Source organism: Agelaius tricolor, unplaced genomic scaffold (assembly GCF_023055355.1).
Source record: "Agelaius tricolor isolate 1412-34295 unplaced genomic scaffold, bAgeTri1.0.p SCAF_2, whole genome shotgun sequence".
NCBI classification, from domain to species: Eukaryota; Metazoa; Chordata; class Aves; order Passeriformes; family Icteridae; genus Agelaius; species Agelaius tricolor.
Genome location: NW_027269262.1, coordinates 83,705,565 through 83,777,653, shown reverse-complemented (window position 1 = coordinate 83,777,653; position 72,089 = coordinate 83,705,565).

The window sequence follows — 72,089 nt, the reverse complement described above, 5'->3', positions numbered from 1 at the left end:
TATCTCAACCCATGAGTTTTTAATCATATTTTATCCACCTGCCCTCCACAGGAGGAGGAGTGAGAATGGCTTGGTGGGTCCTGGTATCCAGCCAAAGCCAACCCACCATTGTGTGATCTAATGGACAAAGATTTTACAATGAATCTTGGGATTTATTTGCAGCTTCCAAGAGATGTTGGATAAGTCACCTATCTCCTGTGCTTCTGTTTCATCTTTACCTTTTATTTGTTTGTGTATTTACTTTAGAAAAACTGTCATCTCCCATTTGAGCAAAGGACTATGATCATATATCTATGGAGCACTTATCCCCATTCAGTGGGGAGCACAAAGCACAGGAGCTCATCATAACAATGAAATGAACTTGTGGCTCAATTGTTGTTGCTGTTCTTTAGGAACCTCCTTGACATATTGAGAGATTAAGTTGCAAGACTGAAAAACTCTGCTAATTCCTTATTTTCTCCAGCCTTCTTTCTTGAAGGGCTCTGCAGCTGTTCAGGGTGTGACATAACACCCATATCTGGTGCATGGTGTTCTCTCACTGCCACTGAAGGGGTAAAACCTGGGACTTATGGCCATATGATAAATAAAAGGTGATGAGGGAAGGATATCTAAAGAAAGCTGTCCAGTGCATTCATAAATATTAAACACTCCCAGTTTTCAGGATTAGGATTTTCCTTACTTTTTTTTCCCTTGATAACAGCTTTCAGTTCTGGTCAGCCAATGGGATTTGTAACTCTTTTTCATTACAATGGTCTTGCCAACTCATTTCCAGCAGTCAGATGAGTGCAGAATTTATGAATACAGCATGCAAATAAATATTTAAAATAAAACCACAGATAAGTAAAAGCAACGTAAATATTATGAAATAATATTTATGAATATATATTAAATATATATGAAAATATTTTCTTAAATGTTACAAAAATCAGTTACATTTGGCCTATCATGTTAACTGATATTGTTAATTCAATAACTGATATTGCTAGTTCAGTTTTCTAGTAAGTACAGTCAAGGGAAAATGCAGGCCTTGGTCTTTCCTCCTGAGCAGCCCTACTGAACTACTCCTCTTCAATGTTCAGTTACAAAGGAACTGTTAATTTATTTTATATTTGTGCCTGGAAATAGAAATAGAGCTTGACAGAGAGAAAGGTTTTATGCATGATTTTTTCTGCATCTATCTTCCTGACAATAAATCTACTAAAGTAATTGGAATGAAATGCAAGACATGATAACCAGCAGGGACTGTTGAAATCTCTGCCTTCAATCTTCCCATTAGGGATAAAGATTTAACATAAAGAAGCTTTAACCAATAAGAGCACCAAATTTAATAACAAACCAAACAACTGTGAATATTCTTCTAAAGGAAGAAGCCCTCATTTTCCAAAGTATACACATCCAGTAGATTAATTTGCTCATCACTGTTATTCTCAGACGTGAATTGAATCTATTTATAAGTATCTTAAAGCAAAAAAAATCAAGAGAGAAATATTTTTCCAGTGAAACTTAGTTTTCCTGCAATAGAATACCCTCTCCCTGAAGACTGCTAGCCTGCTTTACAATTGTCATTGAGAGACAGAGATGGATATATATTCAAATGTTATGATTTTATCAGCTTGTTTTTATTTTTGTGCATGAAATCTGGTGAGAGAAGCTACTCTTTGTTAGCAACACCCTTTTAAGTACCTAACAATCTACTTTAAAGCAGAATAGGGCTATGTGTTTACTGCTGTTTCCCCTGTTCTGCCTGTTTTCAGAATTTTTGATATCCTCATATTCCCCTGGGAGAAAGAAGCCAAGAATCCGTCTGGTTGAAATGCTATAAAGTACATTTTACACACAATTACCTCCTACAGTTGAATAAAACATCAACTCAGTCTTTTCCCAGTACTCATAAAGCATCATTTCTACTCAGAACATCTTTTGGCACAATCCAGTTTACTAACCAGTCCTATTATGTGTCAGGCCAGATGTTGGCTGTCAAAGTAATCTTCAGCTGAGTACAGATATTCTTGAAAGACTTTGACTGACACATTTATCTCCCTGCCAGTTGGTGAGCCCACCTCAAAAACCAATGAAGAAGCAGGTCCTGATTCATGAACTGGAGAACTTAACATAACTTAAGCATTTAGGATCCATAGTAGGCTTTTTTTCACTTCTGTCCTTTTTCATTTTAGGGTCTGTAGTCTTCCAAGGCACTAAGCATCTCTGTGTATCACAAGTGGAAAAGGTGTTTAAATCTCAGTAACACCCTCAGTGTCTGAATAGAAACTGGTAAAGATGCTCCTCTCCCTGAACATACTGGTATTTTCTTGGGAAAATACAGGTTCAAATATGACTGGTGGCTGTAGTGAGGGTTGATCCCATATCCCATATCCCACTATTTTTCATAGCTGAAAAATGCTTTTATGAAATAATCAGGTGCATGGGAGATAATGCCTGTTTGGGTTCCCCAGACCTTTCACAAGATAAGGATAGTCAATCTTTCAACGGTTCAGGATGTCTCAGAATTTCTTTTGTTTCATTTTTGTTGGAAGATTGATGAATTCTTTTCCCCAAAGAACTAAAAAGATTTCATAGAAAATTCAACACCTACTTGTATGACCTAGAAATGTGTGAAGAATTTGGCAGAGAATAAGAACAGAAAGTTAAATTGTTTTTCGTATAAGTTTCAGCATGTTTTCCTAGTAATACTTGAGTAAAGCTGTAGGATGAAATCCAGCAAATAGAAAGTATGTTGAGTGGGTTTAAAAACATGACATTATATCTGAAATAATCACACAGTGGCTACTTGTTTGCTGCGCTTACGCAATATTGCAAAATGAAAGGGTAAGTGCTCACACAGTGACAGTGTATGATACACTGTCTTCTTCGATAGCAGACTTTCCTACTAGTCCCTCAGGAATCTGAGTGATTTGTTACTGTAAGGCATTTTTTCCAGTGGCAAATGCTGTTTTTTGGTAGCATATTACTGAATGGAGCGTGAAGAGACAGCTCATTCCTGCCATTCCCCATGGTCACACAGCGTTCCTGGCAGGGGAGCGATGCACGCTCGCATGAGTGAGGCTGTGGGTGTGAACTGCGTCGAGGAAACCGGGAATCAAAGGCAGGATCCACCCAGCAGTACACCCAGCTACAGACACTGAATTTCCACCTCACTTCCCAGTAAAGTCCTTCTAGGGTTTTTTTGTAGGAAACAAATTTGGAAAATGTGAACCTGAATGACTAGTGCTTCACCCATTCCTTCAACACCAATAATAATAATAGAAATAAAAGTGTATTTATTAAGAGGTGCTTGCAGTAGATGTCATTGGAAGCATGATTCAAATATCAAATTTTAGTAACTCTGCGCTAAGTATTATATAAAATAATGATATAAAATAATGACACTGCCTAAAAATGAAACCTGTTTTATTATGCAATTACTCTCCAAGGGAAGCAAAGAAAGTGTTTGGGGTTTTCATCAATGACCTGGTGAAACATTGCAAGTACCAATCCTGTGCAACAGAGATATAAATGCACTGTATATTTTTCATTTTAAAACTCTGTGCTTGAAGTTCACAGTGTGGCAGCTCACAACAGCTGTTCATAAAAAATCCTTTGACTCAAGGTGAGGAAGAAGCAGCTGCCCTTGGCCTTGGAGTTAGACACAGTAGATTAAATGAGGTTCTTGATCTCTCAGAGTAAGATATTTCAAAACAAGGGCTCTCATTTTTCAGTGAGAAGTGCCTTTATTTCCCAGACTATAATTAGACTCCCAGTCTAGGGGGCAATTCCCCTCTTACTTCAGACAGGACATGTGCATCCAAGAATATCAGGTTTACGTCCACGAAGAGGAGAGGCAAGAGTATATCCTGGACACTGCAAAGGTGAGGATGTGGGTGGAAGAGGGGTTTAGGAACCTACTGCGGTTTACACATTTTATTTGGTGATTTTTTTCACTCTTTCTGAAGGTATATAGGTGAAAAAGGTGAAATGAAGCAGCACACAGTGGGACTGGGGGTAAACTGGTGGTGTGATTAAGGGTGGGACAAAGCACAGGAGTATTCCCTGCTGTTGACTCCAAGTCTTTTCAAGTTTTTTCAACATTTCTTCTTTTCCCCAATTATACTGCTTGTTTTCAGTCTTGGGACACCGTGTCTGCCTGCAGGGAAATGTTTTTTATCCTCACGCATCCGGAGAACATAACTTATTGTTCTGTACTGCCAGATAAGAGCACAAGCTGGAGTAACTTCAGTTTTCAGTAGGAACCCCAAAACCTGAACTTGTTACATTTCACTGTAAAATAGAGCACAATATCAGGACTATGGAACTTCTGTGTGACTTCCTTTGTTTGTTTTCCTTTCCTTGTGGTGCCTCATTTTAATGAGTTTGTGTTTTGCTGCTTCTCAGTTTTCGCAGTGCAATATGGGGGATTCTAACACGTTTGGCCCAGCTGAAGAAAATGAAGCTGAGCTCTTCATTAGCCCAAAGCCAGCAGTTCCTCACATTCTTTAACTGCATAGTCTAACACTTGAGCACCTCTATTTTATGGGCCTAGCCATTACCTGCTTAGCATCCCCAAACTGTCATACTCAACTGTTCCACCTTTAATTTTGCTTCAGTTCTCATTTCTCATTATCTTTAGAAACATGTATTGTTCTCCATGGTAGTGTCTGTATGTGAAGTAAAAGCAGATAATCAAATACACATATGGAAGAAGTGTTGCATGAAAGTATTGGATTGCATTAATCTCTTGGAGACCAAAAGGCTAACAAAAATTGGTAAACAGCCACAGTAGACATACAGAAGACAAGAGCTGTCTAACTTAAACTCACCAATATTTGTCAGCTACCTAAAAATTACAGCAGATTTTTCTTCACTTATCCTCAGCCCATGTGGAATGCTTACAAAAAACAGAGGTCCCATGGACAAATGATATTTAGTCAATAAAAATAACTTTGCAGTCAATTAATTGCAGACATTATCACTTTCAGCTAGGACGTCAAAGCCTACAGCTGTCATTACATCTTTTATATTCTTTGAATTTGCTTCTGTGCCAGTGGATTCATTTCTAGCTTTTGCAGTCCCACACAGCAAATCCCGGCTATCCTGGCACAGTCTCATCCAAGAGTATTCACCTTTAGTTCTTCAGAGATTTCCACCACAGCATCCCCTTGTCCTCATTCTAACAAAAGTTCACTGTAATAAAATCTTGTAACTATAATGCCTGTGAGTTGTTTTCCACATCCAGAGTGGTCATGGTGCGACTCAGGGCTCTGTAGGGGTAAGTAGATGGAGTAGAACACTCTGTTTCAGTTGGAAGGAACCAACAACTATCATCTAGGCCAACTGCCTGACCAATTTATGGTGGACCAAGTTAAAACACTTTATTAAGTGCATTGTCCAAATGTCTCTTAAATACTGACAGACTTGGGACACCAACTGGCTCTCTAGGAAGCCTGTTCCAGTATTTATCCATCCTCTTGGAAAATAAATCCTTCCAAGTATCCAGTCTGAGCCTCCTCTGGCTCATATCCATGCTTCCTGTCAGTGGATACCAGGGAGAAGAGCTTAGCACTTTCCCCTCTGCTTTCCCTCCACTTCTGCAATGCAATGAGGATCAGACAAATGCAATTGGTTCCTTTTTAATGACAATAATTACAGAAAAGGATAAGGTACTAGGCTGTCCACATAGTTAAACACTGGACTTCTGTTATATTTTGGCATCCTGAAGTTTCTTTACTTCTTCTGGACTATTTTGCACAAAAAATATAGACCCCAAATTGGCCATGGACCTTTTCAGAGTTATGCAAGCTGATTTGCCTGTGCTAGCTGTTTCATTTTGGAGTGACCCATCTCCATTTCCTTTCCATAAAACAGTCACACCATCAGTTGCATCTATGCATCTTCTATGTACCTATCACCCACATTCAGCCCTCACCCCTCCCTGGAAAAGCATTCCCTCAGATATTTGTTCTGCAGCAGAAATGTGTGTCCTGTACATGTGTGTCAGTGGTTAGAGGGGCTCTGTTGTGCTCCTCTAGTTTTCTGGGATAAATGGCTGTAAGTCCTAGGGCCAAACCAATGTATTGGGAATAACCATGTAACAGAGCTTCAAACTCTTAAACCCAGGCAATAAGGGATGTTACTGTGAACATCCTCTGGCTCAGTCTTGCACTAATATAGCATAGGCACATTCTTAGTTTTATTAGAATCTTCTGTTAACTTCAGATGAGGATATTTGGTTGGCTTGAGGGCTAGCTGGAGGGAGATGATGAGAGGAAGTGGGTATAGTTGCAACATAATGTTTAGATGTGGTAAACTGAGCTTATTTCACCCCAAGTCCTAACGGAATACAGACGTGCATTTCGTGCATTTGGCAGAATTGTTTCACAGAAATGATACTCGAAAATTCACTCTGTAGATACCATGGGTAACTTACACTGCCTGAATCCAGCTAAGTAAACAAAGAGTTATTGTTTAGTTGAATGACAATGAAACCCATACTTCAAGGTAAACAATTCAACATGATCCACCAAAGGCTGATATTTGCTAGAAAACAACTGCCAGGATTAATCTATAGACCAAAGAATAATCTAATGCAGGCAGCCTTTGTTATATATCACAGGATAGGCATTAGGATATTCTATATTTCATCACTTTAAGTGGTTCCCTTATAAAGCAATTCTTGCAAAGCAAAGCCAAAACCTGGAACATAAGGGCTAAACAGAAGGCATTAAGTACATATTGTCCTTATAGCCACTGGATTTCACTCACAAATTAGAATTGTCATAAAAAGTGAAATTCCTTATTTTTTGGCATGTTCTAATGTTTTTTGGAGTAGGTTTTTCTTCTCTGGATTACTGCTTTTTCTCTTACATATCCTTATTTCATCAGTTATATGCACTGAATGTGATTCCAGTTTTTTTCTCCCATGTTTGTTGGAGCAGTGAACCACGGTAAATGAAGGCACATGGCCAACCATATGGTAACAATAACATGAGTGCTGCAGTAGAGGAAGATCAAGAGTTGCATATACATAAGGTAATATGGAATATATTTATACAGTTTTGAAGAACAGCGCTAGTCTGTTTTCTTCAGTAATATTTATGTTCTTTGGAGTGACAGAATGAGGTCAAATCCAAGATGCACTACAATGAAAGCAGCAGTCAAAAAGAACTTGTCTCTTTCATCTGTTCTAGAATTTGCTCTTTCATATAACTTTGTGGAAATTGTAATATATCAAGCACTATTGGAATTTGCTTAGAAAAGATGCAATTTTCTTTTCAGAAAATTGATGTAATTAAAAAAATTATAACAGAATGACTTCTGTTTCAAACAGTAGAGCTAAAATTTACATCCTGTACCACTTCCCATTATTTTCAGAATGCCCTGTTTATTGGAACTATTTCTTACATGAACTGGGATAACTGAAATGCCCAGAAAAGTGGAGTGCAAACACCTAAGCCTAGTTGAAATTATTAATTAAAAATTTCAGCTTAACTATAAAATGGTGTGAAAAGTCATTCATAAAAACCTTATCATCATTTAAACAAATCTAATCTCAGTCAATCACCAGCAGCAGCTCTGAAAGTTGCTCATTTATGCTTAACCATCAATCTCAGTTTAGTTTTTGATCTGCCTAATCTGAAATTGGTTTATTGCTTCTCAGTCATGTTAATAGGTGAACAGGAAAGATGGCCAAAAGTAATAAATGGAATTTATCTTACCAGAATTGGGTGGGATTGCAGTGCTTTAAAATGCTTTTTTGATGAAGTAGAAGCCCCTGAGCTTTCATGAGAAATGGGAGACAGCATTGCTTGAAACTGTACTAACTTCAGTAAAGAAGGAATAGGTTAATTCCTTTTAAATATTTGCTGAGTCTGTTTTAGATACTAAGCTAAAATATAAGTTATGTTCAAACTCAAGTAAACAGAGACTTCTGTTCAAATAATGGGCAGTATTTTTCACTTTCCCATGCTATTATAGCTGTCATTAACAACTTGATTATGTACAAAACTGTTCATCAGAATATATCTTAATGGCGATTACAATATATAATCTCAGATTATCTGGTAATAGGTGGGTGTGTATTCATAAAGGTCGGTACCTAATGTTAAATTAGGAGCATTTACCTTTTCCAGAAATTTTACTTTTTGTCCTGGATTTCTTGAGAGATTTATAAGAAAAGAGTCTTTTGAAGTTGGATTACAATGAAGTATTAGTTTAAATACAGATCTATAAATATTCTGTGATGTTCTTAAAGGCCACATTCAGGCTGAACAGCTCTGTGTTACCTGAGCTGTTACCAAACACAGATCTGGATAGCAGAGTCAGCATGAATCTGTAGGGTAAAAAGCTGCTGGAGCCTGGCTTAGTTTCTTTAGGGCTTCAGGTCACTCTGCAGGGTGATCTAGCATGCTATTTGCTTTAAGTATTTCCTTGTGTGAAATATTCTCCTCTCTTCTTTGGTGAGATATTTTATGTCATACCAAGATTTGCAGACTCGTATATTCAGATTTACTTCTTGAGATTGAATGATATCTCTTTTCTTTCTGTTTTTTAAATCCAGGCAAAATTTCCACCATACTGTGGTACCAGTAGAGCTCAGTGAAACCATCATAGCAAAAATAAAAGACTATGGGAATGACTTTTGGATAGTTTAGGGTAACTCATTTCATTCCATGCTTATCACATAAAGTACCATAGTTTCACCAAAATGTTGTCACAGAATCTTAGACAGCAAATAAAGATCAGATACATTCTTATGATTGAGCAAAGATTTGACAGAAGTTTAAAATTGTACTGGATATACATGTAGAGTCTCAAATACAAACTTCCACTCAGTCTGCACCTGTTTCTGTGGGTAAAGCACTGATACTAAACCATAATTTCTATGTGATTGTTCAGGAAGAGAAAATTCTTCTGGACTAACTCTGATTTAAGAAATTAGTTTTCAGTTTACAGGATGGGGATACAATCAGCTGCAACTTAATGTGCTGATTTGGCAGAGCAGCAGAGCCACCATAGCTGGCTGCACATATGTTCTTAGCTCACCTAGACATAAGGTTAAATTGTGCTGTTTTAAGGTAACACATTTATTTTGCTGTTAGGACAGGTGGTAGACATACGAATAATGTTACTCATTAAATTAATGCCTGTTTAAATAGTTCCAATGTTATGTGTAGCAGGAGTTAACCTCAAGAAGAGATTTGATACCAAGGTTGAAGACAGTCCTTGCCTTTGAACATGACACTGAGGCATAGGAGGTATACTTCCCATGAAGGTAAGAAGACTTCCTGGATATGGGAGGGACTGAGAAATAAAAAAGAAAAGCAGTAGAGAAATATTAAGATATCAGGCATGGAAGGTATGACCTTCCTTTCCAAATAGATTTTGCTCCCTTAGTAGAGATGGCCAATAAGTAAATCTTTCCTTTTTTCACTCCCAAATGAAAAGCATGTTTCTTGCAGCTATTTTTTTTCTTTTGCTGCCACAGTGAGTCTTGATACATTGAAAAGAAGTTATTTTATAGGGCTTTTTGCTTGCCAGGTGACCCTGGGGTTATATAAAAATGTCAGCCATGGAGTTTCTGAGGAATACATCTCCTGATTTCAGGCCCATAGATATACATATTACTTCAAGGAAAATTGATGTAGCATTCTGTCTTAATAGACCGGTTCATGAAACACACATGAAACCAAAATTTTCAAAAGTTTTTGCGGTAAGCCTCCTGTATCATGTGCTGTACACAGTATGAGCCATCTCTCAACTTCACTAAGGCAGAGACACAATTTTCCACACCAGAGTTGGCAGTGTGACCTCTGTGGGCTGGTTTCAACAGGCTGAAGCTCAGGTTACTGCTCTGTGCTGAAAAAAAAGGTATATTGAAGTTCTAACCTCATGGTCTGCAGTCACCAGACCCCATGTCAGTGTCAAACACTGCACAGACAGACAGCAATACCACTGAACCTATGTGAACTTCCACTGCTGTGACCTCCTGCTAAGTGTGAAAAACACTCTGAAGTTTTCAACCTCTTAAAGAGCTCATCTGTCATTTAGAATAAAAAATATTCCTTGTTTGACTTCTCTCCTGCCACATGAGGGGCTGGGTGATTTTCAGGGACAGCAGCAGCAATAAACTCGTGGGATTTTCCTGGTTTGTGCAGGAGCAGGGCACCTTCGCTTTACAGCAGCAGCTGACAATCTCCAGGAAAAGAGGGCACTCAAGCAGTAGCTACTTTCTCCTCTCCCATTCCCAGAGAGTGCTGCAAACAGGTGAGAGTGGAGTATCCCTCTGCAGTCCCAAAAGCTGTGACATTCCTCCATTACACAAAATCCATGGCTGGTGACTACACTGTGCACGGCACAGCACAGTGTCCAACTGCAGGGGTTGGGGAAGAAAGGAAGAGCACTGCAATTCACACTCCCTCGGAACAGGACAATCTGTCTTTCCAAGCTGAAACGTTTTCAGGATGAGGTTTGCAAACTCTGGACACTTTTCAGCTTCAGGAGAATCCTATCAACTAATATTAGAAAGTAATAGTCAACTTTTGAAATTACTTCTATTTGTTAAACAGTCTCTAGTTTGCTGAAACTGTTGAGGGAAATCCTTGTCCTTCTAGGGAAAAAAATTGCACAAATTGCACAAATTTCAGTGTTTTATTTATTTTCAAAGCATTTTATTGATAGTAAAATGCCTTCAAACCACTTTTAGAGAGTAGGTAAGTGATGCCAGTTTCACAGATGGGGTGGTGGGGAAACAAGCTGAGCACAGCTTAGCTTTGGAATGTGCTGTTATAGAGAGGTTTCAAGAGCTAAAGGAACTTCATGAGTCTCCAGCCCTAGCCATGAGTAGTATGAACAAACTGCTGTCAACTCACTAATGTGTGAAATATAGTGGGCTAGATTTTATGAGTTTGGGTAGACTGATTTAAACAGCAGTAGCTGGGAGAACACTTTAATATTAGCTCTTCTGTATAGGATTTAGGTAGTATTCTGCAGGCTGCCCTAGGTAGTCATTGGCTGAATACATAACTATGAAATGAACCTTTTACACACTAAATTCTTGTCATGCTGGCTCATGCAGGAGTCATCGCTTGCTGCTGTCACAAAAAAACTGGCGTAAGAAAGTGATGAATCAAGGAGGGGATTTTCCCTTCCCTCCCTAGAAGGCCCTCTGGATTCTGTGGGAGTCTTCCTCTCTGCTTACAGATCATGAACCACTCAGTGCTGCCGGGAAACCACAGAAAGGCAGCAGAGTCATGCAAAACTTTTTTATGCAATCCCAGTGTCTATCCTTTAATGACCCAGTGCAGCAGAAGTCATTCCAAACCACCGGAACTGCTTTTGTATGGGGAGGCTCCCAGCTTCAGATCCCCAGAGAATCTGCACATGACTGTAAGAGATACATCCAATGTACGTGGCACAGACTTCTCATCATTTGTCCTATGAAGATAAGTTCTTGGAGATAATCTTTTTCTTGTCTCTTGCACATTTTCCCCTTAATTTAAACTGAAAAAGAGGCCAGAAATCAAGCTTTCTTCCATTTTAAAAAATATTTTTCCTTTATTTTATGTTTTTTCAAAGAATTTCAAATTTCTCTTCCTAGAAAATAACTTGGCATCTCCTTGTATAAAATAAGTTCTCCTATAGCTACATTGCATGATAAAGGAAAATTAATATGGTAAATCCTGCTTTTATAAGAAAAGCACAGGAGCTGTAAAAGTAAAGTCACTTCCAAAGTGCTACACAGAAAGAAGTTGATAATATGGGTAGGGTTGCAAAGCCCTTAATAATTGTCAGAAGACTGGAACATCAAGCTTTTTATGTACATCATCTGTTGTGCATCATGAAAAATGCCAGTCAAAATGCTGATGAAAGATCTGCAGCTGATGGAAATGCAGCCTTGGGGTTTGTGAGTTCCTGCTCAGCCAGAGAGTTTGCTGATGAGGGTGATGTGGTGTCTCACATCACAGTCCTTGGTAAATTTTGCCCTGACTGCCTGGCTCACAATGTTTTCTCTCCTAGACTAGGAAGGGATGAGTGTCAATAGGGTATCTTCCACCACCACAGACAGCAGAGCTTCCCACCCCACACTTTGTACAGGAACAGGAGTGAGGAAGCAGCTTCAGAAACTGTGGGGACACAGTCACAATTGATTTTGTGTTCCAGTCTTACATTACATGCCAGCACAAAGTACTGGACTTCAGATATAAATAACTGCCTTGAGTCATGTTTCACACTGGCTGCAGGCAACACAGTGAAGATTCTCACTTTCTACCTGACCTGTGGATGTGTAGGCTACACAAAGACTGACTCAGTCATTAAATCATGTGTGGAATCTACAGCCCCACCATGGGCTCAAAAATACATTCAAGCCACCTGTGAGGGATATATTTAGAGGAAGGAGGGTAGAGATGGCTTTTGGCACAAACTCAAAACCTATCTTTTCAGCTAACATTTGGCTTACTGGATTTCATTGTATGGCTATATTAAGCTTCCCTGTAATGCTTTTTATTTCTCATTTGTAACTTGCAGGGCCTTTCACAAAAGATCATGTGTTCCTCACCTTTTGCAGTTGTATAATTTAGGGGTTATATCAAGGCCAGGGCAATCTGGTTTCCAGCCAAGTCAACTTCTTGAGGCCTGAGCAAAAGTTTATTTTAATAAAATTACATAAATCATGTCAGTCATTCTCTTGCCTGGTTTGGGAATAATTTTCTTGCACTTATGAAATACACTTATGCAGCTTCCGTCAGCTTTGGTTGTTCCTGTAGCAGGGAAGTTTGGCTGGTGGGTTGCCTGTTGCCCTGAATGCAGTCTCTATGCTATTGGTTATTTCACTCTCAATTTCCTATTTGGTGACAGATCAAATAGTCTGCATAAAGGGCAGAAGGAATGGCAGAGACTTACTTTCTTCAGGTAGAAAACAATGTCCCATATGTGACCTCAGCAATACCACTCCATGTGGCACTTTACTAGTTTGCCTTAAAGAACTGGATTGTGTCCAGGCCCTGGTGTGGTGCTAATTATCACAGCTTTTGGCTAAGAATGAACTATAAATCTTTAAACACCAACAAGTCTGATTAGGCTTGATTTTCTTTGGCACTGTTGTGGTACCTCTGAACAGAAAAATGTTTTTGCAGAACAGGTTCAGTACATGTGATACTTCCTTGCACACAACACTTATCACACTCAGGTTTATTGATGCAGGAAGTTAGTTCCCAGTTCTATTCTTTAAAAAATTGAGGTAAGGCCAGATCTTCAATTGATATAAATCAGCATAACACTGTTGTCCTTAGTAATGTTTTCAATAGTTCAGGATACAGATCTTGGATTTCAGTCCTCTAGTCTAGTGATAGAAAAGGTCTATCAGGTCATGTTGTCTATGTCCTTATCTGTGAAAAATTGTTCCCTTGTGTACAGACATAGGAAGCAGCCCAACATTGTTTTTAAACATTTCATTTCCACAAATGGTGTCTTTACCACTTTCCCTTGGGAGTCTGCTCCATTCAGATGGGGATTTTTTTGGCTCTAAGCTCTACAGTTTTCATTTCATATTCAGATCCATAACTTCTGTACCCAGGTAATAATTTTCCCTCTGGCTATTTACATTCTTCAAATATCTGTAGACCATTATCATGCTCCAGCTTTTTGATTTTTAGACAATTTGCAAATACCTAACTCTTAAAACTTAACTGGTTAAATTAAAACTTAACTCTTAACTGGTTAAAAACCAGTTCACTTTAAAACCGTAATTGTTCTTAAAGTGTCTCTTTCTGTCTTTTTCTTTCCCTTCAGTGTCTCCTGTTTGTCAGGAACCACCTGCTGTCCAGGAATGAATGCAGCCTGCAGTTGCAGACCACTATAATGGAGCAGAGACAGACTTTGTCTGGGGTGAGGGGGGAAGGTGATGCAGCCTCCACATGGATGGAGATGCTTGACCGAGCAGCGGGTGCCGAGCAAGTTTCTACATGGTAGCACTCAAAGTTCCTGTTTGCCTTCCAGAGCAGAGCAGGGGAAACACATTTCAGGTCTTAAAGCATGCAATTTAGAGTAAAACCCCAAATCCTACTCAAGACTGCAGCCCTTCAGGGGTCAGTTGAAATGATCATGCCAAGGAAAGTGACCAGGGTGTTATCCTGTATCTGGGATTTTCAGTAATTTCTAGATGTTTTTCAGTGACTGTGATTACTCCCGTGTAGTGAATGTATGCCTAGCAACACAGATGCTGAGACTCTCTAAAACCCAGAAGGAGGAAGGACTGTCAGGAAGAATGCAAGTGTCACAGGGTTCCTCTTGCATTCCACATGTGACACTTGTGGCTGACAGTGCTTGTGTCTACCCAGTTCATGACGAGAGTTGTTTGACCAAAAGGAGATTTAAAGAAGTTTGCCCCAATGTGAGTAGCCTAAGCTTGTGATCAGAAACCATCATAAAGGATTTGCAGTCTTTCTTTCATAAACTGAAGGAAGAAATGCCTCCCTTTCTAGCCTTTAGCTGTGTCTTTCCTAGAAATACCTTTTCTTTTAAAACTAGAAGATGATTTTGTCCTTTCTTTTAAGGAAGAAGTGCTACTGTTGTATTCCTTCCACACTGATGCAAACTAATAGATCACATACATATTTCTTACCTAACCTTTTGCTATTTGATACTATTTGAATGTGTCTGCTGTGAGTGCATAGCTACAGAAGGGGCAATAGCTGAAGGATTTCTGTGAGGCAGGGTGTCATGGTTTGACACTGGGACAATGCCAGTGCCCCCATGAGAATACCCTCTCCCTGGTTTCTGCTGTAAGATGTGACCAGGAATAAGCAAAGCAGGCTCCCACTTAGGAAAAAAAAATTATTAACTAAACTAAAAAAAAAAGGGAGAAAAAAAAAAAAGAAACACATAAGGAAAATGAAAACTTCACAAATACATCTCCTCCTCCTCCCCACCAAATTCCCAATACAATACATCCCCCAAATCATCGACTCTCGGTCCGGCACCACCCTTCAGAATACTCAATCCTCAGTTCATCAAGAGGAGGAGGAGCCCTTCTTGTGCCAATGGTGACCTCTTCCTTTCATGTCCAGTGCTCTCACCACTGAACACGGACCAGAACTGCTTCTAGGGTCGACTTTTAAGGATGCTTCGTCCCACTCTAAAAAGGCACAGTCTCAACTTTGGGACATCTTTCCCCCCCATATTTTTCACCCCCTGGGGCCGAGGGGTACCCACACCGAACCCTCTTGGTTCTGAGGCATTGCCTCCCCCTAGATGCAGTCTCTGTATCACAAGGAACATGGCTCTGTCCATGGCTACACAAAAAGAGTCCAGCATAAGCTACTCCATCATCTCTTCCACCTGAGTTCTTCTCTATTTCTCTCGTGGCCCATTTCCTCTTATCTCATCTCTATCTCTCTTCTCATTCAGCTCCAGGAGGATTATCATTTGTAAGATTTCCATCATCCAAGAAAAGGGTTAAAAATCTGAGGCTCTGTCTGTCCAGAACTCCCACGGCTGCCCTGCCGGGCACCTTCTCGCCATCCCCACTTCTTCTCGTCCAGCCACTATTAAATTTCAAGGTGGCACAAGCCCAGGCACAGGCTCTATCTCTCTGTCTCTCCTGGGGGGGTGGGTGGTGGCTGCCCGATGCCTCTCAGTGCCCCTCCACCCTTCCATCCTGCAGGGGCCTTCCCCTCCCTTCTGTCCAGGCCTGGCCTACCTCACCCGGCCTCATGGCTGCCCCTGGGCCTACCTCACCCGTCCCCATGGCTGCCCCTGGGCCTACCTCACCCGGCCCCATGGCTGCCCCTGGGCCTACCTCACCCGGCCCCATGGCTGCCCCTGCCCGCCCAGCCCGCAGCCGGGCCGGGCAGGGCAGCTCTGAACCTTTCCCTGACCAGAACCCAAGACAGCCTCCCAGGGGAGAGCCCTGCTTTAACCCCCTGTTCTCAGAGGCGGATCCAATGTCCCAATGGCCACATTAGGTGCCAATATTGAAATCCGAACATCCATTGGCCTGACCACAGCATCCCAGAAAACATATTTCCTGTCAAACCACCACCCAGGGTTAGCCATGGGCATCTCCACAGGAGGGTAAGGAGTGCCCTCATGCCCCTTGGAGGTCTGCCTCATACTTTACAGTGAAAATGCTGAACCTGGAAGCTCCCTGTTATGGAATGATAGCAAAACTAACAATTCTGTTAGAATGTGTGACTGCCACAGGCAGAATGTGTGAAGGCCAATTTGGTACCAGCCTCCAGTTCTTACAGCACCACTTCATGAGGCACTCAGAAGGATCAAGGTGTTGTAGTAGATCTCTTACTTTAAGAGTGAAATACAGAGACAGAAACATTGCCATCACCACTATTGATGTGGCCACAACCTGGTAAAGTACTTTCATATTGAAACAAATGAATAATACAATCAGTCCACAGGAATGTTCTGATAATAGTTTGCAGACTAAAACAGTGCCATTGAATATTCTATACCTTTCTTGCATATTTATGCTGACATGGATAACAGATAATTTTTTCCTCATTTTGCATGAGGAAATAATATTAGTTTATTACAAATAAATTAGAAAAGTGGACCTGGGGACTGGTAGATCATTTAAAATTTGAAAAAAAATATACCATGAAATTATAGGAAACAGCTTTCCATACTGTCTTTTATCAGTCTTTTATATTGGGTAAATGTGACATTATATGGTTTATCCCAAATGATTACTACTATTATTTCTACATTGATTTGGCTGGAAACAGCCTTGGAAAATATGAAATTACTTGTAAACCCATTAACTACCAGATGGTTGGGAAAGGTCATGAATGAGATGGGAAAAAAGTGGCCTGTTACATGATCCAAACCATAAATATGGGACCTCTCAACAGACACCCTCATAAGTAGTTGAAAAGAGGAGAAGACAGTATTATGGAGCTAAAGAAAAAAAACTTTATTAATGTTGAAATGATTCCTGAATATGTATCCATATCTTTCATTCTAAAATAAAAGAAAATAGTGCCACAAAACTGTAGCTAGATCTTTGTTTTATACTTATCCAAGCTTATATAAACAAAATGTTCCCACATTTTTTATATTAATGTCTCTTTTGAATAAATTCACAGAGGCAATATTTTAAGTAATTATAGCAATAATTTTTTTCATTCTTTGTTTCCAGGGTACTCAGGCACAACACACAACTTGAGCTCTTTGTTTTGTTTAAACTCAGTCTCTGCATTCACTTTGTCACTGTTAAAACACTGATAAAAAAGACAATAGATTTATTCAATGAGACCAGGTGGTGTTTCAGATCAGACACAATCCTCTGCCCCAGAAATGTCCTCATTCCACTGAAGCCTTGCTGGACAGACTTGTAATTCCTTAATTGGTAAAATGGACAACAGCCCTCATGAGTCATGCAGGGCAATAACCTCTAAGCACTGTATTTGAATCTGATGGAAGCACTGCAGGGTTTTCCAGCTGCTGGAAAACGTGTGAACATAAATGTGTGTAAGCTGATGGCAATAATGTGATGTATTTGGTCACATATATAGGCTGAAAGGTCAGTTCCTAAGTGTTGTGAGATTTAATGTCCTGTTAAAATGGAAGTGATGGGGCCCACTCCTTTGTTTTGATTATGGGATTTTTGGTCCACAGCATGGATGTGCTCTTTGAAGAGTAGACAGTCAAAAAATACCACAGGGCTGATGGATCCTGCAACCTCTTCTTATTCAGACATTGATTCTGTTCTCCAAGATTTCCTCCAGCCCTGGGAGTGCCAGAGTACTATTTCCATTCAATAATAATTGTGTAAGAACTTACCTATATGCAGAAGTCTTTTCTACAACATTGACCCAAATATTCTGTGTTGCTGCTGCTATGTTCCATTGCTTGTTCTTTCTCTCTAGCAGTAATGAAAAGTCAAATCACAGTCTGATACCTGTGTGCTTTAGGAATCACATTTGCTAAAAAATCCCCAAACTATTAGAAGAGAAAAAAAAAAAATCAAAACATGAGGAAATGAGTATTTCTTACAAGTCTTTGAATTGTCTGCAAATGTTAAGTTGTGGGTCTTCTGTAAAAGCATCTGTGACTGATTAGAGGAAAGGACTCTTCACACAAATGCTGGAGGACTACAATGCCTAGTTTTGAGTCTCCTGTGTTGTGTCCATACTCAAAGAAAGTAGAAGTTTCTTGAAGTTGTGATTTGCCATTTTTTATGTTGCATCCCACTGCTTGATATCCCAGATAAGAAGTGGGCCCAACTGGAAGTAAAAATCAAAGCTATCTAAACAGTTCTGACAATTTGCCCAGCATTCATCATTCATATCTACACAGAAATTTGAAACAAGCTTGAATATCTTAAGGCTTTGTGTTTAATAAAACTGTGGATTAAAGGCTGCAGCACTACCAGAGGCTTCAGCCTCTTGCCTGTTTCCAGCAGGCAGTGTGCCATAATGTTTGAAAATGCTATGGAGGCATATTACATTATCACAGTGATGTTGCAAGATTCTGTATTATTTGTCTGGCAGTAAGAGAGCTACTATGAGCTGATAACACAAAATCCAGCACTCTAAGCCATCTGTGTGGCTATGTGCAAATGAACTTTTGGTTTGTACATAGCCACACAGCTAGCTACAGATTCAGCTAACATTGCAGCCTGGCATTCTAAGTGTGGCATACACACTGTACCACTGTCAGGAGATAATCTCAGCAATTACCTCTGCTTTTCTGTGGTCTGGGCACCTTTATCAAAGGTGGTTTGATAAAACCACAAATCTGAGCTGAAAACCACTTTTGTATTTTACAAATGCATGGCCAATCTCACTTGAGATTCTCCTGGAGTCCTGTCAGCTGGTCTGGCCTACAGAGACAGAGGTGGTTTGCAATTCTTTATGGACAAGGGCAATGGCATATTCACCCATTCACCTCCATGGGTGAATTCCAGCTCTGTATTTGTACCACCCCCCTGACTCTTCACCTGAGCATCACATTATTACCTGCCATGAGTGAGTGGGGTTTCTCCAACAGCTGTGACATCAGGGCAGAAATGTTATCTGTATCTTATATATGGGCACTGGGGACACTGTTTTGCACCATGTCTAACTCAGATGTTTTGCCATCTGTGTGTTGATCACAGGAATATTCTTTCAGATATTAAGAAATATAAATGAGCAGTGCCTACATCTAAAAAGCCACTTAAACTGCTCAGCTTTTTTTAATCAATTCAGATGATTTATTGTAGCAAACAGTACCATATCTCCTTCCACTGTCTCTCTCAGTTGTTTATTTCACAGGAAAAATAATACCATGGCTATTTTGTGTTAACTGGGGAACATTTTTTGGGAGAAGCACATTCACATCACCAGTAATGTCAGTGGTGATTAAACAGAGCACTACACTATATCCTTTAATGACAATTAGCTGCCTATTCCTAGATTAGTAAGCTTTTCTTTAAAGAGATTATTCTTCTTTATGAGAAAGCATTGCAAGATGCACCTTACCTTGCAGATTACCATCCCTTGAATCAAATTTTTTCAATACTGTTTCATTTGGACTGCAGATATAGCCATTGAGTATTCACTCTGTCTTGGCATATCGCACTATATGAAAGAAAAAACAAAATGTGAAACTGAAAAATTAATGAAAATTAAAGGTAAGCTCTCTATAGAGAGTAAAACTCTTGTGACTTAAAAGAATAAAGATAAAATGTATTTAGCAGCATATTTCCACTCCTTTTTACAATCCACTGAGAGCAGAGTAGATATGCTTCATGCACCAAGAAAGCACTGCAAATAATAATAAAAACCCCACCATTTCCTTATGCTCGTAAATGTTCCCTCTGAAGTGTAATAATATGTGTTGTTAATATATGTTGTAATTCCTTGCCTGTAGTTTTTCCTAATGATGATCTTAATGAAAACTGAGTAGTTTATTTAGCAGACAAACATCAAATATTAGTTCAGAAGAATTCTCTAGGCCCTGTGTGTACACCAGCATGGACTTAATCTTTGTCTTCAAACAATATTTTTCTGTGTGTTTGGCTCAGTTAATCAGGTTTCTGTCTTAGTGTGCATTAGGGTTACCAATCTCAATTTAATGAGAAAATGCTAAAAAAGTGCTCTGGTGTAGCAAACTGAAATTATTAGAAAATTAGAAAAAAACAAGTTGGCCTATCTTACTTTTTGTCCCTGTTTTGTTTACTTCAAGAAACAGGACACATTTGGTAACTGTTTCAGTGCCTGGAGGGCTCTTTCATCTTGTGGTTCAGGTGAAGGCAGTGTTTTTTACCTCCAGGTCTACACCTAATGGGAAACAAATGAGGGTGCCCATTAGGCCCTGCAATTGAGGCTAGAAGCTCAGGAAAACTTTATAGGCAAAGATAATCTCCCTCATCGTTCTCTGCCATGTACCTAATCCTGTGCCAACTATTTCACCTTTCCTGGATCATGGGACAAAGGTGTAAGTGACCTCCTAGGTGACCTGTTCTTCTGCGGATGGACAAGCACTTCTTGCTGTGCACAAGGTTTGGACTTAAGTGGAGCTTTGAAGCTTCCTATAAAACTTTTTCCTGATGCCCTATACCTCTTTCCTACAGTATAACTGATGAAATAACTTGAAAACATGTAAATGGAAATTGCAGACTCCTGTCTCTGCAACCTTCTGCATTTCTGCATATTGATTCATTATTTTTTATCATTCTTTTTCCATTTTTTTCCAAATCAGACATCCCTGTATGACTCCTCTGAAGTCAGACCCTACTGTAGAAGTTTATACAGCCTCACAGTGAGGAATGTTCCAGCAGTACCAAGGGGAGTCTTCCCCTGCTACTTGCAACAGAAAAGAAGTGGGAACAAAGAAATAGGGCCCCTAGTAAGCTCCTTGATAATGACAGATTAGTGTAGGAGAGTTGTCAGAACATGCTGAGGGTGAATATATACATATAAATATAAATATATGTGTTTATCCAGTCTACAAGACACTCCAGGCAGATTCCTGTTTCATCATAAAACTATTTTCATAACCCTAACTGTTGACAGTTACAGTCTTCTTAACTTAAAATTCATAACTCTGCTTAGGCTTCAACACCTGTGACACTACCAAGCAATCCAGATTTCCAGAAATTTCCAGAGTTATTTGGAGTTTTCTGAAATTTTCATGAGTTATGTGATGCTGATTACCTTCCTGTTGGAAAACATTTTCCTGGATTACAGCTTAAAATCCACTATCAAGGAACTAAAGGTTTTCCTTCATCATGTCTTGTGCAGAAGATATGAGGGACTTGTCACTGGGGAGATTCACTGATCAGATGTACATTACAGCTCTGAGGCACTGCTTCCCTTAGCATTTTTATTACAGAGTGGGCTTACAATACAGCTGGGGTAAAATGGATACTTAAAAACAATCTTAGCTCCTAGCTGCAATTTTTGTGATTTCAAGACCTCACTCAAAATGCCATGAGAAAACTCCAGCAAAAGGGTCAGAAATGCCAAGCAGTAGCAACAGAGAGATGTGAAATCAGAACTGTGGAGAAAGGACTCAAGCACCCTTTAATAGGAATGCAGAGCCCCAATACCCTGTGCCGCTTTTAATCATGTTCAGTTGTGCTCCCACTGCCTCAGTTTGTGGTGCTGTTGCAGTTTCCTTGAAGTGTGCTGTTCAGATGGACCTTAGAGTTCAGCTCAAAAATGAAATGAAAAATGAAGGAGGCAATGGCAGAAAGCAGCTGAGCACCATGTCTGTGCATGAGACAAACAGGAGATAGGAGAGATGATACATTTCTGACCATTGAACTCTACAGTTACATTTCTCACCATTTCTCAGCCTTTGAACATTATCAGAAGCCTCAGCAAAAGTCATCTGCCCAACTTTTAAATGTTTATTTCTTCCCTAATAAAGCTGGCCAAATGCCTTAAGAAAGGATTTGCAGATAGGTTAGAAATTTACCACTATTCACAGGTCTGTTTGATACTCAAACCCATCTGACATTGACACTGTGGAGGCATTCATAGGTATAAACTCTTCTTGAAGTTTACTGTGAGTGATTGTAATGAGAATTCATAGTGGACAACTTCAGTTTGAGGAGTAGAAATACCATCATGATTCCCATGTGAACAATTGCACAGCATGCAAAAAGAGTGTCCCATAAATAAAAGGAAAAGTTTTCAACTATTTGGTCAGTACTTTTAAGTCCCATATTGGGTTCAAACATGAGGATGAAATAAGCAAAATGAAATCACTTTCAAAAAGAAAATAAATATTTCCAAAATTTCAAGGAATTTCCTTATTATATTATAGTTCCCAGAATGATATTTTAGACCAACACTGCAAGTAAAAGGAATGTAACAAATACAAGTTTTTGTTCCATTTTTAAAGAAAAGTTTAATGGACTTTCTATTTTATTCCACATCTAGGTCTCCAAATGACATTATTTTCAGAGATACAGAGCATTGCAAAACTCATGAGAGATCAATTCACTTCAATTTGGTCAGAATGCAATCCCCACTGTCTTTTTCTCATTCATTCTCCAATTCTTAACTAGCTGAGTTGATGTTTTTATACCAGTATGAGATGCTAGAAATAATTTCAGATGGAAATATCTATGGAGAGAATAGACTGGAGTCATAATCAAAATCTGCAGGAAAACAGGAACTAAATACTTCTTTAAAAATACTTGAACAAGATCTTAAGTTTTCATCTATGTGAGTTTACATGTACTGAATGTTGTGAATCAGTTTAAAAACATTTTCCCCTTGGTTCTGACCCTAAGGCTGAATGATTCTGCCTACAGTAATTTACATTTCACTGTCAAAGGCAGAAAAACTGAAGATGGCTCTTCCTTTCCTTGTTAACTCACATTTTACATATTTTAGTTTGCCTTTGAAGTAACTATTCTTGGAGACCATTCCTTCCTCTGTCCTTTTTCATACCAGAGTTGTCAGAAGGACTGTAAAATAATTCACATAATGAACCCAGTTAAAATAACTCATGGTTACGAAGTGCTGCTGGAGAGAAAGCCTTCACTTTCTGACTCCTGGTCCTCACTGTGGAGGTTTTCTCTCACCACCCCTTCTCTGTGCTCCTGCTCAGGGTCATTATTGGAAATCTTTTGCTGGGGTCCATGCCTCACCCATTGCCACAGCTCTGCAAGGCAAGCCTGGTGGCCCCTCTCTCTGCCTGCTGTGGAGAGCAGGTGTTGGCAGCTCAGCCCCCAAACCTCTGCAGAGACCTTGCTTCATTTTCTGATTTTATATGAGAAGAGTTTAGACTAACAAGCCACTTTACAGGGGCCTGGACAAATCCTTTTTCTAAAGGCTCACTAATGTCTGGTTCATAAACACTAATCTATACCAGTCCTGCTCTTTATTCATTGTTATAAAGGAGAAATGGGGAAAAAACCCAACCCTTTTTCAGTCATTGCCCTCCCTCTATGGTCCCACTGACTTGTCCCACCCGTGTTATTCGTCAGCTTTGGACTGTTGGCAATGGAGAACTGAGGCACTGGCAACATCCTCACTGCTTGCAATTTTCAGCCCAAATCCTTTCTTCTCTGTCCTTTAATCCTTTCTTTTGTGTCCTTTACTAACATGAAGTGCTATAAATTTTCACATGGGAGCAAGTGGAAGTGTTTCTGAGCATGATGGGATGAGCAGTGCCATTGCTGCAGAAAGAGAAATGCAAACCCCTTCTTGAACCTGTCCAGCCACAGCCAACAGTGACAGGCTATTGACTGTAGCTGCAATTTCATGTGTTTGTAAGACTGGGTCAATAGTTAAGGCTCCAGCCTACAGACTGAAGCAAACACAGAGCCCAGCTGGCAGACCCTTCTAATGGTCTCACTAGGAGGCTGAAGGTGGGATCATAGAGTCACCTTCCATACAGAGGTTGTGCCCCAGGATGGATGAAATCCAAGTGCTGTCAGGAGCTTCAACTGGATAAATCACAGCAGCTGCTTCCCCACGATGTTACAGCTCATGTGCCAGTTCCTTTGCAGTGCTTTTTGAAAGGGTTAAATGAACCCTATTCTTTGCAGCAAAGCAGCTGATAGATATAGATATGGATATACATATACCTGTTCTCTGTGATCTGTGACAAAAACCTGTGTTCCCTATGGAGCATAAGGAGCCCCTTTTCCTTCTCCTGGAGCTGTGTGCCCAGGGCACCAGGAGAGCCGAGGGTTTCGGTCTGGGCCCCTTTTGCTCTCTGCTGGCAGCCTGGGGGAACAGCAGCATCTCAGCGAAAAAGACCTTCCCACTGATGAGAAACAATAACAGTTTGTATTCCTGACACAGTTAAGGAACATGCTAACACGTTTTATGTATTCTTTGTCTCTGTGTATGAATTCATGCTGGTAGGCTACATTTACAGAAAAATAAAAGTTAATGTGTGGTGAAAAAGGACCATCTTTGAGTGGCTATGTACATGCATGTCTGCCTTGTAATTGAATGAAAAATTTAGGTTAATGAATTGCAAGGGAAGAAAGTACTTTGGAAAATGCTGCCTGCATTAGAAATAGTCAGTTAGGAATGATCTTGAAATCAGGTGTATCTCTTAACTTATGACCACCCAAATGCAAAGATTAAAAAGGAAAAATTCCTTTTAATCATGAAAGTAAAAGCCTAAATTTTTGTTGATGGATGAACAGGACCAGATGAAGCAATTACCTTTCCCACAGCAGTGGTTGAACACCTGGTAATGGGGTGTGTGAACACAGCTACAACCTCCACCCCACAGTCCAGCTGCAGCTTCTGTGCAGGGCTGTAACTCCCAAACACCAGGCAAGCATAAGGGGTGATTGAGTTTAACTTGGAAAGAAAATTGCAAGCAGAGGCATTTAGTCATAAAGGAAATGAATCCTTGGGGTAAGGGGGGAAAAAAAAAGATGGGTCTTAGGAAGGGATATAGCCACATAAAAAACATTTGCTTGGCAGAAAAACCCTAACCATACTAGACCTTCAAACAAGAAGGGTAAAGAGGTATTTCCCTGAATTCACCTGGAGGCTGTCCTCTATCTTCAACAGCTTCACTGGGTGCCACACACTGGCTCCTGGTCAGATGATGCATCCAACGCTGTGTGGCTTCTTGGTCACCTCCACCCTGTGTCAGCCTCTGTTGGCTGCCAGGAGGGGATGGGTCTGTGGTGTTTGAAGTGGCTTTATTACCCAAAGTGAAACATTGCTGGACATCAAAGTGGGTGGCAGGACAAAATTAGTTTCCAGTGGATTCCTAATTTCGAATTCTGGAAGACAGCATTAGACAGGACATGTAGAGCATGGTATTGACTGTCACCTCCCTGTAAGGCAGACACCCCTGCCATATATCAGGGGCAGAGACAGCTGATAAAATCTTTTCTCCCTTCCATATGAAAATACATGTATCAATTTTCTTCAGCAGAAAGTCATACATTTGTGCCTCTCTTCTTGCTGATAAAATATTTCAGTTAGCCGACATGAAATCAGCTACACCACAATAAGACAAGGAAATGGGGAAAGAGAAAAGGGCTGACTGCTGGAGTGGGGAAGATTGCTCTTTCCCCAGTAAGGCAGGAAAAGACTCAGTAGAGAACTTTGATTGGTCTCACCCTCCTCTACTTTTCAACATGCTGAGTTGCAACACAGGACATAGACACTAGGCAAGCAAATCCAGTGCTCAGTGGTAGTTTTCTAGGGATTTCAGAGGGTCTTGTATATCTTACCCAGTCTCTGGCTGCTAGTCCCAAAGTCCCTGGAGATGCTGTGTCAGAGTGGACAGCTTCCAAGCAAATGTTCTGGGTACCTCACAGTCATAGTCATGCTCATATCTGGACATCTGGCTTTCAACTTAGGCATGAACCAGAGGATTTGTGTTCAGAATCAAACATCTGGAGGTAGTTGGTATTGTGCTGAAGATCTTGCTTAGGCCAAAGATATCATGGATCATTGCACACAAAATCTGATTTAGTGAGAACTTCTAAGGACAGGGAAACTGAACTTTTGGGCGAAGTAGATGCTGAACATGGGTGTTTTCTGTGTGCAGAGACATCAATACACTATTACCCATCATGTCCTCACCTGTGGTCATGTTTTTAACATCTGTGGCTTGTTTGAACATCTGAACATCATTGTACAGCAAACTCTATACCTCAAAATTAAGGGAATTTTCTTCCTCTGCGGTTCCTAACATCCTCCTTTCATTTAATTTCACTGCTTCCCTGAAGTGATTAAAATAAGCTTCAAGGAAAACTGTAGTAAAGTTTTCCATTTATAGCACCTGATTAACAAGAAAACAGGTAACTTTCTCCTTCAAACACAGAAGCATGGGCTTGTTCTTGAAAAGCAGACAGGATTTTTTGCAGTCCTGCCTGGCACACTGAAAGGCTTGTGCTTTCTGACAGTGAGTGCACACAATATTGTGAATAGTAGTGACTGGGCATCATCCAGGAAAAGCCCTGAAAATACTTTTATATATGTCCCCACTATTGCTGTAACAAAACTCCATGAAACTAAACCTGAAAGCAAATAAAACAGACATCAACTTCCAGAATAAGCTGAAAACCACACACTGAACATGCTAATTGATACAAGTTTTTGACAATATTTCTGTATTTTTAGTATGTGGGAACTATCTTCTTAAGGATGTGTTGGTCAAAGATTGGGAAACATCAGAAAACAGAGTCAATGCTGGAGCACATGCAGAAAGCTGGCACCATCAGTACTGTTAGATATATTCTTTAGGGCAAATTAGATTAATATTCCCCATTCTAGTAAGTAGGTGAATTTGACAATGTGTCTCCAGTTATTTTCTATGGGTGCCTTTCCCTGTCTTTAAGATGGTGAACTAAGTTGTCTGTGCCTATTTCTTCTTTCACTTCCATTGGAGTTAAATCCTTCATGACAGTGTGAAGTATCATAACTTTCCTCTGCTTCTTAGCCCAAGACACCCCTGGGGTACCATTAAGGTGCCAGCTCCAACTGAAGGAGTTGTTGACATCCTTTATTGAATAAAAGCACTGAAATAGCAATAGGAATGGAGAAAAGGGAAATGGGCACAGTTATCACAGTAATATTTTTGGGGGAGGACCTGAATCTCATGTTATTCTGCTATACACTAGAATAACAAGCCCTTCGATAAGGAAAATGGGGGAACTCTGACATGAGCATAGGGCTGAACCTCTCACTCATGCAAGGAATTGCTGCAATTTCCTACAGCTGAAGTATTTGCCAGTAGCACACTCATTACAGCACGTTGTTTGAAAAGAGTCTTTTCACTGGAAAATTCAGCCTTAAGTTGTCAAATAGGTCTCACTTGAAAAGAAAGAGGAGAAGCAAAGAGGAAAGAACCAAGCAATCGCAAACCCCTTTGTGTCAGAAGTGCTGAATTTTTGCATTTTACGCTTCATCTCAGCAAAACTGAGCCAATTTGATACTTCATCTAAGCAACATTAAACCAATCTTTAAAAAAGCCCACAAAAACAAACATACAAAAAACCTCAACCAAAATTAAGCAAAAGAGTTAAACAATCTGACAATGAGAGAAAACTTAACATTCCAGATTACAAGAAACTCTAAAGCTTGAGCCAAAACATATTTTTTCACTTTGTTCATTTCCTTAAAAATCTTGGACAAATTTAGTTTTGGTTTGTCCAAAACCAAATATCTTTTGTCTCTAAAAAACCCATTACTTATTGACCTAACTAATCACATTAGTTTCCTTTTAACAGAAGGGCCAAATCTTATATTTTTGGGTCAGTTCCCAAATGATAGTAGGTGATGGCAGAGAGAGAAGGAGAGGGTCCTGCAGGAGATTTTGAACCAATTCATCTATGTTTGTAATATAATCCAAGGTGCCATTAGGCCACCCACAAGCAGATAAAAGCAATATTTTAGAGGAACAATTGAACAGGACTTTATATTGAATAACATGGTTATATCGCACACAGCTTTCTTTGATTAAATTAGTTTTAAATTTCTGTTTTTTTCTGTTACTAAATATTTCATTGTTGGTTCTTTCAATAATAATGATAATAGTAATAATAATAATAATAATAATAATGACAGTCCCTACAGAAGAGATTACTCTGTACGTATTTTGGGGGAAGATATGCTTTCAGCCACCTAGATATGGTTGTTCATGTCTAAAGCTTAAAGTTCCTCTCCCTGCCAGTCTTCAACTCTGTAACAAAGAAAAAGTTTCTGTAGTTGACTCTTTGAATTCCTACTGGCAAATGTGCAACTGAGAGAACGACGATTTCATTAGAGGTCCAGGGGCCTGACACTTTCTGTTCAAGTTGGAATGATAATGGAAACTGCCATAATCATCCTGGAGATCGATGGAAATTTGGATACAGATTGAACAAAAAGCTGTTTTCAGTGCACCAAATAGGTGTAAAATTTGTGTGAAATGTTGGGATGCTTCCTGTCTTACTGGACTCTCTTAGCCCCTTGCCACTGCAGAGCAAGTAGAAATCTAACAAATCTTTACACTGTGGCTGACTTACAGAATGCAGAAAGGACTGTGCCAGGGCAGCTTGGTAATACTTAATTAAAAGAAGATGTGGCAGCATTTTAACATGCATAATTATTTCTACATCTGATCTCCCCTCTTCAGGTAAGCATTTAATTTTCACAATCAGTATTTTCTGAAAAATGGTCCAAAGCCTTTGTTAATATCCATGAAGCAGGGTTGAAACCTCTCTTTATCTAAACTATGCATCATGTAGAGGCATTGTTTTAACCTGCCTATTATTATGTTAACACCATAAGCATCTTGGGGTACCTTACAGCTTTTTTACTTTGGTTTTGTAGAAAAAAAAAACCAAAGGAAGAAATCAGGAAATTCTACAAAATGCTTAGAAGCAAGTGTGTGATGGGCATAGCAGGGGCCCCTCTGAGGCTGCCTTGGGAGCTTTCTGTATTCATAATCACTTCCTACTGTGCCTGCGGCCACTCTGTCAGCCAGCACCGGGCAGCTGGTGGGCGAGCAGGCCGTGACTCCACTTCCTCTGGCATCCCCCTGGGATGGAGGGGTGTTCCTGGGATGCTCCAGGGCAGAGCAGAGGGTGGGGCACCCGCCCTGCACAAACCACTGCTTGCCTCATTCGCTCGTGTCTCGTCAGCAGCAGCCTTTCCTTTCGTCACTCCTGCTTTTTCAGCCTCCTGCAACCAATTTGTGGATGGTGCTAAGGGTAATGGGAGATGGAGAGGTTTTCTGCTTCAAAACAGAGTGCTCGATGGTGCTCTCTAGCTGACACTCTTATCTCTTTGATCTCCTGGAGAGGATCTGCCCAGTGGAGTGGCTTATCTTATTTACAGAATGAGTGGTCTTTAAATGCCAGTTTCCACACAAGTATCTAAGTGAGCTCAGACTCGCAGGCACACTGCAAAAAGTATCAGTATCAGAAGCAATTTTAAATGGGGTACTCAGCTGATACCTATGCAGATGATAACCAGCACCTCTTTCTTACTGGTGTCTTGCCTATCTGATTTTAAAATATCTCATTAAAACTGCACTTCATTGACTTTGTATTCTTGGTCTACCAGCACTCTCGCTACCATTAACTGGGCACCACTCTTCTGTAGTTTTGTAGCTTTCCATTTATATTATAAACCACTCATGTATGGAAGCATTTACAATATCGTGGTCCATAACTTATAGGAATGCATTTGTTTGCAACAAACATCAACCATGTATCCATGAAAAGCAATGAGTTTTCCAGACATTGGCCAGTTCCTTCCAGAGGACTTTGTTTTCTGAGGAGAAAAAAAGTGGAGGAAATTCATCTAAATTGTGGATGCTGTTAGTGATGGTCTTTATTTCTGATTTAACAACCTCAGATTCCCATTGTATCCAGTGGAAATCATCAATACAGTCACCATAATTTGTGCTCAGGAGGTTCATCTGGTCCTGAAACGACCATCAGCCTTTGCAAAGTTCTTCAGGCTGGATTGATGGACCACAACCAATAAAACAAGGTTCAACAAGGCCAAGTGTCAGGTCGTGCACTTGAGCCACAACAATCCCCTGCAGTGCTATGGGCTGGGGGAAAGCTGCTCACTGGCAAAGGACCTGGGGGTCATTTTCCTGTTCAGTCAACAGCTGCTGAACATGAGCCAGTGTGTTCCCAGGTGGGCAAGAAGACCAATGGCATCCTGGGCTGGATCAGAAACAGTGTGGCCAGCAGGACCAGGGCTGGGATTGTCCCCCTGTACTCAGCACTGGTGAGGCCACACCTCAAGTGCTGTGTCCAGTTCTGGGCCTCTCACTACAAGAAGGACATTGAGGGGCTGGAGATTGTCCAGAGAAGGGCAACAGAACTGGGGAAGGGTCTGGAGCACAACTCAGGTGAGGAGCTGCTGAGAGAGCTGGGGGTGTTTAGCCAGGAGAAAAGGAGGTTAGCTCAGGGATGATATTATTGCTGTCTGCAACTCCCTGGAAGGAGGTTGTAGCCAGGTGGGGATCAGTTCTCTCAGGCTACCAGTGATAGGACAACAAGGAAGTGGCCCATGGATGTGCCATGGGAGGTTCATTTTAGACATCAGGAGGAATTTTGTTACTGAAAGAATTATCACATACTGGAATGGACTGCCCAGGGATGTGATGGAGTCACCATTCCTGGAGGTGCTCACGAAATGACTGGACAGGGCATTTAGTGGTCTGATCTAGCTGACAAGTTGGTGATTGTTCAAATGTTGGCTTCAGTCTTGGAGGCCTTTTCCAACCTAAATGCTTCCATGCTTCTGTGATTCTGTGATCTTACTGGGTGGACCTATATTGTCTGGAGAGTGAGTCATGACAACTAGTTCATGAGCAGACACCCAAAATTGAGCAACATGGTTCCCATTTCTAATTCCTGCCTAAAAGCTTACTTAGCATTGAGATCAGCATAATTAAACATGAGGTACTTGCTGTACTGTTCTATGCATGTCTGAGGGGCTGAACTTTTATTTTTGACTTCAGTCACAGGATGGGCTCCACCATGAGACTGACACACACATGCATATAAAGGTGAGGCATATGTGTAAAAGCAGGTACAGGGTAAAATTCTTACTAAACAATGATTGCCTTTTGGTTTTGAGACAACCAGTATGAATGGGTGAAGGCTGAGATTTTTAGATCATGTAACTGTATCAGCTCTGTCTTATGCACTACAGATCTTGGTTAAGAAATGAGAAGAGTGTCTTTATTCTGCTAATTTCTCAAGCATTTGTTACAAGGTTGTCAAAATCATTAAACACCATCATAGCTGGAGAAGGGAATCAGTTTTCACTCCATATTATCAGTATAAAAATGCTAGAGGGCTTGTTCTCTTCTTCCTGCATACTCAGAAGGAGTAATCTATTGGTTTTGATTAGAATATCCAAATGAAGACAATATTAAGGAAAGCAAGAAAAAACATGAAATAAACTGCAGCTGGTACCAATTTCAGAAACAGAGAAAATGTATATCTGAACTTTGGGGAGCAATTCATCTTGAAACAAAACTTGCCCCATAACTTTTCTAACCTTCTTCTAAATATCTTGCAATCCTTATAGAAATGTTTTATTTACCTGCTGAACAAACTGCAATATATATTTCATTTTTACCTGTGCCTGGTATGGTCTGTCCTGTCTTACAGCTTGGGGATGATCAAGAGATGTAAAACACTCCTTTGAGGCTCAGTATCTTGAGATAGAGCTTCAAATTGGACAACTTTGACTTCTTAATGATCTTTTCAATTTACCTTACAAATGTCAGGGTGTATACTGTTCCTTTGTTTTGAGAGCATTAGAGTAGGTGCAAGGTATTTCTTTGGCATCTGATCCTTGCTTCTTCTTATTTCTATAGCTGTTGTTTTTCTCCTGACCTTTGTGATGTGCAAATATCACACATGCACCAGAGAAAATAAGAGCAGCAAGACTGGGATGTAATGGAGTCCTTGTGGATGCTCCTATCCAGAGATTGAGCAGTTTTCACCTCTCCCAGGTTAGCAGCAGTTGGATTTGAGTGGCAGCCTTGCTCTCAGATCCTGACTCTCCCGTGGCTGGGAAGCTAACTCTCTCCATATGTTCAGGCATTTCCTGAGATGGAGCTAGTCAGTGCTTGATCATGGATGAGAGTCTGGCATCCAGCTCAATGAAGCTCTTTGTTTAAACCCTATTTATTGACAGAGAACACCAAGCACCCCTTCCTCCTTATCAATGGAGTGATTTAAATACTCCAAACATTGAGCATGAGGTATTGCCTTCCCCTACCCCCTTTGGCATTAAATGGCTGTTAAAGTACAAAATGGGAAAGCAACAGAAGTTATTGGTCTCAATAGTGTTAAGGCAAGATATGGTTCCCCGCACAGGAAATGTCACATTTAATACAAAACAAGTTTCAGACTCACAGAGTTGCCAAATTATTTGAAATTATTTGTGTTTCACATATTCAACTACTACCCTAAATCAGTGCCAGACAGATAAAGGAGGCATAATTCTAAATGCAGATGAGCTGTAAACAGACACCAAGTCTGGAAGGAGTGTTACGCTGAGCTGCGATAACTTTGACGGTTTCCTACATGTTACCAGAATTCAATATTAAAGAAGACATAAAAATAGTAACCTTGCTTACTCCCCTTGGACAGAGTTATGGGGTAGAGAGAGACATCCATTGATCCACCCTACTGTAACGTCTGACACAGTATAGGCTAGAAATAATTTGTATCCCACCCATAAGACTAATAAAAAAAAGAAGGAAATCTGACTCAGAGATGTGTCACTGTGTCAACAAACCTCAGTAGTAATGTATCTCATGTATGTCCTGTTTGTGACTTGAGCTGCAACCCCATCCAAAGACATCCTTAAGGTGATTTGGAAGGTTTGGGAAATTTACAGAAATTGCTGTAAGCCAGTAAAGATTGAAAATTCACAATCACAGTGATAGAAGAGCAATGTGGTTCAAATAATAAAAGCAAAAAATTGGCAGTTCACTTAAAAAATGAATATTTAAAATTATTCTTTCAGTAAATTCTTTTAATTCTTTCTTTCTGGTTAACTAGTCTCCCTTTCTGAGGTACAGGAAAGGTATTAAGGGACTTCTGGTTAACACAGGAATAAAATAGCTTTCTTTCATGACTATGGCAGATATGAAGTAATATTGCAGTTTGAAATGCTGTCAGTCGCTAGAATCACAGAATCACAGAATGGTTGAGGCTGGAAGTGACCTCTGAAAATCTTCTGGTTCAGCACCCCTGTTCCTGAAGAGCCACCTAGAGCCAGTCATTCAGCATCATGTCTACACAGCTTTTGAGTATCTCCAAGGATGGAAACTCCTGAAATTGTCTGCGCAATGTGCTCCAGTGCTCCATCACCCTCACAATGAAAGTCATATATTTTGATTTGAGAAGAAATACACTTAAAGGAGCTAAGAAGAGTTAGAAGGAGTTATCCAGGAACCGTACCAGTCCCCCCCAACCCCCAAAATTAAAAAATTATCTCACATCTATAAAGAATATGTTGCAATGCAAGAAAACCATTGTGACCCGTGGACTCACATTTCAATGGTTATACAAGTCACACTTCAACAATTTATACCAGTTTCCCTGCCTGTGAACACTCAAATGAACAAACAAACAAACATTTTCAAGTTCCCTCAAGAGTCTCAACGCAATATTTTAAGAAAGACTTTTTGTCAGACTTTGACAGTTTGAATGGAGACCTGGTATGGCATGATTTTTATCATTAAGGCACAAGGCAGGAAAGACAATCATGCAGAAACTGTGTGAACTGAAGCTTGCAGAAGCTGATACCAAGACCTTTTCACCAAGCCAGCTAGCTGGTGTCAAGTCTCATTGGCTCACATTCAAGCAATCACAGTTGGAGTTGCTTCCCCCCATTTGTAGTTTGCAAAATGTGTCTCTTAATACTGGCAACTCTGTTCTTGCATATGGGAGGATAAAATTTTTATCCTAGATTCAACTGCTATAATTGTTTTGGATAGAAATCATAGGACTCCTCTGAAGGCTCAAATGGATCTTTCCAAATTATTGTGCACAAGGAGAGCTGTCAGGATTTCCAAAAGTTGCTTGGGAATTTGCTCAGAGCCACTCCAGTGCTGAGACAGTACAGCACAGGTCCTGTCAACTGCAGGAGTTACAGCAGCACAGGTCTGGCCTCAGGTCCCCATTTCAGGAGAACAGAAAATCCTTAGCAGCAGGACATAGTGGAAGCAAGATGGGCACAGGTCCAGTTTTCCTTGACAGCTGGGCAGCACCTCTCTCACAAAGGCAGTGACACGCCCCAGGGTCCAGCATGAAGGAGATGGACAATGCATCAACCTTAACCTTTAGTCCATGTCAAGATGAAAATGTTTTCAGCCATGATTCAATTTGCAGGTTTGCATCCTCTGAGTGCTCAGACTTTAGCCTGTGGGAACCTTCCAGGCAAAGGATATTTCACTCATTTTTCTGGCACCACTGTTAAGGCAAATTTAACCAATATTATACAAGTCATATAGTATCAAAAGGATCTGCCTTCAAAAAATGGCCCCAGCTCCCTGTGATTGATATGACAGGAGGGAAACAGGGTAATTAACAGTGTGGGGATTATGAAGGTCTTTCACTGACAAACAGATGCTGTGGGTGATGTTAAGGAAAATGAATTATTTAGGATTAGGAAACTGGGAAAACATGAACAGATCCTGTATCAAATTCAGCTTTCATAAAGTGGCTTTTGTGGTTAAATGTAGTTACTCCATTTGTCTTTTTGACCAGAAGCTGCTTGGGCTCTAAATTTTCTAGTTTCTGTGCTCACACAATGCCAGTCACTCTCTACATCTACCATGGGGGCCAGGAGTACTTTGCCTCTGGGCTGCTGCTCTGTGGGGTGATGACACACTATCTCTCCTCACAGCTTGGTTTTTGGTAGCTATGGTGACTTGGGCAGGAGGCAGCTGCAGTGAGTTCTCATGTCAGCAGTAGAGCAGGGAGGCATATCTGTGCAGGATGCACACCCAAGTGCATCTGATACTGGTTTTGAGACTCAGTCCAAACTGGGACCTTTAGGCAATACCAAAACATAAACAGAAAACAAGAACTGAGCTCTGATGTGATGCACCCTGGCTATAACTACCCTGGGTGATTTGTCTGAGATTTTCCTGGAGTTTGTTCTTTCAGACTGAAGCTTCAAACTTGTAAACCCCCACCAGCTTCACTTTACACTCCTGAGCCTGCCCACTGCTCTCAGCAGACCATCTTACTGTACAATGCCAAACACCAGGACAGCAGTCCACAGGATCATGGTAAAAGTAAGAATGCAAGCAGATCTTCTGAACCCAGCACCTTGCGTATGGATGAAAAAGCAATTTGACTAAACCCTCACTGGTTCTTTGCCTTTTGCTTGAACTGCTCCTGTGCAAAAACTTTCCTCTTCTGCCTGAAAAAATATTTCATTAAAGGTGTCAAGTCCAAGTGAAGAAAAGATGCATTCCGAAAGCAAAGGACTTAAGGATGAATTTTGTGAACATTTCTTTTTGCTTTTTCTGCGTGAAGAGTTTAAGGGAAAGAAAAGCTCCTTCCTTCCTTCCTTCCTTCCTTCCTTCCTTCCTTCCTTCCTTCCTTCCTTCCTTCCTTCCTTCCTTCCTTCCTTCCTTCCTTCCTTCCTTCCTTCCTTCCTTCCTTCCTTCCTTCCTTCCTTCCTTCCTTCCTTCCTTCCTTCCTTCCTTCCTTCCTTCCTTCCTTCCTTCCTTCCTTCCCACTCCCCCTTTATCACCCCATTCCCACCCTTCTCCCCAAATTTGCACTTTCTAGAGGGAATCTGAAAATTTAAGTTTTCCAAAAGGGGAGAACTAAGAAAACCAGCGTGTCATGTTTCTCTGATAGCTGGAATGTCTTGGTTTACATCTGTTTCCTGTACAAGGAAGCCCAAGGAGCAATGAACTCACCAGGAATAGAAATGTATGTGCTTTCTTTTTATCTTTAAACAGAAACAGCATGGTTACGCCTGCAATCTGAGTCCACGCAACCAGTAATTTCTCATTAAAAATACAATTGGAAAATAATTAAAATGTTCTTGTGAGCATGATTGCATCTGTGTTAAATAGGAAGAGTTTAAATCACATCGCTACTGAATCAAGATATGGGTGGGAGTTTTTTTTTGGAGTTCCCAGAAACTAAATGTCATAAGGCATGTCTGCTGGCTAGTCCATCCCTGGGACCACATGGCTCTCATGAACTCACATGAATCAGAGTCTACATATGTTGCTGAGGGTGACAAAGCATCTGAAATTACCAAAGCAACTGAGAAAGTTGCAAATTACTTAGAATAAAATATTTTCCCCTGCTCTAAAGCAAATAATTAATTCATTGGAGGATTGCTATAGCAGAGTAGTGAAATAGCTTTCAGGAAGTTCACCTTGCTGAAGAAAATGTTCTTTTTGTACAAGTAAAAAGATAATAGGAATAGCAAGACCTCCTGATTAACATGATCTCTAGCATTAGGGGAAATCAGTGAAGTGCTTTATTAGTGGAACAAGAATGGTTTTGTTTTCTCTTTGTTCTGAGCTCTGGTATAGATAAATGAATGAAATGGGTACAATCTGTAAAGGGTCTTTTTCTCTGTACTTTTTATTCTATCCCGTCACCATGGAACCGACATACACATTTGTCAGTGCAGCACTGAGCCCTAACATCAAAACACCTTGTGTTTTTGACATCTGGCAAGACTCTTTATAAGCTAATGGAGAAACTTTCTCTTTTTTCCCTGTTTACAACGTATGTAGAGACAGCAATCACAATGAACATAGTGGCATTTTTTGCCTAAACTATCCATGGGGAATAATGTGGTTATGGGTTGTTTTTATTCTGCCACATGAGACAAAAACACACTACTATAAAATGGACGCCTTAGTTTTAGCAGATAAGGAGAGTGGTCAAGTTGTTCACAAGCAGCTACAAATTTTCAATGGTCTGAACTGAAATACTTTGTAAATGCCCAGTTTGCAGAAGGCATGTGCTCTACCCTGTCCCAGCTTGGGCTGTTTCAAAAAGTTACAGACATATATTCAACTGCATTTGAAAATCTCATCCGAACACGTCTCAGAGTCTGAGGGTATCCGCTGAAGAGCAGCAGGAAGCATCTATGTGTAACCATGTTAATTTTATCTGCCAGTATGTATAAAGTGGTTACATTGAAGCTGCCCACACTGTGCTGTGTCACTTCTCAGTCTGAGCTTGGTGCAGCAGAGGCCAAGTACCAGACTTTTCTGAGGATGCTGACATTGTGTAGCAAACCCAAGGTAGAAAGGGAAACCTTTTCTTCTCCTTTTGCTTAAAGTGCAGCTGCTGGTGGCAGAACTGTCCTTATCCAGTCTCCTAGGGGTGATCGCAACAACGGTTTCATTTTTGTGAGAGATTTACTTTTCGCCTCTCACCAAGACAAGAACACTAGAATGGCTCAGAATACAGCTACAAACACTGGTTAAACTTTGATAGAAATGCCTTGTAATATTTGTAATTATTTGGGATTTATTTTAACAGTATGAACATTGTTTATTCAGCACTATCTAATGTGTAGAATTAAGGCACTTAACGCTTCAGAGAAGAGAAATTTATCTCTAACCTAAGTGGTTAAAATTGTTCTGTTGTGTCTCTGCTGACTTGTTTCAGCAGCAAATTCAGCACACCCGATGTATGAAGTGCAGTGGCTGAACATCAAATCCAGTCCAGGCTTCTCCTGTGTTCATCAGACTCCAGGGTTCACTTTGATGTCCTGTCATTAGAATGCTGGAGTGATAGCTCAAGTGCCATTACCTTCAGCTCACCTTTGTTCTGCAGGATAACTTGTATTCTCAGTTAAATCCCTTCCTGTACCAATCTTTATGATAATATATGCAGGACTGCAATGTCATCTGGTTAAGTAGATGCACTGCCTTTTGGGATCACACATATCCTGTTACAAGGGTCACTTGTTCCTCAAATGTTTCTGTCTGAACAGAGAGCTTCACAGCTTCTATGTATACAAAATATTGGACAGCTTTTCCCTGCCCCAAAATTGCTACATGGGAAATTTCTATGAACAAAGGGCTGGAAGACATGGGTTGTTTAAGGCCATGTGCAAGTTAGATTGGACACTTTGCAAGCTTTTGTCTTAGGTCCTGAGACTGCTTAACCTGCTTAGAGAGTTCGCATTGCTTAGTTTTTTCCCAGAAGTAAAATACATCCACTGAATGTTGGCGTTGTCTTTCATTTTCAATGAAGACCAAAAGCAGTTGGCAAAGAGATTCCTTAACTGGCAGGAGGATGCCAGCAGCAATAGTGGAAAGACAAGGCTGGGAATAAGAAGACCACTATCACAGACATGCTAAGAACAGCACCCTGGTAGGTAGACAAAGCAGCTCTCTGTTTCAGGCCCATGACTGAGGATTTCACTGCAATAATCTGTGTGTTCACAAACACCCTCGCAATCTCACCAGTCTGTTTGCAAGCTGGAATTTTCAGATAGCTTTCTGCAGGAGGAGGCATCAAAAGTACAAATCATGCATGGTATTTCCTCTCGAACACAGGAGAGGAAATAAAGTGAAGGCAGCCAACATTTTTGAAAGGATGACTAGAGAGAGTACATACATTTCAAAGTAAATAGTGAAGATACTATAGGTGAGATTGTTGCACATATAAAGTGCAAATTTTAAGAGAAACAAGAAAAAGGAGAGAGAGCAAACCAGAAGTACCCTTGGAGATATACGATCAAGAAAACCAAAGTGGAGGTTTTTAATACAAAACACACTTCCAGTAAGGAAACAAGTCTGTTCCTCAAAAATACCAAGCTTGTGCTGCTCATAAGCACAGATGAGAAGATGAGTCTGGTGGTAATTAGAGTTTCTAAGATGACAACAAAGCATGTTATTAGGACTGTAAATGGGTTAGGAATTGTCAAAAATCGAAAAGGTGTAAAAGGAAAAAAAATTAGTCAAGTTGGTATGTGAAACTTTATGTTTTCAGGTATTGAAAAAGTATTGTGATATCAAACATGCTCCATTTTCAGGGTTTGCCTTTGGCCATCCTGTTATGATTGTTAGGCTTTTAAAAATGGATGAAGATGCAAAAAGATCATATCTTATTTGCCAGCTGGTGAGAACTATATTGAACCTGAAAATGGCTGGCCAGAACAGCCAGGTAAAGAAGGTCATCTTTCAAGTGATTTGCTTAACCACATGTCCTCCAGCACACTGATTTAATCTGTGTATCTCTGTGAACATGTATAGAGCCACTGAAGTATCTAGCCTTTGTTAAACTAGATGAAAGAATCTAAAGCAGCTACAAATCCTGTCTGGATTCCAGACTTCATTTTTTCCTTTTCTGATATCTGACATGCCGCCTCAGAAACCAAATAATTAATGGACATAACCAAATTTGGCAGCAACCCCTGCCAATAACTCAAATTCCAAGAAACTTTTCTTCTTCTAATAGTAAGTGTAATATAATAAACCCTTATGCTGCATCCATAATCACAGCACCTGACATTTTTCTTCAGTAATTTAAGTCAGTACAGGCTAATAACATGCCTGTTTAGGTTTTTGTTTAAGACAACGAATCCTGAAGAAAACATACAGAAGTGCAAATTTTAGCTCTATGACAAAAGAACAATTGCTGCTGAACAGTGATTTGGAAGTCATAAAAATGCAATATTCAGAATCTCTGCATCCATTAGTTTGACAGATGTTCTTAAAAACATTCCCCTGGTTCTCAAATTGGTATAATTACACTGTCAGTGCTGTGTGTCCCTGACAAACACTCAGAAACTCTTATGACTTTTTTGATTGCCCTTATGTTTTCTGAATCCAATAGTCATATGTTTATTGCTTGCTCAATTTTAGCCAATATGTGTAATTCTCACCACAGATTAGCCTGGGTGTAGCTGGAGATGCAGACTTGCTTTGGTACCCATTACTCGTCCATTTGTGCTCTGTGACTCTTTCTCCTGGCAAAAACCCAAAGGGATTCTGAGAGTTACACCCTGGGCAAGATGGTAGGTCATGTTCTTGGGTCCCAGTGAAGACACTCCTTAAACAGAGACATGCTGGGTGAAGATGTCTGGGCTGTATTGTGCCTGTGTGTGATGGAGACAGCCTGCACCGAGCGTCCCTTCAGCCTGTCAGTCAGGGGTTTCTCACCTTTTGGCAGCTACCCAGAAGTTGCAAGCTGGACTAGCTGGTGACTTTGTGAAGCATCCTCTGTAGGGAGAGCACCAGGTCTGAAGGCAGGATGCCTGATGGATTTTGCATTTGCCCATGGAAGAAAGCAATCACCCCTTGGTGGCAGGGCACCTAAAGACTTCATCCAGGCAAGCTGCAGGTTGGAAAGAAGAGAAAAAAACCTTTAAGGCTTTTTATTTTAGGAGCTTTATTGAGCTAGCACAATCTGGACTAGTTATTGTCCAAACAAGTAATTCTATCCTAAGAATGCCTGGATCTTCTCTGTCTGTGTGTTCATGCACGAGCACACCCTTGTGTACGAGAGAGAAAGACACAACCGCCATAACAATCATAACCCAAGAAGCCGCAGGATTGGCACAAAAGGGACTTTTTTGACAATGAATCCATTTTTGTTAAATATTGTGGATTATCTCCTGGGTTCTTTTGGGAATATACAGAAGATTCCTGTGCAGACCTGAGGGAAAATCATCGTACTGATCTGTTAGCACCTCTGTAGTTAATATAAATATTGGCAAGAGTTATATAAATACTGGTGGATTCTGGAGGGGCTGTGAGCAATTTAACAGCAAGAAGCTCCCTTTTAAATACAGGAAAATAAAATGCTTAATGTGTCCCAGGATATGCTTTTTGTATGTGAGTGATTACATACAAATGCCATATAATGAGCAACCTGAGAAGATGCTAGTTGCAAATTAATTATTCCTCAATTAAAGCCACAGTAGTGTGCTTGCTCTGGTTGGGATTAAAGTTCCTGCTCTGACATTATTCACCTGCTGCTATGGAAACAAACACATTTAACATTAGAATCAGTAAGCCTGTTTTTCTAAAGTTATTGTTTTCTTGGGTAAATTAGGCCCAGATCCTCCATTTAGCTCTCCTGTGGCAGCTCTGTGAGCTCAGTGGAATTGATTGTGGGTCACTTCACAGCAGACCAGCAGCCAGGAGGATGATACACGTCACCTTCTTCACTATGCATATTTTCTGGTTTTTACTGAATCTACTAAAGCTTGCCAAGAGCATGTAGAGTCTATCCCAGGCCTCCCCACCCCTGTTATCCCTCTGTCTGTGTTTATCATTTACACGGCATGGAGATTCCTCATCTTAATTTAGAACTGCCTGTGCTTTTTTAAGCAGTTCCTTAATAAGGAAAGTGGGTCACACCGTGAACTTAGGGAGGTGAAAATGCCCTGTCCTCTGGGGCTCTCAGAGGTGGGGATTTGGGGTGATGTGCAAGAGCCCTTTTCAGAAATGAAATGTGCAGGTGAGCCACTGTTCTCACCTAGTGCTGTGGCCATTGGGTGGGGCACAGGGAGCCCTGACCCTCCCACCTCACTTCTCAGGAAGCAATGTCATGGCAGCTGCCTGGACTGGACACATATTGGCCTTGCTTTTTTTTAGTTGGTTGGTTGGTGTTTGGTGGGTTTTGTTTGGTTGGTTGGTTGGTTTTTTTTGTGGCATTTTTGGTTTTTTTTCAGTGATAGGCTGCCCAAACTCTTGACAAAACAAGAGTTTACATCTACCAAGTCCAGTACTTTGTCCTCCATGGAGGTGGGCCACATGGAGGAAAGGAGGGAGCTGAAATTCTCCTGGTGGACCACCTGGTTACTGCAGTACGCAGTGTGAAAATCAGAACTGAGAGGTGTAACCCTGGTAAGCCAATTTCACAGATACATGAGCTAAAGAGAGGTTCTGAATATTTGCTGACTATCACCCTCTTCACTCTGTCTCAAAACCTTCCACTTGAATCACCCCTGATTTTGCAGTGGACATTTGCCCTGTGTGTGGTTGATCTAATGTTCCCTCAGGCTCTATTTTACAATGGGTGGGACTGCAGAGGAAGGGGCAAAGCCTGTGTTATTTTCCTCTTTGGTTCCTCTTCTGGTAAAATATTACAGGACCTTACCTTACTGTTCCTGTTATGCTTTCTATTTTGTTAAAATGCCCAGAGTCTTTTGGCATTTTCTGCCAAAAAATATCTCTATTAGTCTCCTTCCATTTCCTCTCCCACACTCCTCCAGGGTCAAAACCCTTAATTTACCAGGGGCTTCCCACTCTCCTCATTGCCCAAAAAAAGTAAAGAGTGGAGAAAAGAACTATTGTTATTTAACAACTTTGAACAAGAGAAATAAATCACAGCTACTTTAAAAACAGGCAATTAAAACAATATTTTCTCTGAAAAGAATAATCTGAAAACACAGACATTGTATCACCAGAAGGCTTGGAAATGCAAAGAAATTAAATACCAGTATACTTTCTGCAATAGTGTCAACTGCAAGACAGCTTTTGCAAAACCTTTTTTTAATATAACTGCCACAGGATTGCTTTTCTGGGCCTACAGACAGCCTCAAAGGCTAGTTTGGGATTAATTTAGCTTAATTAGACATCAATTTTAACAGCAAAACACCATCTAAAATTATGGGACTTAAAGTAGAATGGTGAAATACCAACCTAGCTAAATCAAAGGGTTAGTGGAGGGTGAGCTCTGCATGTGTAGAAACTATGCCAAGTTGAAATTCAGTTTACTGGTTAATCCTGGATGAATAGCTTTAATATAAAAACAGCTCTTATCTCAAGGATGGAGTAATGAAGTATTTCTTTGGTTCATGGTGGGAACTGGTAGCTATTACAGAGAAGGAAATACAGAAAGAGGAAGAGATAAGTGGGAGGAAGGAGAGAAGAGAACAGGGATGGAGGAGATGAGGGGCAGAGCACAAAGATCTGGAAGCGGAGCACGTCTTACTCAGCAACACTGACCGTAAGAAGGCTTTAAGCAGATAAACATCAATTTACTACTTAAAAGTGACATTCTACCCTTGAAGTATGTGCAGACCTCCCCATGAGGTCAGTGGGTGTGCCAGTCTGAGCTGTCAAAAAATACGTTGTCTGAAATTTATATCCTGGCCTTGTGGGAGCAGCTGGATGCAGGACTTGGCGCTGGCTGTGGAACAAGTTTGAAGTTACTGTTCAGAGTCACTGACGCTGCTGGACGCCTGTCTGAGGTGTGATGGTGCAAGGACACATTTTTCACCCTCAGCTCACTGGAAAGCTGCTTAGCATGAATAGGTTGAAGTTGTCTATTCATTCATGGCCATGGACTATTTCTGTGATTCCTGTGTACTCATTCTCACACTTTCCTGAAGGTGATAATTCCTCCTTGAAGTAAGGAAGGAATTTACCTCTTGCAACAGGTGCAGTGACTTGAATGTCCTGGTAGACTAATGGGGGCTCTTTCTGGTGATGCAGAGAGTTCACGGGGAAAAAGGAATGATCCATGGCAGAGGATTGCCCCTTTCTTTGGTGTAGCTGTTTGCATGGACTTCAGCAGGCACAAAATTCACTTCTGTCCAATGTTTTGACACAGTGTTACTTAATTACTAATAAAAAAATTCTGATAATTAAATACCAAACAGAGTTAATGCTTAGGTTACTAGGTAGTTCTTAGCACTGGTTTTGATCCTGTGGCAGCAATGTGTTCCAAATGGGAGAGCTTGTACACAACAGGAAAACCAAGGAGGCAGCTATCCATTGAGCAGCACTCTTTGGGGTCAGGGGATATTTCCAGGCTTGGTGCTGGCAACTGCTGGAATTGTCAGAAATGGAATGGAATAGGACAAGTTCAATTTTTTGTATGCTTGGAATCTAGGTTAACACAAGCCTCTTTCAGAAAGGTTGACAGGAGGTGAACTTAAGAGCAATATAAAGTTCCTGAAAGCCTGGCTAGTCAGTGGTTCTCTCTGAGAATGATCAAGACCAGTTTTATCTGATAAGTTATCAACAATCCCCTTTAGATATCATCTGAAACCTACAAAATCTCCCTGAAGAGAAATTAGATAAAATCTTGACCCCAGGGTTTCTGTTCTTCCCAAAATATTCCTGTCATTAACTTTCAACATCTGCATATTCATGTCTTCTTCCAAATATATTGCCAAGTCTAACCCTGTTTTAAATCTTTCCTTAGTCTCAGTTTTCTTGATGCTGTGTCAAGGTCTGTATCACTATAGGTGCCAACATATGAAGAAATATTTTCTTGTTTCCATTTTGGACCTGCTATCTTTGACTTTCTTTTACTGTCTCCTCCTTCTTATGCTACAGGACAGAAGAATTAACAAACAGAACAGAAACAAACAGAACAGCCCTCTGACCTGCTCCACTTTGGGTAATTGAGATATAGGAGAAGAAAGTCACCATCTTCTAAACTGTTGCAACAAACATGAGAATGGCCACTAGCAAGCTGTGCTGGAAGAAAGATATGTGCTAGGTAGAAGCCCAAAGAAAATCTGGCATGTAGGCAACAACTGCAAGTTGAGCCTTTACAGGTCTAAGCATCCCACAACTCCCTTTTTCTGCAGTACAGATGATGTCTTGCAAGCATCAAACTTCTCTCCACAAAAGATGATAGCTGTCCTCATCTGGTGTATATATTAAATATGTTTTAGAAGCTGGCTGGGCTGGAATTTTTTCACTCCCTTCATTCTGAATTTACATCCCAGGGGGGCATTTAAACTGGAGGTGACAGCGTGTCTGTCTGTACCCCAGCCCTGTCAATCCTATTCCTGACAAGGAGAAAAAGCAAATTAGAGAGTCATGCTGCTTCAGTTCAGCTTCTCTCTCAAAAATAGATATCAATGTGAAGTAGCCATGAAAGGACTTTTTGTGTGTGGCTTTATCCTGTCATAGCAGGGGTTGCTGTAATGAACTGAGGAAATGTGAGATGAAGTGGGAATACAGGCATAGATGAAAAAACTGACAAAATGTCAGGAATCCTTTTTTTTTAAATCTATATGTAGCACTGAAACCAGAGCTGAAATGTATTAAATAACTGTCAAGTGGGGAATTACAGGGAGCTGCCTTCCAATCTGTGTAGAAGATGCTTTACAAAGTACTAAGTAGCATCATCTTCATCTGATGTTTCACACAACGGTATAGAGTAATGCCAAATTGGGATTAGATGCACAGCCTGGGTAGAATGACAATTCTACTACAGGCTTTGGTGAACAGCACTGATTAACACCCAGTGGAAACCTGCCTCCTGCATAGAAGAGCTGTGGAGATGCAGAAATGTTCAATACCTCCTCTGTTATGGCCTTGCACTGGGACCTTGTGAAAGGGAAAATCCTGATAAAAGCTGTCAAGATCTCGGCATGCAGGGAGACCTTCTTTGACATTTCAGGTGCTATCACAAAAGAAAGAAGGAACTATGCACAAAAGGAGGTGACTGAGTAATGGAAAACATTGGGAGACCAGGCCAGTCAGACACTTTGTCAATGACCTCATGGATTGTCATCACCAGCTGGTTTGTTTTATCATCCTCTCTGCCCTGCCACCAACAGTGAGAGCTCCCCACCATGAGTTCTACAGACAAAATGTAAGATTGGAGGTGGAAGTCTGCAGCTCTGCTGTGCCTGGGTCACAGGTTTTGGTGTGTTGTGCTCAAAGACAGTCACACCTGGGTCATGGTGGTGGCCACAGGAGGAACTGACATTGGGAAAAGAAAGATGTGAGGAAACTTTGATACCATGTACGTATTCTTACAGAAATCTGTAGCAAAAGGTAGAGGACACCAGAGAAATCAAGGAAAATGTTTGAATTTTCTGCTCCACCTTCCCTGGTGAATAGCTGAAGTGAAGGTGTGTCTCTTGCACAGGTGTGTCTCTTTCTTCTCGGTCAATCACCCAGCCTGTGAGGGCACTGCACTCTGAGGCAGGTGCCTGTGAATGTCTATCTGACTTTGCACTGCATGAAAGTGCTTCATAAATAATTAATTTATGCCTCCAAACAAGTTTTAATGGCACTATCATACACCCTCCCTACCCACTGATGCCAAGTGAACTCCTCCATTCAGCAGGGGAACACCACTGGTGCTTGGCTTTTCTGAGCTTGGTTAGATCAATAAAGGCACAGATCAGAAAAGTCTAAAAACTGTGCCAGACCTTGCTGATGGTGTTGTCCTGTGCTGACCCAAGGTGGGACAATTGCAAAAACCTCTCTCCCTCATTTTGGCAAGGCCTCTCTCAAATGCCCAACCTCATTAAGCTTATTACTCTACTTGAAGTAAGAGATACAAAAACTTTCTGCTACACCAACTAATCCCCCTGATAAACGTGAGCCAGGCTCCAGCTTTGGCTCTCTCAAAGAGTGTGACATTGAGTTGCAAAGCTCTGTCTCCTCACAGGGAGCTCAGCTGTTGTGCTGCTGGAATCTGGCCGCAGGGATCGCGTTCAGACGCGGCGCTTGCGAACCAGACGTGTGGCACCACTCACCCCAAGGCATGTGCTTCAGAACGCCCATCCTTGTCTCTAGACCACTCTAGGGCTGTGGGATGATTTCTGAAACAAATCAAGGGCAGAGCAGTGAATGCTAACTGTGTTTGCATAAAGGCAGTGGTTCCAGCCACCATCCCCATGGACCAAGCCTAGGAAGGATGCTGAAAAGCTCCAAGCTGGCTGTGGGACACATCCTATCTTCTGGGCATTGCATAATTAAGCTATCCTTTACTTAATTTTGTTTTGTTGGACTTTGTCTAAAATGCAAAACCTAAGAAAAGAAGTGGGAGGGTGAAGACAGACTGAGACAATCTTGCAAGCACTCTGATTTCACCTTTGATGGTAGGCATTGTTTCATTTAGCCTACATTATGGCTTTGACTACCATTTGATCTCAGACTCACTACTTGAACAGATTTGCTATTAAAAAAATACTGCTTTTAAATGATGTTTGCTTTAAGTAAGTCTGAGTGTGATTATTGTGACTGGATAAAATAACAGACTGTTTGTTTTCTTTTAACAGAATTCATAACATATGTTTGTAATAAATGGACTTGGGCAGTTGTTCTGATGATAAATGGGCCAAAATTTGAAATTAGTGCAGCCTTGATGAAATTTCATCGCTGCAAAATCCAAAAAAGAAGGGAAAAAATCATCTATGAAAATTAACAACTGAGCAGAGTGGAGGACCTTGGGGGGCAGGATTTATGGCTGTGCAGTATACTGGGGGACAGGGAGCAGTGGAAATGTGTGCTCAGAGGGAAGAAGGAGTTTCTGAGGCCCCCAGCAAGTCTGTGCCCGTTGCTGTTTGCAGGGCTGCAGACCGAGCTCAGCCGTCAGCCACCTGTACTTCTCCTCGGGAGCAGCAGCTCCCCCTCAGACCACCTACTTTGAAAGCAAAGCCAGTTAAGGCAGCATTTAACTGCTCTGGTTCAAGACAGTGATGCAAGCTGCCTGTTACCCAGAGAGCCTGAGCTGAAGGACATTGGCTGGCTGTGCCCCCAGCTTTGTCTGGAAAGTTCACAGGGTACCCCTAAATGCAGTGTGCTGGTTACGGGCTGAGCTGCTGGGCTGAATTTCACTGGGCAAGTTTCATCTCTCAGCTTCCACCACCTCCTCATTTGATGACAGAAAGTCTAGGATGGACAGTGAGAGCAGTGACCTCTCACTACAGAAACTGGTTTTTTGCAATGGATATCTTAAAGCCAAAGACAAGTTTGTTTATTACACTTTCTTTACAGTGCATGTGCTCTGCTTCTGCCTCCTTTGACTTAAAAAATAAGAGAAATTATCACCCTGTTCTCTTCACATTTGGAGGGTATACAGAGTCTCTAAGTCCTGTGGATTCCCCAGGTTGATCTCCCTGGCTCAGCAGCCATCACAGCTGAAATGGGACAGTTGTCTCCATTTCTTTATTGTGAGTTCCTTAAAAAACTAGACTAAGCCTTGGACTTAAATCCTAGCGCAGTAAGCAGTGATTGAAGGAGTCAACAAAATCTTGAGGGATAACCCCACAAGAAAGTTTCAGAACCAAAACTTCTAAAAGAAACTAAAATTATAAAATAAAGTCAACAACAAAAGGGCCTCAGCCTTCAGCTTATCTTTTTGGAAGTTGTGCTTGCAAAGAGCATCCTTGGAATTACTGCTTTGTTTCTTCCTTTGTGAAAAAAGACTTTTAGTATCTTAACTCTCTTCTGATCTCTTTATTTGAGGGATATGCATGGACAAAACAACTCTAGTGCTTCAGCCTGTGGTCAGGAAATATGCAGCTGTTCTGAAATTACTCTCTGATTCAATGTAATGAAGTTTTTCCCATTGATACATTATATTACTTCCCAGATTGTTTTTCCAACTAAGCAAGTGAAAACATTTGTACAGAGAATAATTCTTTATTTTACAGAAAATTATATTTCTGTCAGTTCAAGTCCAGTTTTTGGTGCTGTTACACACAATGAGCCAGGTACAGTCTTGGGGATGGGGAGCAGGGGCCAGGAGAGGCGAGGGGTGAGTTAATGTGACCAGCCACAGTCCCACTTGCACATGTAGCAGCTCTGTGAACACCTCATTTAATCTGTGAGAGGTTGTCACTGCTTGGGCTGTTGGCCATGGCCCTGCCAAACCCCTCCATACCTACCACACTGATAGGACAAAGACAAAATCTCTCAGGTAATTTATTTATTGGGTTGGACACATGAAGTCTGCCAGCATTTGAAACTGCAGACAGGGGTAATGGGTTTTTTCTTGCACTCACTTCTGGGTAGCACATCAGACTCTATTCCTGCTGCATGACAAGGATGTCCCAAGCCTTTAATTTACATTCCTATTGACTACTGTGCAAAGAAATTATGCAACTGTACTTATAGACCAATATTAGGAAGACTTTTCCAGCTTCAGCCTAAAGTGTCATTACTGGTACTGCTTCCCATCTTTACAGTTTTGCTTAGAAATGGCATTATTTTAATATATTTTTACTCTCTTCTATTTATGAGTCTCTTACAAAGAAATCATGATGCAACTACAGACAACTATTATGTTGCAGTGGGAAGAGCTGTACTTTTCCATACATCACAACCCAAATGGGGTCAGGTTATACTTCTAACATGCATGTGCCACAGAATGCAGTACTATTGGGAGGATATCTTCATCAGAAAACACAGAAGATCTTAGTAACTGCACATGGAAGAGGCTGCAAAAAGAATAGGAAAAGGATTGCACATCCTAAGGCTGTTACCTGTACTGAGTTGAAGGTTATGGGGACAGACTGGATGCTGCAATGCTGTGCTGTGCTCAGCCAGGAGCAGAGCTTTGCTGTGTGCTGTTCTCAGGATACACTGTAAGGAAGGCAGCACAGACTGTGTGCTGGGTGGGCAGAGGATTTATCCTTCATTGTTACCACACCAGCACATCAGAGCCAGGTAGTATATCTTAAGGCAAACTCCTTTGATGACTTCCAGTTACATTTCCAGTTGACATTTCTTTTGAATCATGATTGTAACAAAATCCTCTAAAGGCCTATGGAAAAGGTAAACCCTTTCTGCAGTATCTGAGGGCCCTGAAGTTGCACAACATACTGAGAGACTATGCAGCCTTTGTTTGATTAAACAAGTAATTAAATTTAAAATTTTATTAAACTTGTTAATAAAGACATAAAAGATACAGCTTCATACTTTACTTTGATTTGTTACAAGTTTTCACTAAATCCACAATATCCTGGTACATGTATACACTGTGTTTAAGGCTTCTCTGGTTTAACCAAGTAAATGCAAAGTAGTGCTGAGAGAGCTGTGAAGATCATTTCTGGAGACTATTATGATCTGTTTCAAAGTTGAAAGGGAGTCAGAAAGGGGAATAGCTATGAGAGACAAACTTCTCAAAGACAATCCTGGAGGTCTCTCAGTCCTTTGACTCCTGGGAAATATTGAGGATCCAGCCCACCATTACTTCTTATTGCCTCATTCCTTCAGGTTTTAAGTCTCAGAGGGTACTCCCTGAAATGTAGGCTCAGGTCCTTATTTTAAACTTATTTCAGTTTTTATAACACCATGAAAAATAGAATCCAAGTTAAAGTCTCCTCTTGTGAGCTTCCCTGTCTATTTAGAGGAAAGATGGGTTTCAAATACTGAGCTCTTTCTCTCTTTCTTTCTCCAGGAGCAAGAGTCGAAGACCCACAATCAATATGGCAACTGGAACATTGCTGTGATGCCAGCAGTAAAAAAAAATGTGCAAAAACGTCAGTGATGCTCACCTTACAAATGAGGCCTTACAACTTTTCTCTATAATGACATCCTTTACATGATTGGCTTCAGAGAGGTTAACTTGCAGAGGTCTGCTGTGATCACACATTTCAGGAAAGACATGCAGAAAATTTTATTCTCCTTTCAAATAAGAACTATAATACACTCACACTTGTGCTGTTAAAAGCACAGATCATAAAACACAAGCACTACAAGGTGGCCTCCCTGGCTCTGCTATTCTATAGCTTACTCATTTTTAAACATTTACATTTGTTCCTCAGACATTAACATACCTTTTGCTCTGCCATGCACCGTGAATAAATTTGTGTTCCTAGAACAGGCCAATGAAGTAAAACTTCATAAAACTACTCAGATTCACAGCTGTAACTTGAAGAAATTTTGACCTTTCACAGGAGGAAAGAAAACAGAGAGGAAGAAGGGTATGTGTATATTCATTACAGGCCCTAAAGTTTACAGAAACACAGGTTCCCAAGAGGCTTCTCAATAATGGTTTTAGTCAAATATTTATATTTCTATAACTTTATATGTTTAATGATTTTCCCCATTAAGGTTTTTGTGGTTTACCAAGGAAAATCCAAATATTCTTGATGATGATTGGTGAGTTAAAGTTCTTGTAGCAAGACAGTGTATAAAAACCTCTCCAAATAACTGCCTTTTTCACACATCTGGAAAGACTCCATTTTTTTATCTGTTAGAGCCTTACAAGGGCAGCTTATTACAAAAATAAACAGAAGAATACATGCAGTCACAGAATGACTGAATTGAGTATAATCTTACCAAAACAAACCCTGTCTCAATACTCCTTTGTTTGTTGCTTTTTGGCAGTATTATTTACTCTCCTGTGTGTATTGTATAATCATTACTGCCCCCACTTTCTCCCTGATGTGAAACATGTCCAGGTGGTCAGCAACAACAAGGCCAAGGCTTGCCTAGCACTGAAACCTCCCGGAGCTGAGTGCATCCTGAGAATGGGATCTCTGATTCTCACCCGCTCTCCAAGTGGGTAAGAGCACCATCACTCTTCAAGGACTCATTGAGGAGGTATATAACAAATCTGACCTGCTGGACCACAAGTTATTTCTCCTGAGACACTCTACAATGCAGGTAAGGGACCTGAATCATGGAATCATAGAATCCTTTTGGTTTGAAAGGACCTTTAAGGTCGTTGAGCCTGGCCATGGCCACAAATGTCCCAAAAAGTTCTTTCTACTGGAGCACTAATTCTGTCAGATGAAAGGAGAAAAGTTATGAACTATCATAGGGAAGAGAATATTCCCAGAAACCAGAGGGAATTCACTCTAGTGGGAATTAAAACCATTTTCCAGTCTTTTACAGATCCATCTATGTTTGCCTTTGGCCACGGAGAGAAAATGCTGTCACATCCAGCAGGCATCCTGTGGCTAATTACCTCCTGCTCAGTCCTTTGATGGGAAGGGAACCATGGTGCTGCAGCACTCCAAGACCAGCTATAAATGTCTGTTTCATACACTGGTGGGTGAAACCCCACTCTGCTGGGCAAGGACTGCATTGCAAAGTCTGGCACCTTCTGGCACTGAAAAGATTGGAGCACTCTGAAAGCATGGGATGTACTTCCATGTGTAGAGGGTACATGGCATTATAACTATGGCAGCAGAGATACTTTTGTTTCTGTGTATATTTGTAATTTCAACAATTATATTTAGTAGAGCAAAAGAGAAAATAAAAGATATGAAATGTATTTTCTTATTGCTATCTGTCTTATCTGTCTGGTCCTAGAAGCAATAAAAAAGCACGCAAAAAACTGAGTAGTCTAATCAGATGACATGTACTGAAAACATATTTTCATTTCCTTCTGTAAAGATGTATTTTATTTTTTGAGTCATGATTTCTGTGATACAGCCCTACCTATTCACCCTGTTGCAACAAATACCAACTACACAGATAAAGGCTTATCTACTGCATTTCTTGAAGCTTGCAAAAGCAAGGAAGTTACTTGCCAGTAATGCCTTTGGCAAAGAGCTCATAATTCAGGAACATTTCTATGATTCTATGTTTCATTCTATGATTCATATTTCTATGATTTCTATGTTCACTTAAAGTGAACATAAGGCAGGAAGTGTGTGCCTGAAGTTCAGTCTTGTCTACAAGTATTCATGTGTTGGCTGAAGGAATTAAGTTCCAATATGTAACTAAAGTTCAGCCCAAACACTGAAAACACAAAGTAATTTTTTTTTTAAAGTAATTTTTCAGCTTGGCATTATCTTACCTGTGGGGTCTGTGCTCCCCCAGGCACAGCAATTTGGAAATGAGAAACCTCAAGCTGCGATTGCTGAAAGCTTAGGGCTCCACACATGGGATGATGTGATTCTCCCTGGCTCTGACAAAGGAGAGAGGCTGTGGAAGGAGGCTGCATCTGGGGCATCACACATTCAGCTGCCTGCACAGCTCCATGGCTGCTCTGGTACCCTGGGGCTCAGCAGCTCAGAGTGGCCAGCACAGGGCAGGGATACTCAGCATGTGCAACACAGTGAGGGAAAGCAGGAGAGAAGCCATGTTGCTCCACAGGAGACCTGAGCTACCCCCACAGTCAGCTAGAATTGTAGGAAGCAGATGGAAGGATCACGAAATCAGACAGTGCTGGGACAAAGACACAAGATTGTGAAGGAGGAGGACCTAGACTTGTGCAACTGCAATTGCCATCTTTCATGGCCAGCCACCAATCCATGTCCAGCCAGAAATAGACCCATAGACCTCAGGGACCAGAACAGGAGCAGAGTGCCTGGCACTGCTCATGAACACCAGCTGGGGGGCACAGGCCATAAAACACCCAGAAGAGTAACACATTGTTTTGCTTGTCATTAGAAAGTTAATCCAGTTCCAAAACGGCAAACACCCACATGCATTGAACTCAGCTTTCCACATTTATGGAGCTGAGTACTAAAAAGTACTCATTTAGGGGAGAAGACAATGAGCTATTTTGCTAGGATCTTCCAGATGCCATGGTTTAAAGGCATTCACTCTGTTAACCCAGCTCTGCCTCTCTGAGCTGTGTGCTGCAAACACTCCTTCCACACACAGATGCTGATCAACCTTGTCACTACAATTTGCCACGTCTCATTTGGTGTTTGGTGTTCTATAATGTTATGTCCTCCACATATTGCTGTAGGCTGCAGCAAAGCATGACTGGAGGTGGGAATGGGAAGCAGGAATGGGAGAAGGACAGAAAAGAAGGAAATAGCAGACATTAGCAGCTACCAAATTTCCTCTGGAGGTTTGACATTTCCAGTAGAAATAAATCAGTGCCCTGACAGTGAGATATACTCAAGCTAACTTTAAAGGTACCCTCAGCATCCTCAAAACCATGGAAAGTGGAGCTGGTTACAAAATCACCAGAGCAGCATAGTGAATGCTCAGCTCTGAACCACTATGGAGAGACAGCTGTCAACATCTGGATCTGCCAATCTAATGCTAGCATGGCCACATCACTCTGCAACATAACCAAATGGAGCATGTGGACATATCCAAAATGAAAGATTCATCTTTGATGCATTTTCTTTTGAATCCTAACCTGCTACCTGTCACCTGTCACATGCTTGTACGTTCTCTTTGGGACAATAAGTCCAAAGCATACAACAAAGGAGATATAGTTTGGTTTTTTGAAATTATTATTATTTTGTTAGGTTTTTTTCCATACCTGGATGTCAAGTCATTCCTTCAAAAAGGTGAAAAAAAATCTGTAAAGTAAAAATTGCCATGTCTTTGCAAAAAAATTAGCAAAGTGTATACTCAAATAATACTCAAATTTATGTAATATGTGCTACTGGTTCCAGTCCTAGGGCATCCATGCAAACCTTTTTGGTATTTTTACTGATCTAATTCCATGTAGTTTTGCCTTGGAAAAAAAGTCAGTCATGAAAAACTAAAGTAACAAAAACAGAACAGAGAAAGGAGATAATTTCCATTCCACAAGTGATATTGCTATTTGATATCACTTTGCCTGAAATCAGAAGACAGCTAATTTTCAACCAAAGCTGGAATATTTTAAAAATATCAATTATACATTTTGGGTCACAGAAAGAGCTTGACTCAGAGATAATGAAAACAGTTCAGTACAGACTAAATGTTTTCTCTTTAATTAATATTTCCTTCAGCTCTATTGCATTTCTAAAGTGAATTCTAGAAAAAATAATAAAATGAAAAATAGAATACCAAGTTAAGTATCTGATTTCCCCTCATTTCTCAAGAAAAATATACTGAAATACTTTTCCAACATATTAAAAAAACCTTAATGCACAATTTACATCCATAATGCAAAAGGCAAAAATAAAGAACCACTGTCACATAAATATAGGGCTTGAGACAATTATCCAGACTGTGGAAAGGTTGCTAAAATCAGGAAAGTGTTCTGGTGTGAACTGCTGTGGCAGAATCACAGAATCATAGATTGGCTTAGGTTGGAAAATGCCTTTAAGATTATTGAGTCCAACTGTAAACCTAACACTGCCAGGTCCACTCATCTTTTAGCAACATTCTTAGGATAATCCTCCTCCCCTAACATTCACTTTGACCGAGAGAAATAAGAGCAGGATTTTTCCCAGAGAAAAACGTGAGCTTTTGTTAAATTGTCTGTGTATGGAACACTTAAAACTCTCTCAGTGCAAGCCTTGCTTACAGCAAAGTGCCTGTAGTTTTTGTCAGCAAAACACGCAAGCAAAAGAAAAGTCATCCTAGATAACTCTACCTAATGGTCTCTCCTGATTTTGTTACCCAAACAAAAACCAAAACAAATCCCTCCTCCATCCTCCACCCGTTCCCTCCTACGTTAAAAGAGAGGCAGCAGCCTACTCAGGCTATAAAAATTCCCAGTCTTTTCACAGCCCCAGTCCCCAAGGACAGGTTGAGCAGCCAGCTCCCCACCAGCCTCCTTCCAAAAAACACCCCCACCCCTTGTGAGTCAGTCATTCTCATAGGGCTCCCCAGGGTGTTCCAGGCTGCTTTTGCCCAGAAATTCTGCTCCTCTGCTCTGGGCTTTCCACCTGTGATGAGGTGGCCTGCAGGAGACTCTGGCAGATTTTGGTTACCTCCCCACCTACCAGATGCAGGGTGGGTTCTCTCACATTCCTACATTGCATGATGTCAAAGCTATTTTATTTTTTCTTTTCAACTTAAAAATAAAAATTAAAAAATCCTCTGCATTTGCATTTCAGGAATTTTTAATTCTCCTTCCCAGGCTTTGCACGTTTTATTGAACTGGTGAACCTTTCTCATTTACTGAGGCTGACTAGAAAATCTTTGATACTACTTGCTTTGGTTTTTTTCAATTGGAAAACACAGTCCTTTTTAAATCAAAATGCCATTTGTGAAATCATTGCAGTTATGTTTGAATCTCCTTTTGAAAGTGAACCAGGACTAAGTGGTCTGACTCAGCTGAAATCTGAGTCTGTCCCACTGACTCTGTCCCACTTCAGCATTTTTTGTAATGAGTCTCTTTCCCATTTTGGCATTTTTTATGATGAGTCTCTTGAGTATTCCATTCAAAATAACCTTGAGTTTATTATATTTTTCTGTTTCATATGTTGTATGCCTCTATCAAAATGTCCCAAATCAAAATGAAACACTTTGTCCAGTCCAAAAATATTCATATTCAATTTCTTTTAAACAGTTTCAAAACTTGATGGCTTTGTTCTGAATTGAAAGAAAAGTTATATTACAGAGATAAAAAGTATGTATTATGACCATATGACTGTGTGAGGAAAGTGCTTGTGAAATGCCTAATTTTTAAAGCTCCACTTGTGGAAAACCACCTGTGATTGTCTGCCTGTGGCTGTAATTATCTGACCAATACAGGAATTTGTAACACACAACCTGCAGCATTTGCTTTACATCCCTTCCCCATCAATGCTGATGTCCAAGATTTATTGCTTTCCAACTCTCAGCATTACATCACTGAATTTTCAGGCCTGGACCATGTATCCACAAGCCTGGGAGAGATGTTTGTGCCCTCAGTAAGGAGGCTGGAGTTGATATGTGTGAACAAAGGAGCAGAATGCTGGCCAAATGCAGTGCTTTGAGGAAATAAATCCTCTAGGAACATCAGAGAACAAGGGGATTTCTTAAGTCCCTCTCCACTCCACAGTAGCCTTGGATAGTAACTTTGCCCACTAGATGATGTTACTTTCCTTGGAGGATTCATGCCTTGAACTCTGCTGAGAAAGGGGGAAACTATGCCATTGAAAGTACAATGTTATCAGCAACATTACACTTGCTAGATTTATTTTCTGTTCTTATTGCTCTGATTTTATTCAGGTCAAGATACAACCAGACACAAACTGGCAACATGCACTTGCAGTCCAGAAAGCCTGGGCTGCATCAAGAGCCCCATGGGCAGCAGGTCAAGGGAGGGGATTCTCCCCCTCTACTCCACTCTCATGAGACCCTACCCTGAGTTCTGCATCCATTTCTGGGGTCCTCAGCACAGGAAGGACATGGACCAGTCAAAATGAGTTGGCCACAAAGATGATCAGAGGGTTGGATCACTGCTCCTATGGGGAGAGGCTGAGAGAGTTGTGATTGTTCAACCTGGAGAAGGGAAGGAGACCTTATGATACCTTCCAGTACCTCATGGGTACCTACAAGACAGCTGGAGAAAGACTTGTTAGAAGAGCATATAGTGACAGAAAAAGGGATAAGAGCTTTACAGTGAAAGAGGGTAGTTTCAGAATGGATATTAGAAAGAGATTCTTGACTGTGAGGATGGTGAGGCACTGGCACAGGTTGCCCAGAGGAGCTCTGGATGCCCATCCCTGGAAGTGTTTAAGGCCAGACTGGAGCCCTGAGCAACCTGATCTAGTGGAAGGTGTCCCTGACCACGGCAGGAGGGTTGGAACTGGATGGTATTTAAAGGACTTTTCCAACCCAAACTATTCTATGATTCTAATATTGGCCTGTTCTCCTGGTGTAGGCATGAAATTCATCAAAAATCTGGGAAGTGCTCACATGCTGAGACTGATCTGGATTCATGGAGCTGGGGAGTACTGTGCTGTGCAGCTCCTGTGGTAATGATGGGGAAGTCACAAATGCCAGTAAATTTTTAACTAAGTTCTCTTTTTTATCAAGTCTCTGACGCACAAGTGTGTCTGTCCCCACAGACCTTACCAAGCCCTGCTTTCACAGGATCACAAGAATCAAATAACTTGGAAAGGTCCTTCAAGATCATGAAGTCAAACATATGACTTAACACCACCACCACCACTTTGCACAGTGCACAGAAAAAGGGTGGGAAGTTCATTATAAACTTGGAGTTCTTTTCAGAGGATGAGAATTAAAAAGGATTAAAATCTAAATTGTTTTCATGCAAAGATATGTTTGGGAGATTTTGAATGGCCACAGAATTTTATTTCAGAGCAGTTTTACACTACTGGAGAAATTACATCTCTGACTCCACAGCAGAACTAAATAACCAATTTTGCTTCACAAAGCTGCTTTTTATTGTGTAAAGACAGCAGGGAAAACCCTCAAAGAGCTCTCCAAGCAGGAAGTGTCCTGTGAGAGAGAGATGTTGTGACTCATCTCCGTGGCAACTGGGGTTGATGACGTGAATGGACACTCTGGCTTATTCGTGTTTAGCAACAAGCATACAATTCATAAATACATGTTTGGTGACTAGAATGTTACAAAGAAAATGATCAATTGTCTGCAGATCCTTATCTATTGAACCAGCCAGAAAACCTGTGAGTGATAGAGGTTATGGGAAACCAACAGGGTTAATAGCAGGCGCTGCTGGTCTGCTGGTTTAGTTTTCTTTTTAATATGAAGATAAACAGAAGGAAGTTATAGTATCCCTAAAGATACCATCTGGAAGAATTAAGAAGTTACTTCAATTGTTATTTATTTTTTAGGACCCTACACTGACAGGTGTTAAAATCTCTGCCCATGTGATAACCCTCTCCTGGGCTGTGACAGAGGTGTGATGTGGGAGTCCAGAGCCGCCAACTGTCCACCACCATCTGTCAGCAAAAGGCAACAACTGCTGGGTTTGAAGCACTGGGATGTTTTTTCACATCTGCACGAACTGTACAGACACAGTTGCAGCCCTAGTGTGCACTCAGGCAAGAACAGGCTTTTCAAAAACTACTCTAGCCATTGAATTCCTTTACTGAGTATGGAAAATGCATCTTGTGATAATGATGCTTTTTTTTTATAGACCCTTTCTAAGTAAAGATGAAGAAATGCTCCTGCCATATAGCAATTCCGTGTCTTTTCTTATTTTCTCCTGGCAAAAAGACATTATTTCCTGTTTTAAAAGGACACACACAGCTCTACCTTATGAATCTCACCTGTATTTCTATAATATCTCCCCATTTAATCTGCAGCACTTTTCCATGTGTCCAAGGAGAATCACTTTTCTTCAGAGTGCCCTTGCCAAGCTATGTGCACATCTCCACCTGGGTGGCAAATCAGACTCCTTGGGGAAGCTCTGCTCTGTGACTGAGTCACAGCAGACAGTAAGGCTGCAATGGGGAGGATGTCCTTTCCCTCAAGCAGCTGTCACTGTCTAACTCACACCTCTGACCAGACTGGAAGTCTGTGAGATCAGACTGAGAAGTCTGAGATGAAGTATCTAAACTGACTGTGATTCTAGAGGCAGGAAGTGCAGCTAGATGAACCATCACTATGACATGTTCTTTATTGCTGTGACCTGTAAGCCTTTATCTAATAAGAAAAGCACTTTCCAAACTATTTTTCCATACTTTTTGCAGTCAGGCAGACATTTTCCCTTCCACTTCAAGGGGGAAGCCCCCTCCCTCAATTAGTAAAGTGGCTTCCAGGTACTAACACAATATAGTTGCATCCATTTTGGAAGCATATCATCTGAAGCAGCAACTCAGGATGGGGAAATCAATTCTCGTTGCTGAATTGTGAGTCAATTAGAAAATGCATCTTCACCAATATTAAAACAGAACTATGATAAGGAGAGAGTGAGCAACAGCAATCTACCACACTATGTACCAGCCTCACATAAACAAAGCCCTACTGAAAGGTACACAATGCTAAATCCTCCACCACAGCCAGAGGAAACAAAAGTCACTTCCATGCTGAAGGAGGCTGTTTCCAAATGAAAATGGTCTGGCAGCTCTCCTGGAGTGAGCAAGTATCTGGCTGCACAGCAATTTGGACAGCTTATCTCCCTGTTTGCCTGGCAGTTGGAGATGCAAGACATGCTTCATTAAGAAGGATCACTAGATAGGGATGGGCTTGTTTTGTAAAGCAGAAAGTAAGCAACATTCCTGTTACTTTAAAGTATCGGTTTTCTTTGGAAATTTAGCAGAGGCCTGGTAACAATTACCATATTTTAATGGTTATCAAGAGCGGGAATATCTAAGTCACAGCAACATTTTAGAAAATAGTTGGTGGTTCTGAAAACACAGTTTTGGTGCATGACTGGCATCAGTTCTCCAATGCCTGATTTTCAAAGGTCCAAGTGTTCAGTACTTTCAGAAAATGAGATGCATTTATAACTTGCATCAAAAACCAGGAGGCATCAAATGCATAAATCTGAAAATCTTGGCATTGTGTCAGCTATTTGTGCCTGCTTACCCAATGAATTTCTGTGCATGTGTACAGCTACCAAATGGACTATCAGAACCTGTCTCTGTGCTCCTGACACTGTCTCCTCTTGCCAATCCAGGGAGTTCAAGTATCAGAGAACAGCTTCTTCTCTGCACAAAAAAAAAAAAAAAAAAAAAAAAAAGAAGAAAAAAAAAAGTCTAAAGTCTAAACTATAGATGTTTTTTCTCCTAAAAGTTTGAGTTGGTCTAGTTGATCTACAACACCTAATAAGATACCTTCCAATTCAAACTATTTTCTGATTGTCTCATCCTAATTACCTGTGAGTTTGGTGCTTTCTTTTCCATTTCGTACTATTTACCATTCCCAGCAGGAATAGGAAGGAATTCCAGCTTTCTCCTGAGCACGCTGATGTAAAGTTGAGCTTACCAAGGCCCCACAGGCTCCAGTTGGCTCTCAAAGCTTGTATCAATCTGAACTACTTTTTGTGTGTTGAAGCAATTTTCAGCTCTTATGCAGATTAAAAAGTTGGCATCAGTTGGCATCAGCTGCCCATCCCTTCCAATGCCATCCTCATCTATTGCTGGAACTAATTTCATGCCTGAGTGTCTCAGCTGAGAACACTGATCTGAGCCTTGGACAAGCAACGACCAGGCAGCAATCCCTCCTCAAGCAATTGCAAACTAAGTGTAAGACTAGGATAATAAATACACATAAACAACCAGAAAAAAAAAGAGTGAGACAACACTGATCAGAGAGAAAGGCAGAATATCCATGATTTTAGCAATCTAGCAGCTTTCATAGAGGAACAGGGATTTATGAATTTTACCTGCAGGAGTTAACAAATCTTCCTGAGACTAGAAGGAAGTTTGGGGGGAAAATGCTGAAAGTTCTACTTGAAATTTCACACATAAAAGATGTGTTGTTCAGAGTTGGAAATGGCTCTTCCTACAGTGAGCAACAGATGATAAACAAACCAGTTGAAGATAATGAAGGCCCCTGAAAGCACAGATATCAGTGTGGTGGATGAGTTAGTGAAGGTTGGTTTGGAAAAAGGAGAAATGGGAATGCTAACTATTCACACCCACTTCAGCTCCCAGCTAATTTCTACAAATTTTCATTTATTTATCCCACACTTGCTGTTCACAATGAGTGCTGTCCTCAGTCTGCCCACACCTGTCTTCTGTCCCCAGCTTCACTCCTGTGCCTCCAGTGTCCTCCATCATAACTTCTTTTCAGCCCTTGAGCATCTGGTGTCAGGACTGTTCCTTTCTCTGGCCACAGCTCATTTCAGTTTCCCCTCTGCACTCTATAAGATTAGAACAATCTTTTTCTGTATGTCTAAAAAAAGTCAAACCAGATAAACAAAACTGATATCCTTCCACAGTGCTCAAGTACATTTGCCCACTGGTGGAATGGACTGACCTCTTTGTAAGGGTGTGATATAATATGGGCATTTCCAACTTCAACTATAGCAAATAATTATTATTATCAGAAAATCTAAGTAAAAGCTTAACACTTTCCAAGCTCATAAGAAACAACCTCAAACATTTTTTTCATTTTTCATTATGAGGAACTCAAATCCCTTTGGCCAAAGTAGGAAGATGTTGAGATGATTACTTTGAGGATCAGATGGCTGCAGTCAGAGAGGCAAGATAGGCAGAGGTCATAGACTGGTATTAAACCTGTAAGTACAGCTGCAAAATAGCAGACAAGCTTTTATTGTTCTCAGGTCTGAAGTGAGAATGGTGATCTCCCAACTCAATAAGAGGTTGGTAATAACTGCACTGGTCTTGACCATTTCAGAAAAACAGGGACAAAAACTCGTGGGCAAAGATGGGTAAGGGATTTTCAAGCAAAGTGAATAAGAATTTTGAACAGCATATGACAGATACAAACACGCAATCATTAACGAGACCAGTGGTATCATCTAATTAAAAAAAAAAAAAAAAAAAAGCCTGAACAGCAAATTATGTTATTGTGCATTTTAATTTTCTCCAGAAAGAGATTGGAGAGAAAGATTGTGGTGGGGGGAGGTAACCAAAACAAATCTTCACTATTTTAAGAAAGTGAGGGAAACTAATATCCCTGTTTCCACTAGAGCTCTCTCATATCCCAGATTTGTCAGATGTATTTAATTCCTGACAATGAACATAAATGTATCTCAGATAGAACACAGTTAAGAAAGGAAAGATCACTGAATTTTTGTTTTTGCAAGATTTTTTTTCATTTTTTTAGAAGAATTTTACATCTTTTACAAAAATAGTCTTTGAAAATCATGTTATAGAATTTTAAATAGTATTTGTATCCAGCAACTAAGGAATCCAAATTCTTTCTGAGCATAGGTCTGCATTTATCACTATATCCACTTTGGAAAACTGGTCTGGGTGGGTAGCTGACCCCTGCCATTTTATGGCTCACTGATTCTTTGACAGGTACTTCTGGGTGGCTGTAGGTTATGGCACAAATGTTTCTTTACCTGCTCCCTTGTGCATTTCCCTTCCTTAAGCTCTCCCTGGCTCCACATGAAGGACTGGAAAGTCAGTCTGTGTGAGTTCATAAAATTGTGGGGCAAAGGGAAGTGGCTGACTAACAAAAGATGGCAAACAACTTCTAATACAGCTCTTTCTGAAAGGTCACATACATGGAGTTTGTTTCTGGAACTTCTTTAAAAGGAGAGAAACCCCCAATGTGCTCATGTTGCCTATCTCATCTTTCTTCCTGAATTTTGCACGCAAATACAATGCTGAGTGGGAAAAAGAAACATTAGAACTTTTAATTCTTATTAGGCTTTTCAGTGCAAACTGAAAAGTAATTTGTCATGCTCAGTGCCTTTGCTCTGTTTAATCAGAATCAGATGAAACATTTGCTGAGAGATTTCTGCAGAAACATTGGGAAATGTGTTCACTGACAATTTGTGAAAAAAATTCCACATTTCAAAAATTAAGGAAGCCAAGAAGGCTCATTTATTATTTCATTCTATATTTCCCATAAAAGCTAATGTAGCAATTCTCAAAAATATATTGCACACAAATGATATGTTATTTATTTGGGATATTATCCATTTTTACAACTGTAGGAACTGTTTTGACACATCAGAAAGAAGGAATTCTGACCTGAATCAATATCTCTGAATTGCTGATAGGTGAGAATTGCTGCTTCTAAAAGCTGTGCAGTAGTCCAAAACACGGCATTTGATTGAACATTTTGCACCAAATGAATTCAAATAATGTTACATTATGGAAAAGAAACTGAGCAATATCTGCTTTAAAAGGCTTTGTGCACTGCTTTGATAAAGAAAACTCATGTAACAGACACAGGCCCCCAACCCACAGCCTCTCCCTCAAGGCTGTTGCCCAGATTTATGTGCTGCAGCAGTGATCTCAGTGATCTCAGCTGGACTTTGCACAGCTTTAGCATCTCTAGGAAGCTGCATTTGCAGAAAAGGGGTTAATTTTAAAACTACTGATAATTTGCCATTTTTGTGTACTCTTTACTTTCCCCCTAACATCTCCTTTCTGCTATTATGTTTGCAGAACTAATAGTTTATACTGTCACAAAATTACATCTGAAAAGGAGTAGGTCTCTTATTTTTTTCTTTTTGCATTTCTTTCATAAAATACAATTCCTTAATCAAGACAAGGAGGAGAAGTACAGATACTATCCCACATCCAGGTCAATGTCCAGTGTTACTGACAATGTGGCCACTGGTCTACTGGCTAGTCCATTGGGAGAGGGATTTTTTTTCCAATGGAAATGTGTCCATAACAGGTCCATAAGTGGGAAAAGTCAGATTTGGGTGAATAATTTTTTTTTCCCTGGGAAAACTTTCAACTGAAGAAATTCTGATCAAGCCTCAAACTGTAGCCATAATATAATTTTGGAAAAAGGTTTTAGGTAATTTGGTTCTTATTCCTTTGTCTCACTCTCTCTGATTGATCAAAAATATGCAGCTCAGACCAGAAAAGCCCTTCCAGTAAAAATGCTGTCAATATCAAGATTGTTTTAACATTCTGTGTCTTGGTTCTTAGACAAAGAGCATTAAAACCTTTTTTTATTCAACCATGCTTTAACTAGAACATTTTTTTTTTCCTTTAGGGAGTGGAAAGATACATTTTCACTTGGTCAATAAATCAGCAAAATTGCCATATTGGTTACTGTTCTTGCAACAAAGAAATTACATGATATCAAACATACACACAGTTGTGCCAGCACACTCTCATTTTAGGATACAAGATTCATGGGCTTTCATCCAATCAAAAATCCAGAGAGAAAATGAAAATGTGTGTCTTGGACACTTTATGGTTAATTATAAAGAGACCTAGAAATACTAACTTAATAAACAGCCTTTGTAAGGAATGGATGCTATTAAAATATACTTGTCACTGCCCAGCTCTAATGATGAATGAATAACACTTCTGTGATATACGAGGTGATGGCACAAGGGAATGATAAGAAGGATATCATAGCTAAAGGATTAAATTAAGTTGTTTGAGGAGGGCTACACCACCCAGTCTCCCAAGATGCCCTGGCTGCAAAAGAGGAGAGCTATCATCATTCATACCTACTTTTCCAGGCTCTGCTCCCATGCAGGTCCTTTCACATGTCTAGGATCACTTCCAAAGGCCCTTCCCAAATTTTTCAAGCATCTAAATATGGTCTTTATTTTGCACAAAGCTCACCAAAATGTTCTGAGATTTAACTTCACTTGTAAATTATGTGTGGCAGTAAGGCAGGGGAGTTGGAAAACCTCACTTTTTTTTTTTCTGAGCAATTTATGTCTTTGGTGTACATGATTTAATTTCAGGTGGATAACTAGAAGTTCTACCCATCATCATCATGTTGCCTTTGGAAAAAAAAGAAATTATCTGAAAAAAACCCCATAGTAACATGTGTTCTGGCAGAATCATACATGATCATAATATCAAAGCCTTTAAAACTATTTATTGTCTTGTCAATGAATATACAAAAGACTCAGTTACAATGTATTGTGTACCTCCAATGATTCTAAGAGAAGCAATATTTTCTTCTTGTTCAAGGCTGTCTCTGATTCTCTTCAAGCTCCTTCTTTTATGTCATAAATATCAGAAAGACTAGGTTAGGACTAAATTACTAGATAATATCCCAAAACATTTCTTGGCAAATCTTTCCAGTAAACTAAGAAATAAGAAGTGTAGAAAGTATAATATGGGAAGAAAGTATAACTTTCAATATTTAAAAATAAAGACAGTCAGATTTTCTGATGATGATGGTGCAGTATCAACCCACCCATCTGGCCAGGTCCTTGCTTCCCCCTCCCTTCCCCCTTGGCCCTCACCTTCTGAGTGTTGGTCCCACTGCCTCTGGGGCCAGGCTGGGCTTTGAATTAATGAAATGTTCTGGGTACAATTATTGAGGTTTTTTTGTTTAGTCTGAATAATTTAAGTGAAATAGTTTTCACTACATGCTTTGTTCCAACAGAAGATGACAAGGAGATGGGACTGGGATTCAGTGCCTGGGAACAGGGAGCCAGCACGCGGCTTTGCCATTGACTGCGCAATTTGAGCACATCTTCATGCAGCACCTATGGTCACCAGATCTTCGGGGAAAATGCTTCAATCTCATTTCATTAACAGAGGAACTGATGTAATCTGAAGTAAATTAAGTAATCTGAAGTGCATTGGCTCCTTAAAATACAAATTCCTTGGTTTGATGCTAAGTCACAGAACTTTCGGCTGCAAGACACTCTTGCAGTATTTAAATATCATTGCTGTGTTTCTGGCTGGCCCAATTAAAAAATCTTGTCTTGAGAAGATAAAGGACCCAAATGGTCTACAAAGACCAGAAATGATCTGCCAGTGTTTTGTACTGCATGCAGCACATTCTTTGTGAGCATGATTAGGCACTATCATTACGTCCAACTGAAGTGATTCAAATGTACAGTAAATATTCTAAGGACTAAGGCTTTAGAGCCACTTTAAAATAGCCACCATCAAAACTCACAAAGAACACAAATATAACTCCCTAAGAAATATTATTACCACAGCATCTATGAAACCAGAAACTGCATTTCTTACCTTGTTACTGCAAAGCCAGAGGGATCTTTTCCTTCTCTAAACTAAAAGCAAAAAATACTAAAAAAAAAAACCTTTAAAAAATTTTAAAAAAGAAAATAACCCCAAAACAACAACAACAAAAAACACCCCCAAACAAACAAAACCCCAACCAATCACAGGAAAAAACCCAACAATATAAAACCAAACCAAAAACCCAAACCCCAAATATTATGAATAAGAAAAACAGCTGTGGAGACATGAATGAGAGGGAGAAGGCTCAATGAATAGCTAAACAGGAGAGTGGCTTGATTACACCTTCCTGGACATTCCCAAGGTAGTATGACAGTGCTGGTACAGCTAATGAGCCACTTGGATTATTAAGACCCAGCTATCAACATGAACGGATCCACATCAAGGCACATAACTATATTTTTTTCAGTTTGTACAATTGTTCAACCTAATGTTCATCCTTCTGTGAAAATTTTTTTTTTCTAAGATCCCTTATTTTCCCTTCACTTTCTGTTTGTAGGATTACAGTGGCAACCTTGCCATAGAGTCCATCACCACCACTACAGGACGGAGAGTGTTATGATGCACTGCCTTGAAATATAGCATTTGTAGGAATGGGAAAACATTTTCCTTTAGACAAAGGCATAAATGGTTTACACTGCAGCACACTAATAGATGGTTTAAAGGTGTATTTGATTTTTTGTGGCTTTGTTTTATATACATCACATATGCACAAGCCCTGGGTGTTGTAAGCTAAATGAGTGTGTATGTGTATGTATGTTTCAATAAAACAGATTTGTCTAACATAGAAAAAAATGTATGCACAAATGAAACATAAGTTGTCCCTCTTTTTCAGTAATCCATGTTAAATATTGAACACTACCATCTGTTCTGGAAAGAGCAAAAGAAGTGGTTCAGAGAAATAACTTGAACTAGAAGAAAATCACCTGCTGACACAGTATTCATTAGAGGCTGGTTTGTGTACAAAAGCCTGAGGGTTTCTAACCTTTCCAAAAGTCTTGGATGTGTTGGTTTTATAAACAGTTCTCATTAAAAAAAAGAAAAATCAGTTTTGTTCATATGGTTTACCTTAATAGTTAGCTTATTTGCTGAAATTATATTGCTAAAATGGTCTGGAAAAATCATATATAGTGACTTCTATTTTACATTGTTGGAAAGGCAGCTTCTTTGCTTGGGTCCAGCCCCATCAGGATGGTCAGTGACTCCATCTCCACCAGACACTAAAGCAGCAGCAAACAACCTCTGGAAATGGGAGCTCAGTGGTCTGTACTCACAGGCTGTTCAGGTGGTCCATGGCACTCTGTTGGGTTCAATTCCCATAAAATCCCCAGGCAGTGCTTAGAGATTAGAGCAGGCCAAGGACATTTCCTTTTGGTGGAGGCAATGTGTCCAATGTTTGCCTGGTGGTCATAGACCCACTGACTGGTCCTGGGCACTACAATTAACCACTGCAAATACTGTCATATCAGCTCACGGATCCCCTGTGTTTGCCTGTGTCTTTATCAGTTGTTTCCGAGTTTATAGAGTGCAGCATTTTGCAGCAAGGACTTTGTTCTCTTTGATCATGCAGCACACTAGGATTCTAGTTCATGATTGTATGGCCTTCTGCAATCCAAATAATAATTCAAAATTTAATTCAGAATAATGCTTCAGACAAGGGTATAGTAAAGAACAGTGAAGGACAGAGTTAAAAAAAGGCAAAGAAGAAAGCAAATTGCTACCTTATTCATGGTGGAAAACATTTAATTACTTACCTTTGTTATCTGTGGACATTTTTGTTGTTCACAAAACAAGCAACTAAAGGAAGGTGAGAATATATTTTTTAGCTATTGCTAGTGTTGAAATGATGTGCAGCTGCTGTCATGTAAGACACTTGATGCAGTCATGAAGAAATCCCTCCTTACACCGTGTGTTTGGAGGTTGGAATGAGGGGCTGACTGCCATGAGATTTCCTATCATAATTTTCCTTTTTCCTCCTGACATTTCTGAGCACAAACAATTGTAATCACTTCTAGAAGGAAACCCTGTGTTCATGCAAAGCAACAAGGGATTCCAGCAGCAAGACAGATACATCTGGACAATTTGGTAACCTCCCAAGCTTTGATTTAACTATTAAATTGTTGACTATATTTCTTTCCAGTCCATGTGGAAATCTTCAGTCTGGAGCTTTTGAGGGCTGGTGTTGACATTTTTTTTGATGCATTCAGGGCACTCCCAAACACTGCAGATGTTCTGGTGCAGTCGGAGTTCTGACATTAATGAAAATGTAAACATATTACAAACAATCTGAGTTTAAAACTCAGAGATAGCACAAATTAATTTAGGAAGTGTTTCCTTACTAAAGGCAAAGATATTACACCCTAGAAGTAATCTGGCATGAAAAAGTGTCTTGAAGCACACTAGAGTGTGTCTGAGGAAACACAATAGTTTTTGAAAGTTTACTGGGGAAAAACTCAACCATCTTGCCTGAGGGATGAAATGCATTGGCCAGGTCAACACATGACGAAAGCTCCTTAAGTCATGCATTATGTCAGTGAGGGCCCTCTGCCTCAAACATGCAACCCATTAACTTCAATAGAGAGGAAGGCAAAACTTTCCATGGGATTTGAGTTAATGAAAACAAATACAGTATTGGGGTTTTCTAATTCAGCTGAAACACCACTCCTAATTAATTAATTATGTTATTTCAATGTTTTTCATAGTGTGTTAGTCAAACAACTGTGTCTTTTGCCATAAGGCAACTCTAAAATCTAGCTTGGAGATTTTTCCTTTTCCTCTTTAAATCAGTCTTAGCTGGTTACAACCCAGAACGGTGCCTTTGGGAACAGTTGGTCAAAAATAAAGAGAAAAAAACTCAGAAGAAAAATTTCAGGCTGCATTTTTAGCCTTTTTATGTTTGGGCACTTTCATTGACTTCACTTGTATTTGATACCTGTATCTGGCTCACAATTTTTAAGCTTCTAAGACTGGGCTTCCCAGTATTACCTTAAGTATTGAACATAATTTCTATGGCAGAGACTGCTCCAAGCTTTCACTTTGGTATTGTGCCCTGGATCTAATAAACCTTCTCTGCTCTTTGTGGGCTTCTAGAGCTAAGAGGCTGGGCTTTCCTGAAAGTCAGCCTAACTTCAAACACAAGTTACAGATCTGAAGGAGGGATTACTAAGTGTCATTGTATGCAGCAAATCCAATTACAATAGCAATTCCATTTATAAAAGAGATATCAGCTCCCTGTCTTTGATTGTGTTCTGAAGTTTTAATGAATATTTCTAGGCACCAAAAATAAAAGGTATAAAAATTGCTTTAAAAGGCATGTGTATCCTACATCTCATCAAATTTGCAAACTCCAAGATCTACTACCCTGGAAAACTTCAACAAAATTACTCCATGAAAGACAGGTGAGTGTGTCCAATAAAGATAACAGAGATTTTTGGCCTCCACATTCAACCACAAAGATACTTCAGAAGGATCACAGCATGGGAAATACCCCAATATGTTCATGAGACTCCACAGAAAAGTATTCAAGGACTGTTATTATCCCACATATGAAGTGACTTATTCAAATTTTGTCTAAGATTTTAGACTGCTACAAAACTTTTGAGTAAGTTGCATAAATTTGAATGAGACTTAGCCTCCTGAGAGCCTGAAAAGAAAGTTTAATTGCTGAAATTATGGATATTCAGCAGTTTTAAACTTTTTTCCCAGTGCAAAATTTTTGTGAATGTAGTTTCAAAAAAATATATAAAAGGAAAATTATTTTTAAAGAATTTGGGAACAATCGATATTTATCCTGATCTTCTTCCCCATAATCTCTTAAATTTTAGTCTCCTATGAAAATTAGGAAAATTGAAATGTGATTGTCTATCTTGTAAAAATACTGTGGCTCCTTTTTCATTTTCTGCAACAGCAAGAGTCATAGATGATGTGTCAAGTACAGCAGATTTTCTTGGCTATATTTTAGATATGCTTCTTCTTGTAGTAAACTGGAAGTTAGTATTTAAGGTGCTGAATTTTCCTCCCTGTCACTAGTAAAGGGCTATTGGAAAAAGCGTTGGTTTGCTTCTGTCTGTTGTTGCCTGCACCTGCTGATTGTGTTGGCCTGCTGTCCTTGTCAGCCCAATGGCTCTGCTGCTGAGGAAGGGAAGTTCATTTTCTCCATAACAAGCATAATAACATTCTCAAATGGTATATTTTGAAAGAAAACAGGCCATTGTGAGATCAGAGTCAAACAAGTGGGCTGTTTGGAACAAGTATTTGCCTTTTTGGTCATAATGCATATGCCAACATCTAAACTGGAAAACACATGTGAGCCCACAACAATGGGAGGACAAACAGCTGCCTTGCTCTGCCCTGCAGGCAAAAAAAATAGCACAGGAAGTTTAATTTTGAGTTTTCATCCACTTATTGGAAAATGCAGTAAAACAAGCTGAATTACAAATGATACACTTTGGCTGAAGTTTTCACATCTGCCTAGGAGATTTGGTTATTAAGTTCCTAAGCTTTAACACAGACAATGGTCCAACATCTTTGCACAACTTTGGAAATCTCGGTCAGAACGTGTAAGATAGACACACAAAACTCACAGATATTAAAAGACCCTCTTTTTCTATCATATCCTCAGAGTCTCATGTGCTGACTAAGAGATCATTCTTTCCCTTCTTTTTCCTCTCTGTGTTCTGCATGATTGACACAGTTACTGAGTTCATCATGCACTTTTCTCACATTGCATGGAGAAAAGGAGAAACTCACACAGTTTGAATTATCCCAGGAAATCTCCTGAGTACCTCTTGGAGGTAAAGTGTCCGTGTTCCTGGTAAAGTTGGCAGATAAAAGGATGTGCCTGATCTGGCTGAGCTGCAGGAATTGACAGTGTGGACGCCCCAAATCCAAAGTACCTTTGGCTACCTTAAGCATGAGTTAGTTTTGTGTGAGAATTTTGGTTGCATCAGAAAGGTTGTAAAATCAGGTGTATGGTCTGTGAGACACAGAACCATTCCTTAAAGTGCTCTGCCTAACGATATGTCTGTTTTTGAGGAGCTGCTGTAAAGGTCTCCACAGCCCCACGTGGGTTTGTGCAACCCACACCAATCCTAGAGCTGCCATAGCCATGGTGGTTCATCTGTGGGATGAAGGATGGGTACAAGTAGCCACACCTTTCTTCACAGTGCAGATGGCTGTTGGTGAAGAAAGAGGCCATTTTAAGAGACCTAACTCACTGATTTGGGCAATAAGAAAGGAATAACTGGCCTTTCTCCACATCAGAAATGGGTAAGAGCTGTCTCAACTCTACTGACATGAGGCTCTTGCCCCGGGCTAAGTTAGTAAGGCCTTGGCCAGTGTCCACTTGTTTCCTTCTTGCCTGAGCTCTTGCATTGCTCCTTGTGAAACCAGCCCAAAAGGGTGGAGGGCTGGGACACACTTAGGTCATTTCCCTGGAGGGCTCACAGGCTGGTGGAGGCACACAGCCAGGGTCCATCATCTTACATGGACCTTCCGTTCACCAGGGCTCACCCTTAATGGCACCATGGCATTGGGAAGGGCTTGGCCACCCTGCCTCAGGGCCAGCCTGCCCTTCCACAGGGAGTCTGTGGCAAGTGCTGCAGCTGAAGCATGTCCAGAGTAGCCAGAGCCATGAGCCCAAGCACACCTGGATGTTTAGAGCCAAATTTGTGCCCAGAGATTGCCCAGCAGTTTCCAGAGGGGTGTCAATAAATCAGCCAAGAGTACCGAAGGCAGATGGAGACAATCCACACTATGCTCACTACTTTGGGTGACAAAACAGGAAATTACAGGCAAAACAGGAGGACAGATTTGGTAAGGAGGGGAAGTCTGTCCTTCCAGGCAATCCTTCCTTAAAAACCAAAAAAACTCACTTACAGGACAGTCTGTCAGGAAACCTGTAACTGTCTTAGCTGTTCTATAGAACTTGCAGCTGAGTCCAACTCCACGTTTTGCAGCCACTCTCATTTCAGCAGGCCAAGGACTCTGGACTTGCTGTAGCATATGGATCCACAAGGAAAAACTCGTTTCCAGTTTTTCTGTACTTCCCTGTAAGGTTCATATAATTACTTGAAAATGTTGTGTTAGACAGATAGAGAACATGGCACTACTCTTCTCCAAAACAGCCATACCTCAAGGAGACTTACTTAAAAAGTCATACAAGACCACTTGAAAACATAAAGTCTTAAAAGTAAGAAAAGTGCAACCTTAAATGCCAGGGGAAGATTTATGTAAGAGATTAGAATTGTGGCTTTCTTCAGGAACTTGTTCTTGGATCTAGTCAAAGGTTATTTTTTCACAGTTTTGGAAGGTTTTGGGTTTTTTTCCACTTGAAGGATTGGATGA